Genomic DNA, 72,089 nt, shown 5'->3' with positions numbered 1-72,089 from the left:
AAGACCTCAGCGCTAAGGTGGTTGTCATGAGTTGTTAAGGCAATCGTACGGGTACATGGCAAAGAAAGATTTTATACAACAGTCTGAGAAGTCCTAGGTAAGAAGAGAAATTTGCTTTAACCGAAAGGAAAAGATTTCTAATGGCCAAAAGTTTAGATGCCGTGCTAGCAGGGGTGAAAGATTCTGTGCAGGAGGCCGCTGCCACCCAAGCATTTCTGCTTTGTTCTTATGTGATACAGACTTCAGCATTTTCTATCCCTTCCCTGTAGCTTGTGCCAAATACTATAAAGAGTACATGGGGGGTTGGAGACTCGCCCCGGCATCTCCCTCAGAACAAACAGTTGAGCAACTGTCTTCAGCAGTGGTGACCATTTCCTGTAGGAAAATAGAAGAGGAGTGGGATCAAGCGGGCAGCCTGCAGACCCTTCAGCATGGGCTTGAGTGCTGGATTCGTCAGGGAGCCCTCAGCACAAAGCCAGAGCCCAGTGCTGACTTCATCACTGATAAGTCCGCAATGGGAAAGAATCAACCAAGGATTCTACCTCTCCAACAAGCAAAAACACGAACAGGGTGAATATTGTCAATAGAGTTTCCTCCCTAGCTAGCATCACCACTTTGTACAAGCATTTTCCCCAAGATCCCAGGGCCTTCTTGGCCCTGAAAAGCTGGGGTGCCTTACAAAGCTGCTGTTTTCCAGGAAAAACAGGGTTAGGGTTAGGGTTAGGGTTAGGGTAACAGATGAGATTCTCATTTCTCTATCCTTACTTATTCAATAAAGATCTGGGGGAGAGAGTAAAAGTAGATAAATGTTATAGGCTTTAGGCTCCAACACACCTGGTTCCCTTCCTGGCTCTCTCACTTGCTGGCCACGTAACCTTGTGGAAATCCTTTAATAATGTGGAACCTCTTTTGTCATAAAGCAGAGATAGCACAGATTAACTCAAAAGATTGCTGTGCAGACACTGGGATCATGTGGGTCCTGTGCTCATCACCATCACTCAGGGGTTCAGGCTGACTAAGCAGTCACCACCTCAATGCTGCCAGTTGGCTAGCAGAAAGAAAAAGAGAGCTCGGAGGGGTCTTTCATTGGCAGGCTAAGTGGGTAACAGGGCCATTGGCTTCTGATTGGCTGGAACCGGTCACATGGTGCCACCCGCCACAAAGGGCCTGGGAAGTGCAATTCCCACAAGTGCCAGGAAGGCAATTAGTGCAATGTGTGAAGTACCTAGCACTATGACCGGCATGTTCCAAACACTCCATCCATGCTAGCTGTATTTGAGTTTGGATCTGTTACATATCAAATCTTGTTTATGTATTACTTGAGTATATTCACCAGTGTTAATGGCTGATAATTAATTAATGTAGGATGTTCTTCCTTTCAGAAGTACCTCCGGTTTAATAGAAGACTCTCAGAGACATGATATTACAATTCAAGAAATGAATCTTGCTGGGAGCTCATGGAGGAAGGATTCAGGTTTCCTGGAAGAGGATGGATCTGGACCAGAGTGAGGTGTTTGGGGAGCATCTCAGTCACAAGCAGCTGGGGTTGATTTTCATGGTGCTGCACAGAGCACCTGAGTTCTCTGCTTTGGGCCAGGGAATTATTTACCATTCGCACATTTGTTCATTTATTCATTTACTTTCTCATCAAATGTTTTATTGAATGCTTATATGTGCTGGGCACCCAGAATACGGCACTGAAGAAAGCATAGACGCTGCCTTCACGAGCTTGTACTCAGCAGGAGACACTGAAGGACAACAGCCAAAATGAGCACGTATATAGCAAGTAGATGGGGAGATCTGTTCTCCACAAATGAAGCCCAGTGAGGAGTGTCTGGCATCCAGAGCCGCAGAGGGCAGAATGTGTTGCCATTTTATCTGGGGTGGCCAGAAAAGGACCCGAGGGAGCAGGCTCCATGAAGATGCAGGAGAAGAGCATTCCACATAAGGATCAGCCTCCATGGCTCTGAGGGGAGAACCTTCTGGGCCCAACTGAGGAGAGAGCGGATAGTGTAACAAACAGGATCAGGAGACTGGGGCACGGGGCTTTAGTCTTGCTTCTGGGGCTGATCTGCAACAGTTCCAGGAGCAACCTGATTGTGAGGATGGGCTGGAACTAGACTGCCTTGATTTGGATCGCTGCTTTGCCCCTTATTAATGAGATGAGCTGGGCAAGGACCTTAACCTCCCTAAGCATCTGTTCCACCATCTGCCAGTAGGGAAGAAACCTCAGGCTCCCTGCCCTTTCCGGGACCATGAAGTGGACTAATTCACATGGAGTATTGAAATCAAGGCCTGATGTCCTGTGAGCCCTCTTTGATGGTAGCTGTTTTTACTAGAGCAAGTTGTTTCCCTTCCCTGGGGTTCGGTAGCATCATCTGGAGAAATGGTCTCTCTAGGCTCTCAACTCACAGATTCTTTGGAAATCTGATGATAATTTACATGTTCTTCTTTGGACTATTTGCATGCCATGTGTTCCATTCTCACAGATTTTTTTTTTTTTTTCACAATCTTCCCCCATCACTATCCTCTTATTGGACTTAGCTTCTTTCCAGTGATGTTGAGTATGGGGTCCTCCATTTGTTTTTGCCAGAAGCCCCTTTGCTCTGCCTCCCTGGTGGGCTGTATTCCTTCTGAGAACTTTACATACTTCAGTACACTTCGCTGATTAAAAACATTCTTTCCATAAACATCAATACACTGGCAAGGATTTTGGAGGAGAAACTTTTTAAAAAATGAAATTTCAGGCTGTTTTCTGTTTGGAAACTAAGCATCTGGGAAAGATGCCATTTTAACTAAGGGTATATCAAGTCACAGATCCACTCCTCATCGTCCCAGATGCCGACGCAACATTGAACGTGTGCCCTAGCCGTAATGTCCATATAGTAGTGCATTTGCAAATCTCTCCTCTCTCTCTAGTCTCATGGTGGACTGTGTTCTCTGTCAGTGCTGGTGACCAGTTGGTGCTCATTCTAGAACAGGGGGTTTTAGGATGAAAACTGAAGCCAGCAACACCCAACATCTCTTTCTGTGAACATAGCATGTGTGAGACATAAACCCCTGCTTGTAGCCTTCAAGGTCACAGAGTGAATGAATGCACTAGGTACCAGTGATGCTGAACTTGCCTTCCCCTGAGGTGGTCAATCCCAAAAGCAATCAGAGGGAATTGTCCTGGTGAAAAGGCGAGGACATGCAGTTAGATCAGCAAGCCCAGGCAGAGTGCCAGCATCACCGTCTATGAGCTGCATTGGGCTCAGTCTCCTATTTCTCATCTATAAAACATGAGTACATAGCTTTGGGATTTTTTGTTTGTCTGTTGTTTTTTTTTAGAAATATTCATGTATTTGAAAGAGAGAGAGAGAGAGAGTGTGTGTGTGTGTGTGTGTGTGTGAGCAGCAGGAGGCGCAGAAGGAGAGGGAGGGAATCTCAAGCAGATGCTCCGTTGTGCAGGGAGCCCAATGCAGGTCTCCATCCCATAACGCTGAGATCACGATCTGAGCCAAAGTCTGATGCTTCACCAACTGAGCCACTCAGGTGCCCCCATGCCTTTGTTTTGATAAATAAATGACAATATATACTTTTATAAGTTGGTGACTTATTATCTTGCATAAAAAATGTGCATATTTATCTTGCTAAATAAATATATGGCTGCTCTTCAGCTTAACAAGTTCATATCCTAATGAGTTTGTTGTACTCCTTGGTCAGGAAGGAAAGAGAGAGAACCATGGTGCCTAGCTGTGACTTCAAGTCAAGCTACAACCCAGTAGAAGGTGGACACTAGGGACACTGGGTGGTTCAGTCATTTGAGCTAAACATCTGCCTTCGGCTCAGGTCATGATCCTGGAGTCCCAGGATTGAGCCCCATGTTGGGCTCCCGGCTCAGCAGGGAGTCTGGTTCTTCCTCTGCTCCTCACCCTGCTTGTGTGCGCGAGCTCTCTCTCTCTCTCTCCCTTTCTCTCTCAGATAAATAAATGGAATCTTAAAAAAAAAAAAAAGGAAAAAAAAAAGGAAAAAGAAGTTGGATGTTGTTCCAATGTCTCTCCCAATCCTCCCTCACCCTTGGGGGTTACTCCTTTATCTCCAAATGGGTGCAGATTTATGCTCCTATAGAGACATAGATGCGTTAGTGACACCACTGGTTCTGTAATTCTCCCTTTCTCAGAGCATGTGGCCCACAAAGCCTGTAGAGGGACGGCTGGGCAGGGCCTGCAAACCCCAGCTGCCTGGCCCCTGTGTCCTCATCCAGCTCCACTTTCTAACATACTCATTTACACGAGAGCCCCACTCACCCACTGGGCTCTTTCCTGCCTCTGCCTTTGCCCTGGGTGCCCCTCTGCCCTTCTAAACCTTCTTTACCTCCATGGCTCCCGTTCAGCTCTGAGACTCTCTAGGATCACCAGGAACCCTTCACCGACCCACCAGGCTGGTGAAGTCCTCTTCCTGTGTGCTTCTGTGTGTGCCTCCCTCCCTACACTTCCTTCCTCAACCCCTGACTTTCTGATGACATGCACAGCCCACCCCCCCAATCTTGCAGACAGTGAATTTGTCAAGGACATGGGTTTTGTCTTTCTCATTCCCAAATCCTAAACCCACCAGACACTCCTAAATCTTAAGTTATGTTGGTTGAATGCATGGAAGGTCAAGGAAGTTGTAGGGGCAAAAGAATAAGTGGTTTCCTTCAAGCCCTCCCGGCAAAACAGCGGGGCAGCCAGAACTAGAACCCAAGAATTCTGATAATCTTCTCCAGAGCTTTCTTACTGAATCAGGCTGGCTGGGACTTGGTTTTAATCTCAGGGTCGGGTAGCGATGTTTGGCTGGGACAGCATAGCATCCCGTCTAGGGGTTACCTGCGGCCGCCTGTGTGTCCCCCGCCCCAACTGCTATGCTCACAGCCTACCTAAACTGGAGCCTCTCCCTTCTTGAAGGTTAAGGCAACAGCGCCACCTCCTGGCCTCAATGCCTCTTGTCCTAACCTGACTTGGGAGGTCTTGGGCGCCCTCTTGTGGCCTTTCAGAGGTTGCAGCGCAAAAGCGACTTGGTTATCTTCAGGTCATAGCTAAAAGTGATGACCCGGGGAACGTTTCCACCATTGATGTTTGAGTCACTCTGTGAACCCGTGCACTGCAACCAAGCCTAGAGAGCAAGGCTTTATAACAACTCAGGATGCAGACGACCAGAGGCCTATAAGTTGCCATACACAGGGGACATGGAATGCTCACTGGGGGCATAATGTCCAGAGAGCTCCTCTGAGTGGCACATACAGCAGTGAAATAGTGGTAGGTGGCGTGGGAAGAATTATGGAAATGGGAAGGAATGGGTTGCCAGAAGAAGTGGAAGGAAAGGAGATACTATCCTGACCCGCACGTCCTCCTCTAGGCCTGAAGTCCCTAACAAGGCCTTTTAAGAAAATCAAGCTGGGGTTAAAGAAGCCTTTCCCCAGAACAAGCTCCGTGGCATTTCCAGTTACCTCTGTTTGAACTGTTCAGATGCATTCTCAGCCCCTGAGTCTTCTCTCTGCTCTGTCGTGTTATTGACAATCATTGACGGCCCTGGCTGAGGCTCAGCCTTCGGCTCCCATGTCAGTCATATAAGAATCTCAGTGTCTTAGGAACGTGAGTCCAACTTGAAATACACTTCCTTGAAAGGCTTATTTTGTTTTGGGACAAGTCTCATACCAATCTGTCCTGCCAAGAAATTATTGCTGTTGAACTGTTGGTTTTCATTGCTGTCAAACACAATCTTACAAGAAGAGCAAGGGGGCGACCACCCTCAAGGGCCACCTGGGAGAGGAGACTTTGGATAGGATTTTCTTAGAACCCTCAGGGGAATTAGGAAAAAAAGAAAAAGAAAAAGAAAATTGAGAATGGCTGTTTGTCTGATTAATACTAGTGCCCACATTCAGCTGAATCGCTCATTAGTGGCGCTGAAAGGTTCCAGGCCATTTTTGGTGACCTGTAGTCAGCATTACACAGGTGCCTACAGAGAAGGCCAGACGAAGACCTGGAACCCCAACTGTAGCTTAGGTATGAGCCTATACCTAGATTTCCTCTTTATTCCAAAAGGAAATGGTCCTGTAGGGTCCTGCCTGACACACAAAGATTGGGAAGAATAAAGAAACAATGGCTCAGTATTTGTGCCAGTCTGGGCTACTGAAGGGACACTGGACCTAATCAGTATCGATCATTCCTTTTCAATAATGCCTCTGAAAACACTGAGAAGCATGAAGAGGTGAAATTTTATGTGACTAGACTTGTTCTCTTGTCTGGTTTTTGACTCTAATAAAAATTATTCAAATGCAAAACCAGTAGAAAATTGATAACCCCAAGTTTGTTCAGATGAATTAATTGTCACATCAGGCTAAGTCCTAGGAAGAAGCCAGAGATATTAACTTTTCAAGTGCTTTTCCCATTCGTTTTTCCCTCTTTGGTTTGGGACTCCGTTTCCAATTCTGTACAATTGAGAGTTGACCTCCTTTCAAGGACCTTTTATAGTTCTAATGCTCTTTGGTTCTTTTTTTTTTTTTTTTAAGATTTTATTCATTTGACAGAGAGACCCAGTGAGAGAGGGAACACAGGCAGGGGAGTGGGAGAAGCAGGCTTCCCACTGAGCAGGGAGTCCGATGCAGGGCTCAATCCCAGGACCCTAGGATCGTGACCTGAACTGAAGGCAGATGCTTAATGACTGAGCCACCCAGGTGCCCCTGTTCTTCGGTTCTTTGAAAGGAAGCCTTGGGTTATCGCATGGCAGACTGTAGCTCCGTATGTATGTCATTGCCCAGAAAGGTCCTTACTTTATACAGAAATGTTTGTTTGCTCATTCATTTTCCCACCGATTTCATTAACAAGTATTGAGGACCTACAACATTCCTGACCCAGCTGTAGGTCCAAGAACGAGCTGTGAAAGAGCCACGTCTTGGCTCTCATGGAACTTGCATTCTCATGAGGGTCCCAGACAAACATTTAAAAATATGTAGTGTAATGTAATGTAATATAATATGATATAATAACATAACGCCAGTCAGTAATAGCCCTGGGATAAAGAATAAAGCTGGAAAGGAGTTATAGGATGAGGAATGCTGTTCTTCAGACAAGGTGGTCAGGAGCATCCTCTCAGAAGGTGGCCTTTGGGCAGAGACAACGGAGGGAAGGAGGTGACCGGGTGAGGGTCCAGGGAAAGCCCATGCCAGGCAGAGGGAAGGGCAAGTGAAAGGCCTGAGGAAGCATGCCTGGTACGGGGGAGGAAAGTGAGGAAACTGGGGAGTTGGGAAATGAGGCTACATCACTGGCTTCTATCTTCGGTCTTGGTGCAGAGTGTGGTGGGAAGCCATCAGAGAGGGAATGCATTCAGAGTCCGAGCTGTGAGCACTCCGCTGGGCACAGGGAGCGCCAAGAGATAAAAGGTGAAGGACCCCTCCCATCAAAGGGCTCTAATCCGCGCGTGTGATGGTGAAGAAGCCTGAAGCAGGTGTGTGCCACGGATCGCATGAAAGGCACAGACACTGGTTCTAAAGGAGCCACAGGGACTGGAGGCCCGGCACTCAGATGCCCGGCTTGGCAGAAGGAACCAATCCAGTGTGGACCCGGAAAAAAGGGCAGGCTAAGGAGGGGGAAGACTCTTCAGTCCTGGAAGGAGTGAGCGCTGGGAGGAGGCAGGAGCAGGCAGGGCCTGTTTGGAAAATGGCTTGGTTGTAACAGAAGTGTCTCAGAGCAGAGCCATGGAAAGATGACCAGGTGAATAGGCTACCAAGGAGGAAAGGACCCCCCCCCCCCCCCCCGCCCAGGGTTGGGTAGGAAGTTGCTTCTCTTCAACCCCAAGATAGTTCATGATCAAAGTGGTTAGGACTCTGATGGCCTCTATTACTCTAGGAGAGGGCTGCTGGTTTCCCCTGGGGGCCTCATCATCTCCAAGTGCTGAAAGGGATGGTTACCTCATAGGCCACCAGGTCCCATCTGCCTGTGGGAAGCAATCCTGCCCTCAGGAGTCCAGGGAAGGACGGATGGAAGCCTAGCCCTGCCTTTAGCACCCATCTTTCTCCACAGGGATGGCTGTTCTCCGCATTCCAACCAAGCCCCTCAGATGCACCGGGGATCACCCTCCTGCAAACAAACATGACCCGTTGCAAAGAGGAGCCTGTCTGTATCCTGGCTTCTGTTTTCCTGCGTCAACTCCTGGGTAGGAAGCTTTGCGAGACCCCAGTTTACTAGGGCACAGGTTGACATCTGGGGTCTGAGACCCTCGGTCTGCTGGGAACCGTGGGTGAGAAGGACTCACCGGGCCAGATTTTGACCGTGCCCGCCAGCAGCTCCCTGGTGCCTGCCTGCTGCCACTGTCTATGAGATAATGTCTCTCCATTTTGAGACTGTGACATAGTTACCTCAGACCTCCGCGGCCGGTGCTCACATTCCAGGCCTGAGACCAGTGTGACAGCAGAGAAACCTGAGCCTTGAGGGGACATTCTCAGGCTCAAAAATCACAAACCCGACAGGGAAAGGCATTTGATCAGAAAATGACACCATTCAGGTTATTTTAATGCCCTGGATTTGTGTTGCCCTTTAAGAGGAGCCCCTTCTGTCGCAGGACTTTGGTGCCAAGTGACCCTGGCAGATGACTTTCGCTTGTTTTTAATTGTAGAGCAAGGTCACGTCTGGTCTGGATATGCTAAGAGGGGTACGGATCGTGGACAGGAGGGCGGGTCTGGTTCAGGTCTGAGTCTTCCACGCACACAGTGTGCACTCAGACAGTCGCACGGGCCAGGTTCTGAGGCTTTGTGGCAGCCAGGCCGGCTGAGAGCACACTCTCTCCCCTCCTCAGCCCCTGCTCTTCCCCCCACAGACAACTCCTGAAACCTCCACCTTGTTCAGTCACTGTGGTGTTAAATGCCATCTAGGCAAGTTCTTTGAGCAGCTTGAACAATTGTCCATCAATGGGAGAATGCACTCTCGGCCCATCAAGCAATTAATCAATTCATGAATCAAGAACTATTTATATACCTGCTGTTGACTGAGCATTTTGCCATGTGCAGTGGAGAATATACACCTACACACAACACAGTCAGGATTCTCAAGGAGTACATAATGAAAGCACAAAAAGCAAGACTTGTGCTCAAAGAGCCATAAATAGTCAAAATATTGAATCGTGTGGCACTAATGACAATTGCAGTTGGAAGGAAAAGAACAGAGGCTATCCCAGTGGACAGACAACATTAAGGAAAGGCCTGGAGATGGCAGTAAGCACGTGCCCATTGCAAGGAGCTATCTGAAACCTTTGCTCTCTTAAGACTGAAGGTAGAAGATCCTTTCCCCAGAAGAGTGGGAGAGTCTGTCTCCAGCCTGTTGGTAGTATTTCATGAGACTGCTTGGTTTATGAACTTTTAAACACTTAAGAGCAGCATGGTGTAATGGTGGAAGGACTAAATGGAGTCCAGAACACATCAGTTTTAGACTTCTCTGTTTAAGAGGGGCTTTGGATGGGCTTTGTGCTTAAATGCTGTAGGCTGTAGGTGCTCTTCTGTATAGTTAGGATAATATTAATGTAAGGCAGCAGAAACATCATGGAGCTAGAAGTTGGAAGACCCAGGTTCTAGTCTAGGCTTTGCCAATGATAATGACAATTATGATAAGATGTGTGTTAGATTTTTTTTAAGATTTTATCTATTTATTTGACAGAGATAGATCACAAGTAGGCAGAGAGGCAGGCAGAGAGAGAGGAGGAAGCAGGCTCCCCACTGAGCAGAGAGCCAGATGCGGGGCTCGATCCCAGGACCCTGGGATCATGATCTGAGCCGAAGGCAGAGCCTTTAACACACTGAGTCACCCAGGCGCCCCTGTTAGATGTTTTTTAAGGATCCTAAACATATTAACTGATTTAGCCCATTCCCCTACCCAGTCTCTGTGAGGAAATTGCCATTATTATTCCAGTTTAATGGATGAGGAAACTAAGGCACAGAGATTTTAAACAATTCATCCAGGGATACGGAGCTAATCAGTGGGAGAGCTAGGGGGCTATTGTCAGAGCCGATTTCTTAATCCTGGTTCTTTTCCCTCTTGAGAAAGTGGGCAACTGGTCTTGGGCAAGAGAAAAACTCTCTATATTTCAGGTTCCTCTTTCAGTAAAATGAGAATGCAAATAACTTTTCAAATTAACTTAAAACATGTCAAAATCTAAAACGGATATTGGATATGATATACTTCATAATTTTGAAAGTCCTATGTGTGCCAGGTATTGCATTCCTTAGAGAAATAAAAAAGTTAAAATGAGATGGTTCATGGAAAATAATTTGGAAAATGAAAAATAAAGTGTGTACTTTGATTATCAATACCGCCATTGTCCTAAGGGTGATTGGAGATGAACAGGTCTTCGGACTCCATGAAAATTTGGGGATGTAGTTTATTCCTTAAATCTATATGGCATACTTAAATCAATTTAATTTTTGCAGGCTTAAAGAGGGAAAATGTAGGATAGGAACTTCATGTACTAGGATCTCAGAGAGAGGCAAGACATTCCTCTCAAAAAGAATTTCTCAAAGCTTCTTTTCTTCCTTCCTTCCTTCCCTTCCTTTTCCCTCCACCCTTTCTTCCTTCCTGAAATCAACACCCAAATGAGGTGGAAGAAAATCTCCACTGAGATAAAAGTCAAGATGAATTATAATAATACATTCATTTCCATGACACACATTGAGAGAGCATTTTCTCTGTTCCCCAGAAACTGGCCAAGAACTGGAAGACACAGCTCTGATGTTACAGAGCTGGACAGGGTCTTACCTATTATCCAGGCCAACCACTCTGTATGGCGGAAAGAAACCTCAATCTAGGCAAGTAGAAATTTGCCCGGGATCACTATGACCCATGACTAGAAGCTAGTCCTTCCATTGCCCAGGCGAATATGTTCCTCCCATTAGTTGCTTCCCTTCTGCCTGGGTTTGGAGTGAATGAGAATTTGTTCAAAATCTGTATCATGTGACAATTCCAAAGAATGAAGTGGTCACTTTTTTAAAGCTCATATTTGAAATGTTTCCTTCTCTGCCTTTACATGCCTAAAGAGTTAAATAGGCATCATTTATATGGGTCTCATGGATACTATTAAATCACCTGTGTTCCTGTGGGAAGGAATGCTGCCCTTTAAGATTGAAATCTGCTCCCATTTATGGTGCTGTGTGTTCCTGTGAGTTGAAATGATCAGTTACAATAACACATCTCAGGGGGCTGACTTTCTGCTCCCCTCCTGCCTTCTCTGATCCCACACTGGGGGCAGAGACTTCCTCTCCTGACAGGATGATAACTCAAATCCTTTTGTGTTATTGCTCCTTCCTACTTTAGCTCAGTATTTTGAACACAGAATGTAATAAGAAAGGGAGAAAACCGTGTCACAGAAGTAGGTTGGGGACTGAAGACTATGTCTTTTGGTGGGGGGGGGGGGGGAAGAAAGCAACACCCTTTTTTGAGACCAGGATTCATCTGTTTCCTCCTGTGGTAATATAGAGGCCCCCTTCACCCCAGCAACAGAGAGTCCCAGCTGGCTGTGTGCTTATGAGAGGGGTCATAGTTAGAAGCTGCCAGTCTGGGGTCTGCTTTTTGAGGACATTTCCACCTTAGATCAGACAGTCTCAAAGGGCATTAGAGTCTGGTGGTGGTGGTTACCACAGCAACAGGATCATAGGAGCTCCCCAAGTTTCAGATGAAGCCTGCTGCTGGTTTGAAATTTGCACCATATACCCTCCTCCAGTATCAAACTAGGAAGTCAGTATACTCTTACAGCAGAGGGGAGGGCAGGGACAGACACAAGGTCAGGGTCCACCCCTTTGCTTATATGGAACTTGGTGTTCTCATCATCTGGCTAGTCAAGGGGGTTTTGAGAGGTGTGTGCTCTATTGTGTGTGTAGGAAGATGGAAAGAAAATTGCCAGATGTCAATGAGGATTCCAAGACTACCAGAAGAAAGAAAATTGTTACTCATTGACACAAAAAGGCTGCCAAGTCCATTTATGGACAGACAAGTCTCTCATAGGCCTATGTGGAGAGGACAGAGGAACTAGACAAGCTTTCAGAGAAATTGTGAGATGACAGCATAAGGAGAAAAGAGTGAGATGTCATGGTGTAATGCTTAATGCTGAAGGGACTGCAGTAAACAAGACAGTCTGGCTTCAAGGAGTTTATAGCCCAGTGAGGAAGACAGGCAGACATCATGGAAGGCACAGGTTAGGATGGACACTTGACTACCTTAGGTGCTTCTTAATGAAGACAGCTGGTATGTTTCAAGCAAGTTGTGTTAAGTCCAGCCCATTTAAGATAAACCCATGGAGCACTGGGTGTTATATGTAAACAATGAATTTTAGAACACTACTACATAAAACTGATGAAGGAAGAGATTTATGTGGCTAAACTTTATAGATGTGTATCTTAGCTCCGGCTGCTGTAACAAAATACCAGAGTGGTGGTTTTAACAGTATATCTCACAGTTCTGGAGGCTGGAAGTCCAAATTCAAGGTGCCGGGAGGTGGTTTTCCTTCTACAGCCTCTGCTCTTGGCTTGTAGGTGGCCATCTTCTCACTACTGCTCACATGGTCTGTTCTTCACATGCATGAGGAAAGAGGAAGCTCTGTTGTCTTTTCTTCTTCATAGAAGGGCACTAATCCCACCATCAGAGCACTGCCCTCCTGACCGCATCTAAATCTCATTACCTCCCAAAGACCCCATCTCCTACATACCACCACACTGGGGGCTAGGGCTCCAACATATGAATTTTGGAAAGACGTGGAAAGAATTTATCAAAATGTTTAATCTTAGGATTGGTGGTTATTCCGATTTCATAGGAGGAGACAGTAAGGGCAATCTTCCTCATAGAATACCACATGTGGGTCAGGTACATGAAATATCATGTTTAAGATTTACATGTAAACTTAAGTTGCTGTCCATATTAATTTATCAAAAAGACAATTAGACTAGTGGGGCAGCCAAGTGAACCCATGAAGATTGGTAAGCCGATACAGGAGAAAAATTTAGGGATGAAGAAAAGCAGTTTTGGTGCTGCACACACTAAAAAGAGAAAGACCAGAAATATGCAGTTCTTTGAAAAAACTTTTTTTCTTATTTACTTAGTGTTTAAGGAAAGGGTTTCACAGGGGGTGTTTGGGTGGTTCAGTCAGTCAAGCGTCTGCCGGAGGCTCAGCTCATGTTCCCTGGGGTTCAGGGATAGAGCCTTGAGTCAGGTTCCCTGCTCAGCGGGGAGTCTGCTTCTCCCTCTACCTCTGCCCCAATCCTGCACTCATGCTCTCTTTCTCTTAAAAAAAAATTTTTTTAAGGAGTTTCAGAAATAATATAGAGAGGGAATTGAGGGATTGGGGAAAAAAAAAAGAAGGAATTGGCTTAGGCAAATTATTAGTCCAACAGTGCCTGCTATGAACGAGACTGGAAGAGGGAAATTTCTATCATGTGGGGAAAAAAATCCATAGAGACCCTAATCTTGTAAAGAACTGGGGTCATTCCACCCCAACAGCAGGCATTCTTTCATTTCCAAACCTTGCTGAGTCACAAACTCTTACCTCAATCCTCTTCAGACTGCTAAAAGGGACATAGTCCTGCCTTAAGGCTGCAGATGTTTCTTCTGTATCCACACAGGCACACTTTTCTCCCCCCTTACCTGTCCAGGAAAGCTTCTGTCTGGTAAATGCCATTTGCCACCCACAAGCCCACATCTGCAAGGTAACACACCTGTACATGGGGATGACTTGTGCTTCAGCTTTCTCTACCCCACCCAAACAGATCACCAAAAAACTTTTTTTGGGTCTTCATCCATATGCAGGATGTACAAAGCTGTCTGGAACAGATCTGGCATTAATTATCCAGTACACAACACTGGAATAAGTGGTTAATCCCAAGGAGGTTTACACTGGAGACTGACCAACCTGCTCGGGGGTGGATTCAGAACCAATCTTGGCTCCAGAGACTATTCCACATCATGTGTTGTGCAAATGTTCACTGGCACCAGAATGGACTTCATTCCATAGCAGATGGGATCCTTCTTACGCAGACCTACTCTAAGATAATATATGACTCAAGCACTATATTGTCTAGAGTTTCCTTCTTTTCATAAAATGCATCATCGGTTTAATTCTCAGGCTGAACTTCCTCCTCCTGTGCTCCTTTACCTGCTCTTGCCCTCTTTCAAATCATGGTCTGGAAGCTCAGTTCTGGGGCTCCAAAACAGCAGGTGATTTTATTCCCCCAGGGCCAACATGTTGACGTGTAGTGAATCCAAATGTCTTTGATTTATTAGTTTTCACTCTTATGGCAGCTGCCTAGTTTTGATCTGTTGTGTTTGGGCAAAGAGTTGCAGTAGGAAATGTGGGGAAGATAGCAAACACCTGTAAGAGTGATGGGGGAATTTCTGCTATCCTTTCTTTTCTTCAAGATTATTACTTTGTCTTTGAAGAGTTTTCCTTGTGGGATTTTAGACATGGCTTAGATAAGCTGTTAGAGAAGGTCTGAAATAAAGAATCTTAAATCTGGGACCAAAGGATTTCCAAGATGATTGTAGAGAAGTTGGATAGCAAGCAAGTCTTTCTCTTCATGGTAATCACTTTCTTACAAATTTGTGTCTATGGTAGGAAAGAGCTAAGAATATTTCCTACAGACTTTTGTTTTGTTTTCTGATCCAGTAGGTGAAGGTGAGGAGTAGAGAGTAAACAGAGTATGTTGTGTATTTTTGTGACTGGAGGATTTAGGAAAAAAAAAAATCTTCAAATCAGGACGAATTTTCGTTAAAAAGCTTACAGTTTTAGCACCTTATAGCCCACATACTTAGACTGCAAACAGTACTGTTATAAAATGTGTGGATTTTGGCACAGGAAATACAAAAACTAACTTCTTTCATTTGATATTTGCTGTTGAACAAAGACATAAGGTCAGAAAAACAAAAGTGTGCTTCCGTCTTGTCCCTCTCTCACATCTTCTGCCCCCAGTAAATTCAGTGAACTTATTAACATATTTTACCTTCTAAAAGTTAATAAGCATAATATCCTTTAACTAAATGAGCTTCAGCATTTATTTTGTACCTGCTATGCATTAGGTCTGTCTATGGGAAGGTTGAGTCATAGGGATATAATGGGAATAAGACAGATTGTATGTTCCTTGCTCTTGATGAATTAGAATCTCTTATTGAGGACCCCATAAAATGCACACGTATTTTGATCACACTGACAGGCAGTGTAAAGTCACACAGAGGAAGGAGAGAGAATTTTGGCTGGCACCATCAGATAAAGCTCCATGGAGACGGTGAGACTTGAACCGGCCCTGACAGAGGGTGCCCACGTGTGCACAGCTGGAAGAGCACGGGTCAAAGGACAGAAGTAGAAAAAAGCAGGATGTAGGCCCATCCATTTCTAGGAAACCATCTCACTGACCCCTGCCCAACCATCTCCATAATCCATACTGCCCACCAAGCCTATGTGACTCTCCCAGAGATAGATGAAATATGCCCTAAGTATTCTTGAATCATTTGCGTTTACAAGCAAACTTCCAACACAAGGACACAAAGCTGGAAAGGAACTGGCTTGCCATTGCTTTGAATTTGGATTCCATGTTAGTACAGGTAAAGAATGTAAACTCCAAAAGGGCTTTAAAATTTTTTTTTCTTAAGAAGGTCAATCCTCTCTAGAGGATTGATATGAAATGGCAAGATACAAATGCAGACACTTTGCTCAATCTTTGTTAATCTTTTCATTGCTACTGGGGCAGGATGATTCTTTATGAGCACAGGCAAAAGGGCCAAAGACCTGAGCTTGAAAGTCACTAAATCCAATTCAACCCAGAACAGCGAAGTCACGGCTTCTACAGACATACCAGAACCTTTTCTGCAATCACAGACTTTTGGTTTATCTAGATTGGCTTTTTTCCTCATTGACCAACCTAAGTGTCTGAAAGTAATTATAGCCAGCTCTCCATTGCTTATGATAGGCTGCAACAGTGACAGGGGGAAAAAAAAAGCCAAAATATGGATTTAGATAAAGGACACAGAACTACCTTCTTAATTGTTACAACACTCTAATATTATCTTGCATTTCCTAAACAAACTCTGGGGACAAAGAAGTCTATTTTGAGTTGAACAGAGTAGATAATGTCACTTCAAGATAGGTTTTCTAAGCTTGGATCTTGGTACTATTAATTTTTCCCTTCCATTTTTTTTTTTCCTCCCAAACTTCCACATCCCAGAAACTGTCAGTGACTTCTACAGAAGCACTTGCAGGTGAATTTTGAAGAGTCAAGATACGGAGAGAAACCAGCTTTTGTCATGTTGAAGAGACATGAGACAGGAGTTCTTGGGATTCTCTCACATGCTTGTTTGCACTTCCAAGAAAGCAGAGTTCAAGTGCACTTACAGACCAGCGACAGGTGAGAGGTGTAGGGAGGCGGCAAGAAGCCTCAGCAAATCTGAGAATAGCACAGTGTATCTGCCAAGGAGGCTGCGGGTGCCCACATTTTCTCCACGGCTTCGGAGCTGCCTTGGCTTCATACCCTGTTGCTGCTGGGTCACAGAAGGAAACGGGTTCTGATGATTTTCACTCGCTTGACACATTCTTCTGGGGTTTTGTCTTTCTTTTTCAAATGAGCCAGTAATGTCTTTGTGTAATAAATACTGTGCGAGTCTTAGGATACAGAAGTAATATTTCTTATAGTCTCCCCTCACTGGCTCTTTTCTGAGAAACAATTCTGGGCGTAGCTGCCTCTCTCATGCCTTCCACCACAGAGGAGTGATGGGGGCTTGTGAGCAGAAATTCACCCTGCAGTGGTTTCATTCTCTTGTCCACAAAGGCAGTGGAAGCAACTACTGCCCTGGGATTTCTGGCAGTCCCAGTGGAAAGGAAATGGAGATGCCAAGTTATGGAAGTGCTTGCCCAGTTGGGTCTTGGACTACAAAAGCATCATGGTTTCCCTTCCTCCCCAATTACTGCTCCTCCCCTGGTTGGTTCCCATTCCCATCTGTATCCAACAGGGCTGGCTAACCTTCCTTTCCTCCTCCTGGGAGAACACATATTGCTCCAGGGCAAAGGAAGACCAAGACAAACAGCAGGTTCTGAGAGGCCTGGGGAACAGGAGATCGCCAGAGGACAGCTTAGCTGCATGGTTCCTGAAGCAAGGCATCTCCAAATGAGCAGGAGATGATGCCATTGACATTTTTATAGCACAGCACTTGTTATTTTATAAACCTTGTTCTTACAATTTACTTCTCAAAATGGTTGTAATGTATTCGTCCCTTTTTCTAAGAGAAAAATAGAAGTCCTAATGAAGTTAAGTTACCTGACCACTTCCTCACAGCTGATTAAGTGGCAGATCTAGGGTTGCAGTCAAGCTGTTATTGCTTCTGGGTCATTATACTCTACAGACCCTGAAGTCATCTCATATCTAAGAAATAATGGGAACAGCCTTGAAGAAATTAAGGGGGGGAGGATCAGAAAATGACTGAGATAGACGTCAAATCCAAGGGCTGTTTACATGTGCAATGGAACTCTCATGTTTCCCATGAGGAGGAACAGTTAACTTTGGTAAAAAATCCTCCTCGAGAAGATTCCTCAACAATTCCTCACTGTATAGAGGGAGAGCAGTGCCAGCTTCCTTAGCACACTGCCCCAGACAGGCCCCTCTCTCCCTCGCCTCGCCTTGCCTCTCACCACTCCCTCCCTGCAGCCTGTGCCTTGTAGCTCTCCAACGTTTTTTTTCATTTTACATTTCTTGGTTGTAGTAAAATAAACAAAATCTACAATTTACCATCTTAACCCTTTTTAGCATATGGCTCTGTAGTGTCATGTCTACTTACATGGTTGATAAAACCTATCTCCGGAATTTTTCATTCGGCAAAATTCAAACTCCATACCCATTACATGCTCCCCATTCCCAATTCCCAACAACCACATTTTTACTATTTCTATGAGACTGACCGCGCTAGGTACTTCCGATATGTGGAATCATACAGTTTTTGTCTTTTTGTTGAGACTTTGTCTTTGCACACATTAATCATTGTGTGCAATCTGGACACCCTCCCCATGTTTTTACTGGTTAATTCTCAGGAATCTTTCAGGAGTCAATTCAGATATTATCACCTCAGGCTTTCCATGGCTCTCTACTCTCAGTGAAGTGCCCTTCTTATATATTTAGTAGTGTATTAATCACTTGAGAGTTGTCCATGTTTTAACCCATTGATACGCAACATGGGGTTGAAGATCTCCATTCTCACTGGTATACATCTGGGAGCTTGTTAGAAATGCAGCATACTCTTTACCAAGGTCCCAGTAAATCACACATACATCAAATTTGAAAAGCATTGTTCTAACTCATTGGACAAGAGGCCTGCAGACAACTCATGGGCCAAACCTGGTCAGCTGCCTGTTTCTGTAAATACAGTTTTATTGGAACACAGCCACTGACATTGCTTCCTGTATTGTCTGTGACTGCGTTCACGCTACAGTGGAAGAGCTGAGCAGTTGCAACAGAGACCACCATATGGCCACAAAGCCTGGAATATTTACTCTCTGCCTCTTTACCAAAAAGGTCTGTGAACTTCTGCACTAGATCGTGAGCTCCTTAAAAATGAGAACCTGGTCTTATTTTGCTTTGTAAGAAGAAACACAGACTAGTATAATGGTTATTATTACACGTGTAGACTTGAGGGTGACTGGCAAGATTCATTACCTAGGCTCTGCCATTTTTTTTTTTTTAAGATTTTATTTATTTAATCTTAAATAATCTTAAATAATCTTACAGAGATTACAAGTACGCAGAGAGGCAGGCAGAGAGAGGGGGAAGCAGGCTCCCTGCTGAGCAGAGAGCCCGATGTGGGGTTCAATCCCAGGACCCTGGGATCATGACCTGAGCCGAAGGCAGAGGCTTTAACCCACTGAGTCACCCAGGTGCCCCAGGCTCTGCCATTTCTTTTCAAGTGACTATGGGCAACTCACAATCCCTCTGTGCCTTATGCTCCTCATCTATGAACTGGGAAAAGATAATAGAACCTACCTTACAGGGTTGTGTATGGGTTAAGTGAGTCACTCCAGGTGAAGTGGAAGTGCTTCATGTGGTGGCTTCAGCAAATGTTCTCCCTTATAGCTGGTTCCAGATATTTTATAGAGTACCATGGGGGAGCTGCTGATGTTGTACAGATTATTATAATAATAGACACTGTCTACTAACACCCATTCTCTGCTACTTCCTTGCTAACATCTATTAGGTATCTAACTTTCCTGGAGAGTGGCCTCCTCTCTGGTGGTGGTGGGGGGGGGGGGGGTGGAATATTGTTGCAAGTCAACCAGGTAATGCCATTTTCAGTAGCTATGGATTGGCTTAGAGGGGGACAATTCTGGCCAATGTGAAGAGCACTGTTGAAGGACTTCTGGAAAATGGTTTCCTCATTCTTTAAAATAAAAAACAAGGAAGATATGACTCTGTTCCTTCATATTGTTATATATGGATGTGATGCTCTGAACTGCAGCAACCATGAAGGTAGGCATTCTGAGAACAGGACAAGCATGTCTACAATGGCAGAAGGATAGATGGAAAGAATCTGGGCCCTTTATGAGGTAAGAGTTGCTGAATCCATCAGCCCCTGGGGCTTACCTACTCAGGTACTTGTTTTATGGAAGAAAATAAAATTTCCTACAAGTTTTCCTTCAGTCCGAAGTATCCTGACTCATATAGCCATATACACATATTTTTACTCCACCCAGGACCTAACAACTATTGTTGTGTTCCATGAGCAAAGAAAAGAGTAGCAACTGGAAATGAATGTGCTGGGTAGAGCCAAAGAAAAATCACAATGTCCTGGGTTAGTGCAGACCCAATTCCTCATTGCCTTTTATCACTCTCGCAGCTGGGAGCATCTTTTCTTGATACCTGTGGCTCTCTCCCAAGTGCTGATCTCCCTTGTTGACTGTGCCTGCTACTGAAACTTGACAGGTGGGTTTTGATTATTTCCTTGGCGATATCCATGATTTTCCTTCTAGGTACGAGGGCCTGAGGACAGCTTATGTGTGTGCTTTGGGGCACAGACAACAGAAGTGGCATCTCTTATGTAACATGAAATAAAAGGGAGTTTTCTTTGGGGTAGACGTGTTAAAAAATTACTTAGAATTTACAGCCACAGGGATTTTGTGGTGTGTCAGCTTACATACTGTGGCTCTGTGTGACATCTGAACCAGAACTAACAGCAGAGATTCAAAGCAATGTAGGTGGCTGAGTACGTATGAGGAGAGAAGGTGAGTGGGAATGATCTGGCTACTGCATCTCTCCCGAAGGGCAACCTGGCTTGAGCTGAAAAAGGTGAAGGATCGGCTTCAGTAAGTGAGGCCGAACTCCCTGCAATCCCACACTTCTGCAAATGCTTACTAAAGCTAGAAATGCTGAGCTCCTTCTGCCTGTGAATGTCCGGGGTGGGAGAGCTCTGGAGCCATAAAATCATTCTAACAATCATATTTTAAGGCTAGAAGGTGCCATGAGACATGATCTCATTCATCTCCTTGTCCTTAGGCAGTAATATTCTACCTAAAGCCTTCCAACCATAGCAGAACACATTTTATGGTTAAAAGCCTCCAGAGGGGTAAGAAAAGTATAAGACTGCACAACTTTCTCCCATAAACCATTTAATTGTGTGCACATCATCTACTTCAGAGTCTAAGAGAACCTGATGCCCATTCTAGACCCATCCCATTCTCATCAATCTAATGCCAAGATCCCCCTCCAAATGGGAGGATCCATAATTAAGTGACAGCAGGACACTAACAGGCAGGCGCAAAGCTAATGGGATGAGGGGGCAGAGGTCTCCCGTGACCTCCTTAAACATTTCTGTCAGCTACTGACATGCATTTAACGTCACGTTGTCTGCCTCCTTTCCGACCAACATTTTCTCCTAATTGTTCCATTCTTCTAAGACACTACAGCATGATATAGCACCTTTGCCTTCATCTTCAAGTGTTCTCAAAGACTAATTAGATCCTTAAAGAACAAGAAGTAAAAAGCTTTTTGTGGGTAATCAATTCCCTGCAGGTTTGCTAATATTATCGGTTCAGTTTAAAAGTCCCCCACTGGAGACTTGTGAAGACAAAAGCCCATAGCCCCCTGGGTTTCCTACTCTTTGGGCATTCCCAGTGTCTCCTTTTCCTTTGGAAGCACTGGGCTGAATAAGCAACCTGCCATGAGATTCTGCTGGAGGAAGACAGAGAGAAGGTCACAGAGACCAAACTCAACTGCTCTTGGAGAAGGCTTAGGAGTAAAGCTAATAAATAAAATCTTTGACGAAACTCTCTTTTAGGCAAGGGTGTGGAGAGTAGGGTGGATCTACCAAGAAGCTTTGGCAGTCTTCTTTGAAGTCTTCTGAGCAGAAAAAAGTGTAGCCACCCAGGGAAGCAGCCTTCAGTGACATCCTCCAAAGGGCTGATGTATTGGAGAATAGTCAATCACCAAAAAGTCCCTTGAGAAATGTTTTCCCTCTGTCTTCTGGAATTGTTGGGAAACTAGATAGAACTTGGGGGGTCTGGTTTCAGGAGTGGTCCGAAAAGAAACTGCAGTTTCCTGGTGGAAACAGAGAACTCTAGAAAATTGTCTGTTCCTCCAAGAAATTTGGCTATCAGTTTTCGCTTGGTCTATCTATAGCTTGTGTGTTGGTGGATTAGGAACATGTATGCACAGGGCCAGGCTCCTGGCAAACAATCTTAGGTAGGAGGGCAAAGGAGAGGCAAAAGGGGCTCATTCTTCTACCTCACAGATTCCTTTTCCAGGATCTACTCACCAGCAACAATCTGAACACCACAAAAAAGTACGGAAATGGATATACATACGATTGGTACATATTTCCCCCATCATCTGCTATGTCACCTGCCCTGTGGAATAAAGCTGGGGGAGAACTGTGCCCCTGGGACCCTGGTCTTCTGAGCTACAGTCCAGTTGCAGAGGGCACAGGCTCCTGACTGGTCGCGGGGTGGCAAAACAACCCTCCTTTCCCGGCCTTCAAAGAATGGGTGAGTAACTTTAATGGCTAAGGGGAGACACCCATTCTCTTGGAGTTGCCTGGGGTATCTGAGGCAGAGGTGGTTATGGTTGACTCCTCCACAGAGGCACTGAGATCCAAGAATTCCAGGATGATGTCCCAAAGGCAGTAAATCAAGTGCCTGAAACAAATGGACAAAACAACTTAGAGGGTCTGGCTCAGTCAACAGACACCAGATCCTATTTATGACATTTATTTTCCCTTCCCCTCCTTGCCCATTACTGATATCCTTAGTGAACTCTAAATTTCAATAGCCTGATGAAGCCTCTGCCATGAAATAAAAGTTTGGTGAATAAATGTTATGACCCCAGTGAAGGTGGAAACAGAACTTGAGACTAAATTTCAGGAAATTCCACATTCATTTATATAGCTACATTAGCACATCAGCACTGCCCTGAAGACTGTGAGGGAGGGAAAAGTCCCTGTGATATCAACTTATTAAGAATTTTCAGAGCTTCTGACTATGACTGTTTCTCATAGTTAATCATTATAGATCTATAGTGACCTTACAGGCAATGAAGCAAAAGCCAGCACCCTTGTGTAGTGACATTTAATAGGTACAGTCAGCTTTGGGACAGAGTTTGGGAAAGGACCGGAAGTCTTGAATACTTTTCAGAAGCACTGGTATCCCAAGGTACCAGCAAGGAAAATACCTACCTCTTCTGGGTTATTCTAGGGGTATTTACTCAGTATTTCTGGGTCCTTTTATCAGAGCCCAACCTCATTATCTTGTCTCCTTCCTATTAAGCAAAGACAATTCTTGATTCTAACATTGAATCAGCTTTGCGGTGAGGCCTTGAGCATAGAGCTGAAAATAATCATCCAGCCTGTGGTACACAGGCTAGGGGATGTTCTTAACAGTATTCACAGGCAGGTGTTGAAAGAATTGTTAAGCACACTGAATAAGCCTGGAGGGTGACAGGGCATTTTTAGTAGCTCACATGGGGGCCTGCATCGAGTTCTTCCACATGGAAACAGTGGCTGGCCCAACACTGGCCCATTGCAGCATGACAACCTCCTCAGAAGCAGGCAGTATGGGTTTTCCTTAGTGTGTACGGACCTAGACATCACAATCGGCAGTCAGGGCCTAGGGCAGAGAAAGACAGCAGTTCCATCCACCTCCATGCGGGTTGCTCACTTAGAATCCGTGGACACCTGAGACCAGAGATGGCTTCAGCGGTAGAGATGCTGCATACATGCCTTCTAGCCTACCTGTTGATAAGGGGTTGCTGCAGTGACTCCAAGACTAGACTCCAGCTCAGCCGGCATCTGTTCACCCCAAGGATTTCTACCACAATATCTGAAGAGGAAAAAACAGATGTGGTTTCAGCAGTAACACTGAAACCTGAGATTCTAAGGAGATTATCTCATGATATCTACTATCTTTATCCAAACTGGGAACTTCTGGCAAACTTCTGAACCACACAGCCAAACTAAAACAGGGAAAAGCTAAGAAAAATGTTTCTTAAGTGTTTAAATAAGGATGAACCTGCAGAAATAATTCTGTAACCTGTCATTGTAGGTATGTCTGATGTAACAGTTTAGGGCGGAGAAGAGAGGTTGGTAAGAGTATCTAATGACATGGATGGAACTAGAGGGTATTATGCTAAGTGAAATAAGTCAATCAGAAAAAAACAATTATCATACGGTCTCACTCATATGTAGAATTTAAGAACAGAGGAGCACAGGGGAAGGGAGGGAAAAACAAAACAAGACATAATCAGACAGGGAGACAAACCATAAGACTCAATCATAGGAAACAAACTGAGGGTTGCTGGAGGGGAGGGAGTTGGGGGATGGGGTAACTGGCTGATACACATTAAGGAAGACATGGGATATAATGAGCACTGGGTGTTATATGCAACTGATGAATCCCTGAACTCTACCTTTGAAACTAATAATATACTACATGTTAATTAATTGAATTTAAATAAAAAATAAATATAACAGAAAAACAAGAGTATATAACATTGTCCTAAGAGCTAGCCATTCACTACTATATCCTCATTACCACAGCACAGCCATATGTAACAAACTGACTTCCCAACCTTCTAAGACCCTATAGAAAGTAAAGAAAAAAAATCCTATTCAGAGTTCATTTTTATCTACTGCTAAAGACCATATGCCTTATTCAACGACCCCTATTTATCAAGGCCGAGCTTCTGTGGGACATATCATTTTCTTCCCTGGTCCAAATACCATGAGTTGGCAGAGAACCTGAAATCTTCATCTGCTGGGAATAGTTCTGAGACCTGCCTCTGTGGTGTAGGCAGAGCTGTTATTACCTCATATCTGCAGGATTCTCACCTACTATTTATGGTGTGATCACAGCGATCCTTTCCATTCCCTCAGCATCACTTGAATGAGGGGTAGAAGAATCACAGCTCTGAGCATTTTCCTATTAGCCTGAGAAATGGTGGGTCAACAGATTTTTGAGTCTAGGTTTCTGAGGGGTGTGGGGTAATGGTGGCAAGGCAGGATGGGAAAGGAACAATTATCAGTATAAACAATCTCATTGTTCAATTACCTGGCAGGATTCCCATCAGGCTCTGCAAGGCCTGTTCTTCAGCAGCCACTTTCTGCTCCTGGGTCCTCACAGGCCGTGGGCACTTCGGTAAAACCCCACCAGGCCAGATGGACTCCTGAAGAAGCTGGAGGTACTGCACCCAGCGCTGTGGACATGTTAGATTAGCCACTTGCACCTCTAGCCACCTGCAGTGGAAGAGAGGAGAAAGGTCAGATAAATCTGAAGGAAACACCACGGCAAGGCAGGTGAGCAATCAGAATAGGGCAAAGCGAAGGGAGTGCCAACTCTCATAAGTGACATCAAGCCAATTCAACAACTTAGGGCCACAGAATTTGAAGATGAGTAATAATAATAATCTTGTTATTTACTGAGTGTCTACTAGAGCTCCACGGTGTATTAGGGGTTTCACAGAACAGAGCACTAGAAGGGCACCTGTCCCTGGGCAGGACTGGAGCTTGCCAACTGTCCTCTTGGGAAGCACTGTCCTCTCAGCAATGTGCACACACAGCCTTCACAGTTAAGGATTTGGTGATTTTACACAAATTCCTCTGCTTTGCCACCTTGTCCACTTCCAGCTGCTCTTCATGTCCCTATGAGCTGTTCTGAGAGTACCCTTCATCTGTCCTTTGCTCATGGAAGTCCTCTCACTGACAAGGCCCTCTGCTTTCCAGAAGTCAGCTATTCTCGAAAGATCTGTTGAACTCCACCTCCTCCACAAAATTCTTCTTGATCACTCCAGCCAGAAGTGCTCCTCTTTGTCCCCTCAGATCCCCTCTTGTGCTTAGTTCTACAGCATAGGTTTGGAACTCATATTATACATTGGAGCAGAAATTATTTCCTCATGTGTTTACAGCTCTACTTTTCCAACTAAATTATAAGCATCATAAGAGTTCTAGGTCTTACACTTTTAAAAAGGTCCCCACAGTGCCTTGGTGCTCAAGAAAAGTTTGTTGACTGATTGCAATTATTCTTATTATGATGAGAACTTCCTCCTTTATCTCACATTAAAAAAATGAGGCAATAACTTGGAGGGGATAAACATCAAATCTGCAGTTCCTGCAGGGCATTTTCTTTCATTCTTTATTTGTTCCTGCATGTTTTCAGAGCAATACGGTTACTAGCTGAGGTTCAAGGCTGCCAAGGCCTCCTTAGTATGTAGCAGGGCTGAGACTGGCAGGGCTCTGCCTGTAATGGACGGACCATCAGCTACGTTTACTCTGTTTGGTACTACACCACGTGGCAGCTCATGCCACTGCTCCTACACCCGAGTTACGTGTTGCCCATCCAAGAGCAGAGGGGGCTGCCAAGGCAAACTTTATTTAACCTCCACTCTGCCAGACAGTCTGCATTCCTCTCAAGCTAGGCATTCCAGCCTTGGGGGCTGCAATCCCCCAGGCTGAGGGCTCACAAATGATTCTAAGAATAGGAAGTCTGAAAGGTAATGGCAGGGCAGGAATGGCAGACACTGATGGAGATCAAGAGCGACACAAAGCTGCTCTGGCCCAAAATAGCTGTTACGATAGTATTTGTTATTATTAGGGCTGCATCTCCTTTTTATAGGGCTTTTCATTCAGCGAGCCTAAGACGCTTGATGAAAGAGATCCAGTAGCAAGAATTTCTGTTCCTGTTTATAGAAGAGGGTCAGCAAAGGGAGATGGATACGATGCCCTGATCAGATTCTCTGCAGGGGATCAGGTGACCCAACTCTCGTTCTTCACCTCGAGCCACAAATGCTTGTATGACTTCTACTAAGGTGAATGACGTGCACCAGGGTCTCATCTGAGTGACTGGAGGGCGGGGGCGAACACCTGAAAACCAAAATCTTGAAGTTCTTCGAAAAGTCAGGAGAGTCTTGGGGCGCCTGGGTGGCTCAGTGGGTTAAAGCCTCTGCCTTCGGCTCAGGTCATGATCTCAGGGTACTGGGATCGAGCCCCGCATCGGGCTCTCTGCTCAGCAGGGAGCCTGCTTCCTCCTCTCTCTCTGCCTGCCTCTCTGCCTACTTGAGATCTCTGTCAAATAAATAAATAAAATCTTAAAAAAAAAAAAAAAGAAAGAAAAGTCAGGAGAGTCTTAAGCCAGAGGCCTTCAGCTGGAATTAGTTTTAGCTCAGTTCTCATTCACATTTGCACAGTGCGCTCTGACTCTTGTCCTCTGGGGTCACTAATGCCTGTGACCCCACTCTACAGAGGCACCTCAACATCCACTCAATCCTTCTCAGAACAGAATATTTACCAGTAAATCTGGGTACCTCGGTCACCTTCTGGGCTTGTCTTACAAGAGAGGAAACTGACTGTTTTGAACTACTGTTAATTCACCTGACAGGAACAGGCCCCTGTGCTACACATGGCAAGGATGTCCTCTTTGTTTTCTTCCATCATAACTTCCATGTGACTCAAGCACACCAGCGGGGTGCAAAACAAATTTTAGCACATGGCAAAATATGAATGTATAAATGTATATAAATCTACAGAACAAAAGCTTATTAAACTCTAAATGGGAATGTTGGGAAGAAGCACCAAAGTAGGAAAAAGTAAAAATAAACCCTTTGATGATGAGGATGAGTCAGTGAGTCAAGACAAGTTGCCGGTGTTAAGCAGAACTGACAGAGAGAACTCAAGTCTCCAAGTGAATGTCAGCTGCTGATAAAGAAAATGTCAAGCACTATAAACCCTGAGGCACAGAACTGATCAACAGAGGGCCGTAGAAGAGTTGGTCCCAGGAATGTAATGAACATAAGAAAATATAAGACTTGTGCAAACTGGCAGAAAAGAAACAAACTGCATGTCTAGAAAGAGGCACATAATGTAGAATGTGGCTTCTACCTATGAGGTAGCTATGAGGTGCTATGGTTTCTGTTAGTCTTACTCTTCTCCATACCCTGAAGGCAAAAGACGTCAACCACACACCCTGGTACCATGAAGATTTAAATATTCACCCTTTTCAGGATTCTCTTCTTGCCCAGGTTCCTCCCACCCCTCCTCCTCCAAGAACAGGAGGCTTGCTCCTGGATATCTGGGGTTAGCCAGGTTTTATTTCCTAGCCCCAGGCAGCCTATGGAAAAGAGGCAGGGCAGCAAAGCTTTCTCGCTCACAGAACTTCTGAGGTATACTGTCTCGTCATGGGTGATGAGCATCCCAAAGTGGAAGGAAAAAAGGGTACAGCCGAAACCAAGAAAATGATCAGTGCCAACTACTTCCACCACCTAAACTGCCCTGCCCCTCAGACAAAATAGAAACAAGTCTGTGAATTTTAGGACAATTTCCAAGGCATGTTTTATTATTCCACAAAATGCTTTTTTTAAGTTGTAAATGGCCAGATTCGGGGATCCGGTATTATTTGCCTTGCCTAACACCTAGCATAGAATCAATAACTGATGACAATGAAGAGGGCAAGGATTTCTTCATTCAATGAGCTCTTTTACCCCTTCCATCCCCATTTCCCTTCTTATTCTATCAATCTTCTCCAGAGTGTAGTGCCACACATCCCACCACAGTGCTTTATCTAGCCTTATTAATTCCCTTCATCCTGCTCAGTTTATTCTGAAAATGGGTTAGAGCAGATAAGGTGAAGAGATTAACACGGGAAAATTAAAAAACAGACTGACGCCTTAGCTTCTTATTAATTCCCTTCATCTCTCTATTCCACATGTTGTCTTTCTATTCTTAACCTACAAGTGGGAAAGTTAAAAAGAAATCTGTGTCCCTATAGCCTCTCTTGAAGCAAAAGGAATGGAATGCATGTGTCTGAAGTCTAATGTACCACAGGAGCTTTTCCAGTATCAGTTTCTGGAATCTGTTGGTACTGCTCACAGAAATCTAAAGTTTCAAGGTGGATACACACACATATCCCTTGGTTTATTTATTGTAAATTATTTATAAGAATTCATTTACTAAATACAAATGTTATTGTTTATGTAATTCAAGACTCATGAGGTAAATACGCTAAAATAAATATGGTAGAGACTAGCCACAAATAGCATTGGTTTTAGTTTCTACTACTATTCCAGTTCTGATATTAGATTTATAGCTATCTCTCTGCCTACCATCCTACCATTTTTCACCATTAAAAGAAGAAGAAAAAAAAGCCAAACCAGGTCTGTTCTGTTAGGATGTCCCTGGATGATTCTGAGCACAAGGCAGCCTTCCTAGTGGGCCTAGAAATAGCCAATAAAATGAGAAAAAAGCAGCAACAGATTGACACAGAGATATTCAAGATCTTCTCTGATGCCAGACATGGAAGGAGGGAGGATGTGGAGGTGAGGGCTTTCCACTACACTGAGAGTGCATGTCTAGTCCGTGTTCACAGGAACCTGGTCTGAAATAGCTACAGATAGAGGAATGAAGCAATAGCTAAAAAGGAGACAGTTTAATGCTAGGGCTTAAGATGGCACCTCAAGGTTAACAGAAGGTCATTTCCCATCAAAACAACAGAATCAAATCTCACGATTAAGGAGAGAAAGCTTTATAGGGACGATGTTTAATCTAATAACCCACTGTCCCTTCACTTCTTTGCTAAGAGCTGCTGTGGCTGAGTGATGAGGGGTCCACGGGGAGGACAGAGGGAGGATTGTGAAGTCATAACACAGAAAAATATTCCTAAAAGCAGTAACAATCTTCTAACAAAAATGCCTGGTGCAGTCCAAATGAAAGAAAACAACAGACTTATTCCTTGTACCCTTTTTATCCATCTGGCTACCTCTGTAGGCAATCCAAGGGCGATTACACTTCCACCTCATTTTCATGTACGAACTATGGCTCAAGGAAAAAAGAGAGGGTAAAAGAAGATCAGGTTGAAGCTCCTACCATTCTAAACAGGTTTACAGTAGAAGTGTCAACTCATTTTATTACCCTTAGAGTAGGGTTTTCCCACCCTGGCACTACTGACATTTTGGATTGCTAATTCCTTGTTGTGGGGGGATGTCCTGCCCACTGTCAAATGTTAAGCAGAATTCCTGCCCTCCCAGGTACCTTTTGTGTAACAGTCAAAAACGTTTTCAGACGTTGCTGCGTGTCCTCTGTGAGGCAAAATCATCCCCAGTTGGGAATCACTGCCTTAGACTTAGGATGTTGGAAGCCATGTGTTGGGCCATTTCCAGTCACTTCAACTCCGGTGGCTGTAGCACACTATTTCTCCCATCCAAGTACTAACCAGGCCCGACCCTGCTTAGCTTCCGAGATCAGACGAGATCGGGCGCGTTCAGGGTGGTATGGCCGTAGACTAGCACACTATTTCTCAAACTGTGGGCTCAACAGCATTAGAGGTGGCCATGCACTCAACACTGCAGTTTGTGACATTTAAAAACAGCTAAGCAGAAATAGATGAGAAAACATGAGTGTGTATCTCATGTTTCGGGACCCTCTGTTTCATATATGGATGTTTATATGGATCTATCATATATATTTGTGTGTGCTTGTGTACTATGTGGTCACAGTGGGTCATGATGTAAATGTATTTCCTACTGTGGGTTGAAGTTTAAAATAGCAAGAAAAACACTGATATAGTATAAGGAATTAGGAGTTCCAAGAAAAGGGGGAAAAAGCCCAAGCTACATTTTTAGCCTCCTGGAAACACTCCCCACCTCCACCCACCCCCAAGTACCCTGTAAAATGTTTACAATGGCATAGATCATGAACATTGTGTTCTGTACCACAGTCCTAGCACAGTACTACAAGTATTTGCTCATTAAATCAGTAACCCCAATGCACAGGGTGGAGAGAGGGGAGATTTTGAGGGTGATGTTGTGGATCCAGGGCATTTCCCATTAAACAAGCTGTTTTTGCCAATGTCACACCTGAAAAAAGTAACACTTCCAGTCCTTCTGATTCCGTTCCCAGGCCTCTGCCTTCCTGCCATGTCCCCTTCTCGTGTTTATAGGCAGTTCCTCCTTGTCAGCTCTCGGCTCTAACCTTCTCAGTCCTAGAACTGGCTGGGCCCAGGTTACTCAGCTGTGTCTGAGAAAGTTCAGCATTGTTGCCCTCTGACTGTGTATCTAGGTCACCATCCTTTCTTGCCTTGTGTGGGGAGAAGAATGAAGAGGAAATGAACTTCAAGGGCAAGAAACCCCTGCTTCTTTTTCCCAATAACTATTGTGAAATCCAAAATGGCTCAGAGTCTACACAATTTCTTCTTTGATTTTTGCTTTCATGTTTTAAATCATAGATCCACATCTTTAAAACATGTGCTTCAAGGGAAGACTACATACTGCCTAAACACCATGCTTTAAGAATCTGAGTTCCATGCTTCTATATCTAGCCACAGTTTTTGTTTTTGATTAGTAACGTACAAGTTACAGCTACAAAATTAATAAGCATTAAGAATTAAAGCATTTTGAATCGAGGAAGGAAATTAAAGAAATCATCTGTCTAAATTTTAGAGGTTATCTATTCCAATAATCTCGCCTATTACCACAAGAAAACAGAGAACCAAAAACAAGCACTGCTTAGCAAAAGGCTTATAGGAACATACAACTTCACAGCTGGAAGGAAACAGGTGATCCCTACCTCACCTCCTCCCAGAGTCTAAATCTCCTGAGTAGCATCATGGCAAAACCAAGAGTTCTGGTCCATGAATGTAGAAAGTTGGGCTTTTATCTTAGCTCTTCCACCAATTAGGAATGTGACTCTGGGGAAGTTGCTTAATTCCTGAAAAGGATAACTACAATTTATTAGAGATGCTCCTTAAATACTGGCAACCAAAATCAGCCTCGTTGTAACTTCTGATCATTGTTCTTACTTCTACCCTCTGGAGTTAATGGGAAGTACTAAAGTTACTAGGTCAAATCTCTTTCAAAATGGACCAAAGACCTAAATGTGAGACCTGACTCTATAAAACCCTAGAAGAAAACACAGTCAGTTATTTCTTTGACATTGGCCATAGAAACCTTTTTCTATATATGTCTCCTTAGGCAAGGGAAATGAAAGCAAATTAACCTATTACTAACACACTGAAATAAAAAAACTTTTGCACAGAGAAGGAAACTATGAATAAAAGGACAAGGATACCTACTGAATGAGAGAAGGTATTTGCAAATGATATACCCAATAAGGGGTTAATATCCAGAATATATAAAGAACTCACACAACCCAACACCAAAAAACCCTAAATAACCCAATTAAAAATGGGCAGAGTTCCTGAAAAAACATTTTGCATTTTTAAATTCAACTGTTATTTCTCCCCTAAGTCTCTTTTATAAGATACACATCCTTGATTCTGGCAACGTCAAAGCTGAACACACAGAATACACTCAATAAAGTACTGAAGAGAAATGAACCATTCCTCATCCTGGTTCCATCCCCTGGGTGTGTGCTACTTTTTATTCTCTCTTAAAATGGAGTACCCAGAACCAAACACAACCTCCAGATGTGCCCTGACCAGCAAAAGATGAAAGAATGCAGAGGATTAGTGCCTTCCTTGTTCCATACACTATACTTCTATTAATACAGTCGAAGACTGTGTTGGCTTTTTGGGCACACACTTCAAAGCACTGACTCATACTGAGTTTTGCAGTCAACTAGGACCCTAGTTCCACATATGTACTTTAACAAGAAGATCACATGCTCCTCTGTTAAGCCTGGTCCTGCCCTTCTGCACTTTTGCAATTTTTAAAAAAATCTAAATTCTGACTACAGTTCTATTAACTCCATCATGTTGGTTTTCACCTATTATTCTAACCTTTCAAATCCTGATTTTTGTCACCCAGAATATTAATCATACCTCTAATGTTATTGCTACTTGCAAATTTACTGATGAAAAAATTAACCAGGATAAGAACAAGAAAAATACTCTATCACTAGAAATCTCCCTCCAAGATGACATAAATTTGTTAGACAGATACTCTTGGGCTAAAGAAACTCAACTAACCATGGATCACTTAAAAGTCCTATATACAGTCTGTTGGGGCACCTGGGTGGCTCAGTCAGTTGAACGTTGAACTCTTGATTTCGGCGCAGGTCATGACCTTAGGGTTGTGGGAGCAAACCCCGTGCTGGACTCTGTGCTCAGCGCAGAGTCTGCTTGGAATTCTCTGTCTCCTTCTGCCCCCTGTCCCACTCACATGCGTGCTCTCTCTCTCTCAATAAATAAAACCCCCCCTTTTTTTAAAAAAAAAACACTACAGTCCAGGCCATGTATGTCCATTTTGTCCACATGGATTTTATGAGAATATGGCAAAAGTTTGTTGAAATCCACCTACAATTTAATAACCAATGCATTCCTTTACTTTAATGGTTTAATAATCCTTCTAAAGAAAGAAAGAAACTATGCTAATCAGGTTGGGCACATTCTCACTGAATACATACTGATTTCTGGGGCTCGCCATTTCCCTCCTCTCTGCACATGTTCACAAAACATCTATTTAATGATCTGCTTCAGAAATTTCTAGAGATAAATGTCAGGATCAATGACCTGTATCCATTTTTTAAAAGGCAAGATATTTGTCCATCTCCAGCTTTTTCAATGATCTTAGGTCTTCAATGATAAATACAAATTGTTAAGTTCTGTAGAACATAATTCATCTGGATCAGGTATAGGAACTTTAAAATAGGCTAAGCGCTCTCTTATTTGCATTCCTATTTTAGTCTTCTAGTTTAGTCATGTCTGTCCAATTCTTGTCAAACCATTTTCCTTGACAGAAAAAAACCTAAAAATTAGACAGCTTAGCAAACAGACTAATTCACTGTGGAATAAATGAACAAATGCTTTCTCAATGTAGCCAGTGACTACTACAGCACCTGTTTCAAAAGATTTACCTGTATTTTCTTTGCTGTTTTTTAAGTCTTTTTTCCTAACATTTATTCACAACTTCAACTCTGAGTTTAAGCTTACTGAACACCATTCTCATTAGTTCTATCACTACTATTTTGCATTACTCAGTATGTGTCCTCTCCTTTGCCTCTTTGTTTAAAAGTACGTGCATATGTCTAGAATCAGTTAACTACACTGGTTTCATCTGATCTTGATTCTTTCCTTTCCTCACTGGAATTCTGTGTTTAATTAGTTTATTTCATTTACTCCACACATATTGGTGGAGCTTCATGTAAGTGCCAAAAGACGAAGATTCTAAGGTTTTGTGGGAGGGGATCTTACTTAATTCATCTTGATATTTTCCTCAGCATTTACCGTAATAGTGCGAGTCATACAATAAGCTATCAAGTACTGAATGAATCAATCTTATTTCACAATTCCCAGTGATAACTTTAAGTGTTAGAATTTGAAGTTAACTCATTATTATAGCCTACAAAATGGTATTATTTTTTATCTCATGCTCTGTTCTGTTCTCCTGTGAATTTTATTAACCTTTCATCTACCTCCACTTTCCTGTCAGCTGTTTTCCATAATATCCAGAGTTAGCTTTATCTCAAAAAAAATTTTTTTTTTCTTTTTTTAGGCTTCTTGCTCTTCACTAAGTTGACAGGTCTTCTGCCATGTATATTCTACTAACCCTGAGTATGCTCTATTTGAGTTGGGAATCTGCCTTGTGAGTATCACGTGCCAAAGAACAGAAACTCTGAAAAATTTCCCTTTGTACCAGCTTATACCTTTCTACATTTTCCTTTTTCTTCCAAAGACAAAAGAACTTGCAGATAAAAGAAAAGATGAAAAATACAATCTGGGCTCATGGGTCCTTAAGCCTTATATCAAAAAAATCTCAAAATTACTAGGACTACAGTCCCTGTTTCCTCATGTGTTGTCATTTATTTTTACACAAAAGGAGATTATAATGTACTGATTTGATGAGCAGCCACAGACTTTTAATCATATGTCAGTTATGCTGGGCAGAAAGATGCTCTATCATCCTCTTAGCTATTGCATCTCAAGCTACATGGTAGAAAACGGGAGTCATCCTTGGTTCTTCCTTTTCCCCGTTCCAAACCTACCAACCCTACTGTAACACCACATAATTACTGAAAAAAATCACTAAATCTAGGTGATGCTACCTCCTCCATCTCAGGCACTCCTCACCCTTTCCCATTTTTATAGCAATTCCTCATCATCTTTCATTTCTACCGGTACAACCCTTTCCCTAACTTGTCTCCCTGGTTCTAACTTTGCCTCCTTCTATCAGTCCTCCAGGGCATTATTTAAGTGATTTTCTAAGTTACAAAGGTGGTCCCGTCACCACCTGTTTGCATTTTGTAAAAGGCTTCCCCGCAAATGGGGGCAAACTTGATCTCTGAATGGCTCACAGGCTCTCTATGAGCTGTCACCTTCTTCAGGGTAATCTGGTCCCTCTGTTGCATATCTTCTATTTCTAATCATACCTGACTTCTTCGAGTAGCACAAATCTGCCAGGCTGTTTACTGCTCTGCCACCAACACTCTGTTCTCCAACGTCTGCTCACAACTTCCCTTCATCCTTTCAATCCTGTCACAGAAGTCATCTCTCCTGTGAGCCTTTTCTGGGCCTCTCATCATCCATTACTTCATCCCTTTTATTAATCACCTATAGAGTCTTTTTAAAAGTACTAAACTTTATATTCTAACTCTTTATAAGACTGCCCCTCCAACTGGATATTAAATCCCAGGGTAGGAATTTGGGGTCTTGTTCTGTATTTTGATCACTCAACATAGTGTCTGGCACAGAATGGGAAATCAATAAATATTAGTTACTAAGGGAATTAATGCTCTCTGTGGGACAAACAATGGTCTTAATGGATGACACGCAGCTCAAAATAAGTTTTACAAAAGGCAAACATCCTAATACTTCAAGCAGCAAAAGAAGAGTAAGCTCTTCATTATTCATGCTTATGGAGGAAGGCAGTAAGAGATTTAAAAAATAGTGGACAATCTAGAAATCCTTTGTATTGGGCATTTTGTAGGTCTTTATGTAAACAACTGGAAGATTTATTTTCCTAATAACCTTTTGTTTGGATAACATTAAAACTAAACTATGTGCCAACACAGAAGCTGTAGGGTAAATGTTGTCAGTATTGTGGGCATTAAGTCAGCTGAGCTAGAATTAAGAATTCTTCATGAATAATCCATGCAATTCACACCTGGTTATGCATTCCCCTGGAAGGCAAGGGAGGTCTAAGGAAGGGAGTGGGTCAGCCATCCTCTGTTTCTGGCACATTCTTTAAATCCTAGAGAAGAGAGACACCTGCCAGCAGTCTATGTTTTTGTCACTTTTCCTGGCAAATAGGCCCAGAGGACAGAAGAAACTGAAAATCAAGGAAAAGCAAAGGGGTTATAAGAACTGTAAGTCACACTTGTATTTTGGGAAGCACCCCTGATGGATGGAACAGCATCAAACTGATTTCAGCCCATTACTTCAAACTAGCAAGAAGAAAAGAAGGTAGCAGAATGTTTGGGTAAAAAGTGACCAAAAAGCAAGGGTCAGGTTATCTTTCTAACAAACACAGAAGGAGAGAAACACATTTGAGAAGCTCTGTATTCATGGGATAAATGAGACTAGTTGCAAAGGGAGAAGCTCTAGAAATTTGTTCTGGATTTGAGTAATGTGATACCCTTAGGATTCCAAACGAAAAGCTTCTTACACAAATCTAGTGTACCTCTGAAGACCTTCAGATCCACTTTTTTCGGCCCCTTACTACGTTGCTAATGCACCATAATCCAGCTCTGAAACATCACAGCTGATGGACTTGAAAGCTAGGAAAAATCAAAGTCATGTTTCTTGGATGACTGCCTGTGCTCCTTGTTTGATCCATGCAAAAGAAGCAGTAAGACATCTGTCTCACAACCAGAAACCCCCTTTACAGTCTCTGGAACAGTCCATGTTTCTGCTCCAAGGCCAAGAGATTCCTCTGTCACCACACTTTTCAAGGCAAGACTGAGTATAAAAGTAGTTCCTACTCTTCTAGGGAAAGGCAGACTCAGTGGTCAGAAAGGCCAGAAAGGTCTCACACAGGCAGTGTCTGGCAATGAATGGAAATAACACTGTTAAGCCACAGTTTTGGGCCTGGCTTGACCACTTGAATGAACTGAGGTCTGGCTTCCTTCTTAATATAATGGACTAATTCCTGCCTTGCCTTCTTAACAAAGTTATATCAAGATCAAACAAGAAAAACGAAAGCATTTTTGAAAGTGTTTGTGTGTTTGTGCCCGAATTGAAGACTCCTTTGGATCCTCTTTAAAAAACTGTACCATGTCCTAGAAATGATGAAAAAATTCCGAGTGAGCTTTGCATTTCATGCCTGAGTTGCCCCTTTTGCAAAACGGACTCCCCTCCTGGCAGGCTTAGGGGTATAAATATTAGAACAGTGAACCATTTCTGTCTTGTATGTTTAGGAATATTAGGGAGAAACCCCAGGGGATTATGGGTAATGTGAAGATTATATTTTAGAATCCTTCCTAAAACAAGCCCTCTATATACTATAACAATGAGACTTTCACTGCAAGGACTGGACTGCAGGATCCATAATCTCTCTTTCCCCTTCTTTCCTCACTCCCATGTGAACAGCAAGCATGGGTCATTCTCAGTCATCAAGCAGCTATCCTGAGCCTTTCTTTCTCAGCACCTAGGGCTGGAAGGTGGGGGAAGAGGGGTAAGACTGATTAAAATGGCCACTCATTCAGAGAAATATTGAGTCCATGGAGGGGGAAATGGCAGGGAGAGGGAGAGAAACACTTAGAACTGGGGCACTGGAAAGAAAGGCAAGACACAAAGGAGGGCAGAACGCAGGGATTTCACTGTTGACTTGACAACCAAACCCCCTATTGTTCCTGGTGAGTTTACCTCACAGCGAGATGTCTAGACTCTGCTCCGGGCAAACCCCACCACTACAGAAGAGGGAGGAGGGAGAAGTGGAGGATGGAAAGGTGGTAACTCTGCTGTACATGATGGGACTTACTCCCAACTTCTACTAGATTACAGGTTAGAGTATGCTCAGCCATGACCTGGAAGAGAATTAGGGACTGGGTTTAAATAAGCAGACATGGCAGTGTTCTGAATTATGCTGTGAAAATGGCTAGAGGAAGCTGGAACAGACCATCCTCAAAGAGAACAAGGTTTAGATAGAAGCAGATACCAAAGTTAAAAAGGAAAGGAAACAGGAAAAATACTGGAAGGAGCATGGGGAAAAGGAAATATAATGGACAGAAGCACCTTGGGGAAGAAGAGGTAGCTAAAAGTATTTGTTTCCCATTTCTTGTCTATAGCCTGAATTTTAAAACCTTTCCAGAGAGAGGGTTATCCACTCTGATAGTAAGGATATGGAACACAGCTGAGGTGACAACTCCAGAATCTCCACATAGTAGGAGGGATTTTGGGGGCACCACCTGTGGTTAGAAAACAAGGGGGGTAGGGGAGGAGGACATAGGACTTATCTTGAAGCTGCATTTGTATAGCAAGCATACCATGTTTATAGAGATTATATATTTATTGGGGAAGGGCTAAATTCCCCCCAAGAAAATCTGTGGCATCATAATTACATCAGCATTTACGGTGTATTAAGGTGTATTTCCTACTAGTTCACCCCCTACTCCCTTCCCTGTGCTAGTATCATACAGGTCTACTCCTCCACAGGGCACTTGCTGAATCTACATATAAGGACAGAGGTAAAGACAGACCTCAAGAATTAACATATGGCTGTGTCGCCAGCACCAACTTAACAGGAAAGAGCCAAATGATCTCCACCCATGGCTGAAAGCAATGGAAACACCCTTGATCATTTGAGAGGTGGGTAAGATTACCAACACCAGTGCAATCTAGCCCTGACAGTGTCCACCTCAGTGAGATGGAGATCTAGGATTCTGGTATCCAAAAAGGACTTGAGTATAGGACCAAGTAGCTTACAGAGAATACCAACAGATTTTTTTCTGGATGTTCAGCTGGTTTAATCACCGTAGACTCTCTGGTTTACTCCGGGTTTCTGAGTCAAAAATGTTCTCAAATGAATCAGCTCCAGCACTGACTCCTTGAGGGGTGGAAAGAACCGAAAGGGGCAACTTCTGGCAGTACATACTGCTCAAAGAAGCAAGTGTCCACTGAAGACTGATCAGAACAGAGGGGAGGAGGGTGAAAGATAAAGAAATTGGGCTCATCTAAAAGTCACTGGCCCAGAGCAGAGGGCAGATAAGTAGCTTCTGAATCATGGAACAAGACAGGGAATGGTTTCCATTACTATCACCACCAAGACAAGGCCTATAATTGCAAAAAGAATACTCCCTCAAAGAGGGCAAATGGGTATAGTTTAACCTGCAGCACCACCTGGTGCCCAAAGGGAGAATTCCTGTTCTAACTCCCCCCAAGGAGCAAAAGCTTGCAGCACTTTTATTTAACAAAATGTTCTCCCTCTGTATTCTGTGCTCATTAACACTGTCTCTCACATACACACACTCTGTCTCTGTCTCTCGCAGACGGGGACTGGATGAAGATATTAAAAATTTTTTTAAAGATTACTTTTTATTTAAAAGCAGAAATAATGCCCTCCCCTCTCTTTAAAATGCCTAGTGTCTAGAATATTTACACTAAAACTGTCTAAATGATACCTATCTTACATCTAGCTCTAAATACTTAATTTACTCTATAAAGCCTCCCTAACGTTTATGTAAACAAGAATCCCAATATTTTTTTCACTGCATTTACAGCCTATACCACGTCATTTAACCTCACATTGTTCAATACTTCTAATTGATTCATAAGGGTTCTCTATTCTCTTAGGCTGCAAGTCCCCTGAAGTAGAAACAGTCACACATTAGATCTAAAGAGCTAGCAGGCAGCTGCTACTTAATAAGTACACATAGGCATCAAATCTTACACAGACTTTTCAAAAATTATTTGTAAAGAGGTCACCATAACAAGAACTGCAATAGTTAATTTCCTAGGAGGCAAATGAAGAGGGTTAGGAGCACCTGGATTAGGGGCAGTTCCCTGGTTCTGAAGAAACTCTGAGGTTCAGCTCTGGATATGACCAGGGAAGACTTTAAGTATGTAAGACAGGATGGAAGAGTGTAGAGAGAGAGATCATATGAAGAAAGGGATCCTGACTCGAAGGGTGCAGAAAAGAATTTCTGTCTTCTAGGGTCTTTTGCTACTAACAGATCCCAAACGCAAGAACACTATAAAGACTTTTCCAAAAAAACACGTTAAAATGTAAACATATTTACATCAGGTATGTTACTGCCCTGGCAATTTAGAATCCCCAAGGAAATGGAACATGGAGCCTGTAAAGATGGGATGAGAACTTATCCAAATGGATATGTCATATGTCAGTAACTCACCAAAGTTACTGAGTGCTTCCATGTACCAGGAATGCATCAGGAGGCTTTCATTATCATCGCTTATATTCCAACTAACTTTATGAGCTAGGTACTGTTATTCCCATTTAGAGAGTAACTGAGGTAGAGGGAGGTTAAGAGACTTGTTTTAAGTCACACAGATAGTAACATGCAAAGTATAATTTGAACTCAGATTTGTCTGACTTCAAAGTCCATATTCCTATTTCCCTGTGTGGAAAGAAAGAGGCTGAAAAGCAAACTAGCAGGACATGCTTCCAGAGAGGGCCAGCTTAGATGGGTCTCACAGTGGGAGGCCCATGGCAGAGAGGACACTATGTTCTTTTGGAAAGAATAGTGCCACTAGGATAGGAGAGGGCCTGAAGGGCGCAAAGGAAAAACCTCCTCTCAGGCTTAACTATGGCTCTGCGAATTTGAGGTGCTCACTTAAAGAGCTGTTGGGGAGGGATGTAACAGAAATTCGGTTTACATTGGTGTTTCTTGTCCCCCATGATTGAGAAATCCTGGGATCCTCACTAGTGATAAACAGAGGGACTGATTTGACTGGAATGGCATGTGATGTTCATTGGACCAAATTTGTTACGTGCCTTACATGTATATGATTAGGTGCTTATGACAGAATGATGAATAAGACAAGGGCCCCAATTATCAGGATCCTGACAGTCTCAAACTGTCCTGGGTTCTTATTTATTTCATTACAGATGGGAGAGATACCAGTAACTTGACTTGAAGAAAGGTGCTGAGGTTTAAATACCTCATGAGATTCTGTTTTATTTTTAACTGACGCAATGACCAATTCTGCCTCTCTGTTTGAGTGTATGAGAATTTACAGGCAGAACTGCAGAAACACACAGACACCTATCTGTTACATCCTTAAAGATGTATTCAAGTAGAAACTGTGCGTATATGATAGAAAAGACATGGTATTTTCATCTGAAGGTGGGTGTAGAGTAAGTAACACCTAAGAAAAATGACAGGGAGGCCACTCACAATAGGACTCCTGAGGCCCACTCAGGCCCAGTCTACAGAAGTTGAGAACCTCCTTTTTGTCAAGGTCTAGTGAGAGAGGCATGAGACAAGCAGTGTCCCTTTTCCTCCAAGGAAGCACAATACAACGTGAGCAAAAAATTATTTTCAGGACCCCTAAAAACTACTTGAATCAATAATGAGAGGGCAAGAAAATAATCTGGCAGGAAAATCTAGAGACTTAGTTTGAGGTAATTTTGAGATTTAGTTTGTATCTGGGGCTTTTGAAAAGTATGCTACTTTCCTATAGAAACTTCAAAGAAAGAGATCAGGTATAAGAAACCACAAGGCGCCAGAACTGAATTACAAGGAAGAGAAGTTTATGGAGCAAAGGAGAAAAGCTGTCATCTATGTTCCTTGAGAAATGCTGAATCTTAACTCTGAAAATCTTTTTCTGAGAACAGGATGCAGAACAGGAATACCTAAGGGAGATTATCTCTGATCCAAGAGTGTTTTAAGAATAAAAACCAGAAATATGCTGATGGAAATCAATTTATATACTACCATCGTATGCATGTTTTCCTGAGTCCACGCAGATGAAAGCAAGAGAGACTAGATGTAAATAAGGCAGAGGGACTTGCAAGTGAGGACAGTTCTAGTGGCCACCACGGCCTGGGGAGAAACCCTGCAGAGCAGGGAGGCAGTACAGAGTAGCAGAAATTGCACAGGCTTTGAGGCCAGAAGAACTACAGTGGAATCTCAGGGCTGGTACTTACTAGCTCTATGATTCTGGGAAGCTTAATCTGAATATCCTTTTCCTTACTTGTAATATGTGTAAATACTGGTCTATCTCACAGAACTGCACTGCACATCAGTCCATGAAGCACAGAGTTGCTTAGTTGGTATCGTTAGTACTAAATAAATGTCAGCTCCTTTCCTGTGCCACTTGCTTGTACCCTTTGGTGGGAGGCCTGGAGCTTCCCGTAAGATCTAATTGAAGTCAGAAAGTCCCTTTATCCATTTGCTACTTAGACATGCCCAAGGAGAAAGAGGCCCTTGAATGGACTCCACTTAAGGAACACGTAAGATTCTGGAGTTGCCTATAAAAATCAGTGCAAGCAGACTATGTGGTCAATCATTCATAATTGTCTTTCAGGAAGATGAACAAGTGTGCCTGGCAGCGGAGCCCATTGCAAGGGTCCCCTCCTCTCTTTCCACATGCCTGCTCCTGACCTTTCCTGAGAGATGGTTTGTAGAGACAGCATTTCTAAGAAAACAAGTCCATGGCCTGGCATAAAGTCCAGAGCTTGCCATCTCATTTTCTCCTGGGTCCACTGCTTATTGGATTCCTTAAACCTGACACATCCTTCCTTTTCTCCTTCATCTCTATAGAATTCCTCATTCCACATACTTTTATACTCTCCTTTGCCCACAGGTTACAGAACCTTCTCCTTTTTTTCCTTCCTCTTTTTACCACGCTATTCCATTCTCACGTGCCCCCCAACCCACACACACATACGCACACAAATACACTCACTCACTCACTCTTTTAAGAAATCCTGATGTAGATGCCAGGAATGTGTCTGCTGCCCTTTTGACACAGAGTCTGATGCCATCTTTGGGGCCATGGGGAGGGCAGAGCCACAGGACGTGGCATTCGTGTACTCTACCGCTAGCCTGCTTCATATTTTTATCGTGGTATTGCTCTGGGCATCCAGGCAGGGAACCAATCCAGCTTCTTCTCATTCCTCTGCTCTACATCAGGACTCCATAATAATCTCACCCCTTACCTTGGCTGGATCTTCCTGCCCCAAACCTTCTACCATCAATGGAGCACGGTACATCTCTCCTCTTTCCCTCCAACCTAGTCATGTCTGAGTATTTGTCCAATTTCCTAACCCTGATTCTGATGCATGCAGGGATACTGGTAAGTTTCTTCTGTTTTCAGACATGAACAGTCTGCACAAGCTGGATTCACTTCTTGGCTAAGTCTGCTACCCCCACTCCTCTGCCCCTCCTTTTGTCTCTAGTTCCAAACAAGGAGTGCTCCTTCTTACATAATTGGATGTTCCCAGCACAGAAGCTGACACATGAGGTCAGGCGCGCATGCGTGCAAGACTTCCCTTTGACTTAAAAATGCCTTTTTTGGGCATCTAACTTCTCTTCAGTTCCCTTCCCCCACTCTCTCCACACCATCAACAATCAAGGGAGATTTATGAAGCCTGGCTCAGCTCAGAACGCTTCCAACCTTGGCTTAGAAGGCGGGGTCATGAGGTTGAATTTACTCTCCCCCTTTTTTTTTTTTTGCAGGCTAGAGAGAGAGCTCGAGAGTGAGGCAGCACACGCTCATGATTTGCCAAGAGTCCCTGGTGTCCAAGGCAGTTACTCATATATAGGTCTTTTAAGGAAGCAAGGAGAGTAAACAAAGCTGAAGGCAGAACTTATCTTCTTAGAGATGATAATGCAGAGGTTGAAAAATTAGAACATTTTAAAGATGAATGTAAATCTAGATAGCTGTACCGTCCCTGATATCCCAGCTGCGGTGAGCTCACAATGACTAGAGAAGTGGCAGTAACTATCAGTGGCCCCAATACTGACTCCTTCTCTTTAAAGCACCGTGCTCAAAGGAGAGCCCACGTAATCTGCAAAAGGATATAGCTCCAATCCTTGTGGTTTCCGAAACACAGCAAACATGCTGCTCCCTGGGCAGCAGTCAGGGGGACAGTCTCAGAGAGGCCAACACCAAAGCCGGAAGCAGGCAGGGACCATACCATACCTCTTACCCAAGAAGCAATGGTAGGGTGGAGTGGCAGGGAAGGTGCTGTAGCTTTGGGGGAATATCAAATTCCAGCTTATTTGCTTACCAAAGCAAGTAAAGCCCAAGAGTGTAGCACTGTATAAACCTCTTTTTAAAAATAGAAAGAAACGTAAGCTGTCCAGGGGAGAAGTAAAATGGGCTGACTTTAGGATGCTGCAGGACCCTTTGTATTACATGTGAATGTACATACCCACAGAAACATGGTTTGGAGTTTACAAAGTGACTGATACTGTTCTCTTGAGGAATATAGACTACTCTGGGAAAATATTTTTGTTGGTTTTTAATCCCTTCAAATCCCAAGGCAATCCCTGAAAGAGAAAGTCATTATAGCTAAAAATCAGACAAACATGGGTTCGAATTCTGCCTGTGGTATACTTAATAGCTCTGTGATCTGGATTAAATAACCACAGTTCTTCGTAAGTTTCAGATTCCTCATCTTTGAAATGGGGATCATAACACCTCTTTTGCAGGGCTTTTGGGGGACTTAAGTGATACAATATGCTTGTGTGTTCAGCACAGTGTCTGCACAAAGTAAACTCTCAACAAAGGTTTGTTGGCTACTAAATATCCTGCAGGTGACAATGTCACCAAGGTCTGCACTTTGAGTCCTGCAATAAATCCTGTCTTTTCCGTGTCTACCATGCACAGGGGAACTTGCTGGTACGAGACCATAGACCACAGATCCTTCAAGCTTCTGGAAAGGGAATTGGGGTTCTTTTTCCAGATATCCAGTTTCTTCTTGACTCCTATCTTAAAAAAAAGCTTCAAGAGCACTGTGAACCCAGCAGAAGATATCTGAGAAGAGGGCATGTTTACATATCATTAAAAAAGGTGGAATGATTTCTAGGGAAAGATTAAAGACCTTGACCGGGGAAGGATGAGACTCTTAGTTCTAGTCTGTGGAGACTCAGGGTGAGAAGGGTGTCAGCCGGCTGTGTTCTTATTTCCATTGCAGCTAACACAAAACAAAAATGGACTTAAAGATAAAATTTGATTAGAAGTAAGAACTTTTTGACAGGAAGGGATATTAGTCAACTGGATAGGTATAAAATATCGCCTGGAAAAATCTATGGTGAACAAAGATAACAGACTAAAAGATAAAAGAGTTATCTTTATAAATTATAACACAGTTTTCCAAAAACAATAGTCACAATATTCTGTTCTTGCACAAGATTCATATTGGCTTCATTCAAATACATCCAGAATTTTCCACCTTTAACAAATAAAGATGCCACCTCATTAAAAAAAAAAAATGGTAAAAGGAAAGTCAAGAGAAATTTAGTTGTAAGCCCTCTCCCTGATTGTTTACGGTGTGAGCTACCTATCTATGGGTTTTGCTCATTTTCATTCACCTGACAGCTATGTACCCAGCTAACCAGAAGCATGGTTCCAGTGGAAGTGTCAACAGATGGGGACACAAAGGTTAAAACTTAGCCTGATTCAAAGTTCTTTTCACGAGGAAAGGCACTACTTGATTCGAGCAGTTCTCCCCACCCATGTAACCAGGAGCACCAGTAATCCTAAAATACTACTGAACTCTGTGTACTTAACCTACGCTTGTCTGTGGTGGAAAGAGATGTAGGTGGTCTGTTTCCCAATGTAAGACATGGGAACACTCTGGTTATTGCTTTAACATATGAGCCCATTGGCACAAAGTCACCTTGAAAGGCCTTATGAAGTCTCTATTGGTTAGGTACTCTGTTCTATGTTAACTCGGAGACAGGCACAGCAGGGGCAGTCATAGCTCTGGGAGGAGACTGGTATAGAGTGGGCATCCTGAAGACACAAAAGCCATCCTGAAGACATAAAAGTAGAGCAAATTTGGGGCCAGTAGCTGGAGAAATTAGAAAGAGAAAATACTTTTTATCCTTCCTTCCTTTTCCTAAAGTGTAAATATTAAGATGTAACATCTACTGGACACATTTAGTGAACCTAAACAGATTGATACTATTATTATTCTTATTTTCCAGATGAGGAAACCAAAGCTCAGAGAGATTAATCATAGCTGAGAAGTAGTATATGGTGTAGATAAGAATCTGGGCTTTGGACTACCTGGTTTTGATTACTGGCTCCACCACGCATTATCTTAATGATCATGGATAAGGCCCTCGGTATTAAGCCCCATGAGACTATAAAATGTGAAAAGTCAGGACTGAGTCCGTTTCATTCTCTATTGACCAGCCTGGTGCATAAAGGAGTCAGACCAAAACAATCTTCTAGCTGGACAGAGAGGTAAGAGTAGCTCAAGGTAAAGTGGATGAATGCTACAAACAGCCTGGACAACGGTCTACCAGTATGCTTACACCAGAGGGCATGACATATTTACTTCTGCTCATCTCATCCGCTCCACTTTGTCTCTTCCCTATCCCTAGAGAATTTATAATCATTACTTACTGAGGTTAACGCAATCTGGCTTAGAATTCTCAGTCTGAAATTTCCTTGTATTTAATTTCCCATAGAACCCTAACTATGTAAGATACTACTTTTTCAATGATCTGTCTATAATTCTCAAATATATTTCTCTCTCCTTACCTGGTATTGGCTTAGCCCTTTAATATTCTGAGTTGTTCAAACTTTAGTAACCTTCATATATTTAATATATGAATCTTAATCTTTTTATAAAATTTCTACTGACTCATCTATACTTTTCTGTTCCTCTGAATAATTTCTTATGTTTTGAAACCAATTCATCAAGCAAATGACTTCAAGGACAAGAGGGTAATCAATTATCACATACTAGCTAGTTTTAGAATCTTCCAGTTTTTGGAAAGCAACTGGGAGACCCTCAAAAGGAAACTTAGTAGAGGAAAAAAGAAATGAAGGGTCGGTTAGCAATATTCACAGATGACTGAATAAAATACAGAGACTTGACTTCAAGTATGAAGGTAATGAGAAAGGAAATGTTTATTCTATTCTCTAACATTTAATGAACACTTTTTATGTCCTGGGTCCCGTGTAAGTTGCTGTGGATATATAGCCACGTCCAGTCCTTAAAGAACTGATAGTCTAGTGCAGAGTTTCTCACCTTTGCACTACTGATATTTTGGGTAGGATGATTCATTGTTGTTTGGGGCAGGGGGTAGGGGGGAGAATGCTGCTCTGTGTAGTATAGAATGTTTAGCAGCATCCCTGGCCTCTACCCACTAGATGAAATAGCTTTCTGCCTCTCTTCTCAGTTGTGACAAACAAAAATATCTCCAGATGTTCCAAAGAGCCCTGGGAGAAAATTGCCCCCAACTTGAGGACCTCTAGTTTAGGGAAAGAAAATCATTTCTCTATATACTGTAATAAGTATAATCAGCAGAACTTTGAGAGTAATAAAGAGAGCTCCTTAGTTCTGGAGGAAGGTGGGAGAGGATTCACAGAATAAATGACACGTAATGCTTAATTTTCTGAAAAATATTTAGCAGTAGGCCAAGCAGACAAGAAGAGGGAGAGTTTTGGACATAGGGAAGGAGAAAGAATGAGAGAGATAGAATGAATAGGAGAATAATGAACAGAGAAAGACCATTCTGGTAGAGATAAGAGGATGAAAAAAGACCTGAAGAAAGAGAGACCCCAAGTGTACCGGCCAACGATGAATGGTTTGCATGGGGGAGAATTAGAAATAAGGCTGGGACCAAGCCATGTTACATAGTAAAGGAGAAATCTTAATATAAGAAATATATATTTAAACACAGTGGAGCCCTTTCTCAAACAAAAAATAACCCAGATCCCAGCCTATTACACTGACCAAAATGAAATTTCTTTGATTATATCATGGTCCACTCAGTTTTCCCTTAGCTTCTAAAGCACCTCTGTGGAATCCCTAGAACTCTGGGAAACATAGTAGAAAAATAACTTTTGTAGGCAATAGGGCACAACTGAAGGATATTAAGTGCAGACTGTATATTCATATTTGCTTTTTGGAAAAAGCACTCTAGTGGCAGAGCTGAATATGGAGGAGGGACACGGGGGAATGTCAAAAGGCATAGCAACTAGTCAGCATTTTATATGTGCGTTTTGCTTGGAGACCAGTTGTCAGCTACAACAGGTAGGAAAAAGCACATTGGCTTTGGAGTTATACACATCTAGCTTCAAAGTCCAGGTGTCATTAACTATGACCTTATGTATGCTAGCTGACCTTGCCAACCTCTATTTACTTCTATAAAATGGGACTGCCTACCTCACTTGGCTGCTACAAGAAAATATATGTACACAGAGGTCAGGTGCTGCCATATGATGAGCACTCAGCAAATATAAAAGCGCATCATCTTCTTTCACTAGGTCTTTTTATTATTAAAGGTCCTTAAGCTTTTCTGATCTTAAGTAACTCAGAGTGGGAGGGGAGATTAACTTGCTCCTTGTTAATGGATTTTCTACTTGTAGAATGGACACATAACTGTGTTTTTTTTTAATTGTTTTTTTTTAATTAATTATTTTCAGCATAACAGTACTCATTGCTTTTGCACCACACCCAGTGCTCCATGCAATACGTGCCCTCTCTATTACCCTCCACCTGGTTCCCCAACCTCCCACCCCCCGCCCCTTCAAAACCCTCAGGTTGTTTTTCAGAGTCCATAGTCTCTCATGGTTCATCTCCCCTTCCAATTTCCCACAACTCCCTTCTCCTCTCCATCTCCCCATGTCCTCCATGTTCTTTGTTATGCTCCACAAATAAGTGAAACCATATGATACTTGACTCTCTCTGCTTGACTTATTTCGCTCAGCATCATAATTCTGTTTTTAAAAAGAGTTTTTCTTTTTGGAGTGACCTATTATCATGAGCGACATGCTAACAGAAGACGTCCAGAATTTGACTTCTTATTTTAGGATCTGCCAGGATGTCTCAAAAGGGAGAAATCAAAACAAGAATGGTCAAAACACAAGCATTGTGTATACCTGTCTGATTCTGAGACTGTGTCTCTGACCATCCTGAGTTTAGCAGAGTTTGTGTCAGTTTTATGGTTAGGAAGTCAGCAGCTAAAAACTCCATCCATGTGCAGATCTTTTAGGAGATGCAAGTGGTATTGGGATCACAGTCCACATTTTATATACAAGAATACTTTTACTCCTTATCATCCTGTGTAAGTACTTCTTTAGTTGTGAATGTTTACACACCTTTTGGAGAAAACAATCTTTATTTTCAGAGAACTGATCTGTTTTCTCCTTGTCTCATTGTTTATCATCACAGTAAAAATATACTGTCAGTGAAGAGCAATGTCCATTGAAACAAGTTGGAAGGTATAGGTCTCGGGGGTATAACTGTGTGGAGAATTGATCCCCGAGTAGGAAGAGTTGAGGTGAAGTGTTTTAAGATCACAGACAGTGTAACTCAGTGGATTATGCCAGAAATCTTACAGAAGCAGACCCATTTATACTTTAGACGTTGAGGTGATTAACATAAGCCTTTTGGTACTCTTTAGGGAGTCTTCATCCCTCTGCACCTATGACAGAGTCTCTGTCTTTCCTCATGACTGCAGGTTTCCTGGACTCTACACTTTCCCTCTCCAGTACAGAATTCAGCACCATATCCAACCCCTGTCCAATCTGAGACTCTAACATGATGAAGAACTCTGCCATCTTACCTCTGAACTAAGGTCCCAAATACAAGATGAAGAACTTTCTGCATGTTTTCTGTACATAGCCATCTCCACTGTTCCATCAGCAGCAAGAGGAGCAGATCTAGGGCTGTGTCAGCTAGCTCTGTCTCTGCTCCTGGGGAATGAAAACGCATCAAAAGTAACTCAGGGGGTGCCTGGGTGGCTCTGTAGGTTAAAGACTCTGCCTTCAGCTCGGGTCATGATCCCAGGGTCCTGGGATTGAGCCCTGCATTGGGCTCCTGCTTGGCGGGGAGCCTGCCTCCCCCTCTCTCTCTCTGCCTACTTGTGATCTCTCTCAAATAAATAAATAAAATCTTAAAAAAAAAAAAAAGTAACTCAGGAGACCCATTCTGGAGGAACATATTTCAATGCACTGAGTCTTCACCATTTTATCAATCATCTTGTATTTCTGTAATTCTTCTGTACTCAGATCAAGAGATGGTTTACTTTATATCTAAGAAGTTCAGTGACAGGCTCTGTATTTTTTTTATAATTCTTTGTTTATATTCCTTAGTCACTCAGTAATATTTATCTTTCTAAAAGATTTTGCACATAATTATTTTGCCTATCTAGCTTCTGTTTCTTTTGTTCTTCCCCCGCAGGAACGGAATACATTCTATTCCAAGTAACTGCTCCCAACTAATGACTAACTGGAACTGGCAAGGTCCAGTCTCTTCCATTCTTATATTCCACTGGCCTCCACAAAGCATCATGGAAATGTTGTGGGCAACAGATTTGGGGAAAGTTTTGGGATTCGTTCTCCTGTAAACAAGTTGCTTTGAAAGTATCTCCATTACACAGAGCTACTGGGCTGGGATCCAGGAGGCTTTAGTTTTTGGTTTGAGATAACATGTGGTTTGAGGAAGAACACTCCACCTTTGGTAACATATGCCATAACAATGACTGATTTCTTTCCTCTCTCAAAGACCGGAAAGACCACAAGTGACTTCACACCCATGCTAAGCTGAAGTCTCCTGAACAGATGTACTTTATGGATGGAAGCATCCGTTCTTTCACCCCGTTCAGGGGGCCCCATGTCATCTGTGATTTGCTTCCTAGGAGATGTCCCCGGGAATACATAATGTTCCAGAATGAATCTCAGCAATCTGGTGCTACTGCTGTGATTAATATCATAATTAATCATCAACAATAATTTTGTTAGTCTAGGACCAAAGCGTATTGTTTCAGCCAGCTTGCCGAAGCTCTCTTCCCTAAAGGGCTCTTTAGGACATTAATAACTTCAGATTTGGATGCATCTTTGAGAACCAAATCCTACTTTTTTCTTAATCCCATCTAATATATTTCTCTCTCTCTCTCTCTCTCTCTCTCTCTCTCTCTCTATATATATATATATATATATATTTTTTTTTTTTTTTTTTTTCTGCACTGCATTTCAAGGGGGCATGGGAACTGGTATGTTTATTTCCAGTCATTTCCTCAAAGACAGGATATTCAGTTCCTTGGGAAACAGTACCATGTAGAGCATCAGCCACCCTTCTGGATTTTATGATTTTCTCAGGTTTAGCATTTACCTAGAGCTGCCACCATGTGGTGACAGCCTGTCAGAGCAGTAAAAAAATAAGAAAAGAAACAGAGGGAAGAGAGTCCTCTGGAAGAAACACTAAGTTTCGCATCATGTGAGCATTTTGTTTCTCAGGGCTAGAAGAAAACCTCACACATAAACTATACCCTTAGAGATATGATGTTCAAAATTTACAGGCTTGACTTTCTCTTATTTGTAACTTGATGCTTTTGCTGTTTTAATACTTCATTTACTTAACCAGTAAGATACGTGGGAAGATATGAGATATGTGCGCTTTTTCACACAGTTAAGCTGAGGTCCATATAGCAGAGGTCAGGTGACTGTTCAAGTACACCTGAGAAACAATGCTGAAATCAGTTCCCCTCTCCCCCCTAGGATTTTGTGATCTTTTCTTTTCAGTGGGAGACTGTCTTAGTGGAACTGAAAACTTTTTTATAAGTTCTAGCTCAGCAAACATACTAATACCCAGGGCTCCCAATTCTTCCTCTGTAAAAAAAAAACCTGCATTTTTTTGGGGAAGCAAACCTCCCTGTCCTCATCCCTTCTCCCTTCCTGCTCTATGCTGGGGAACCGGGTGGCGTCACTTGTTACGGTAGTAAATAAGAGTCTCATGCTCTACCGACTGAGCTAGTCGGGCTACGGTAGTAAATAAAACAGAAGGAAAAGATCCAAGGAAAAGGGAGAATTCCATCTTGAGCTTCAGTTGCTCTATGTTACATCAAAGAGGAGATTTCTGGTAAGCAAGTGGAAATATGACATCCAATATTTTGGCATCGTCAGCACATGTTAGACTTAAAATCAAGAGTACAAATGAGAACACTCAGGGGGAATACACCGAGTAAGAACAGAGAGCCAAAAATGAAGTTCTGGAAGGCTACTAAGGGAACCAACAAAGAGGACTAAGAAGAGATCACAAGAGAGGTGGAAAGAAAACCAGGAAAGGGGTACCAAAGACATAAAAGAAAGTTCGTAGGTCAAGGGAGTCCAAAGATGCCAAACCATGGCAAAAATAACATAAGATAATACTATATTCATGGACCTTATTTTGCTGGACCAGAACTCCCTGTTTTTGTCCCCTACTCCTATTTGACTCAACTCTGGGGACTGTGTCAAATTCTTTGTATCCCAGCACTCAGCACAGTACCTCAAACACTGGTGTTTAACACATGGCTTGCTTAGCTGAACACAAAAGAAATTACATCAACGAATCCCGACTGTCACACCCTGCCTCCCTTCTCTGTGGGAACAGAGATCTTGTCACGTACCTGGATCACCATTGCAGAGATCTTGGGCGGGCACAGCTGCATCGGACAAGTAACCATCCATACAACCTTTAGGGATTTGTTCTGGATCTTTTCCTGGGGCTTCTGCTGGCTGCATTTCTAATAACTTTGTCTGTTTTTCAATAAAGGATTCCATCACAGACGTGGATAGGATTTCTGACTCCTGAAGAACGTGCCAGTGTCATATCACATAAAGAATGAAGAAAATAGGAGAGTAACCATGGCCTTTCAGCTTCTTCCTATTCCTTCCCTGCACTAAGTATCATGAGTATAGAACCCAACTAACTCTGTGGCCACCTTTGGAAACTTTTCACTTTCTACCTAAATCCCAAGTAAAATAATGCCTTTATATTCTCATTCACTGCAAATACATTTGGGTCATTTGTTCTCTCCCAGGAACTGGCCTTCCTTCTCATTCTGCCACCTTTTATTACAAGCCCATGACCCTTGAGTTTAGAATAAAAATTAGAGATCTAGATGATGGTTAAGTCCTTTAGCAAGGCACCTTTATCTCTCCTGACTTTGGAGAATGTAACTGCTGGATCAACATCCCAGCTATTAATTCCAGGAGTTATTTAGGAATGTCTTACCACATTGCCTTCCTGGAGACCATAGAGAATCTTCTCAGGTGCCTCAGTGATATTCAGTGCTGGAGCAATCTTACTGGAGGAGAACCTCAATCTGGACCTGGTATTAATACAAAAGAGCAGAAACAACGTAATTTATGGCTTTGATCTCCAAACAAAGGGCTGACAAGTATTAATACCTTAAAACAAGAACACCCATACTTATTCTTGGGAGCTTACTATGATCAGAATTGCCAGGAGAGACTTGGTCCTGAAATTCCCAAAATGATATACATTCTGGCAGTTCTTAATACATAGCGCAACCACTACACTAAGCTATGTCCACAATGCATTTGTGAAAAGGCTTTTACTAATGTAAAATAGGGACCAGTCTATCCTGGTTGTATTTCCATAAGCTAAAAAATGGCTAGCATATACTATCTACTCATTAAAAATTTGTTGGAGACTAAATTGACAAGTGGCATAAACCAAGGTTTTTGTTGCCGTTGTTAGTGCCCTTTTCATACATCTACTTACTCTCCCAGTATTCCAAATAAAAGTAGGGAAGGAACCACAAGTGTTAACCTCATATTTCAAGGCTCTTATAAGCACAGATATCACAGTCACCCTTCAAAATATGGGCTCAGTTGAAAAAGGCTAAAAGCTGTGTTATTGCTGGTCCATGAGACACAAACATAGACAAAGACAGTCAGGCAGACATACAGAAAGACATACAAACTCTCCACCCTTCCCTCTCCCTCCTCCAACACATGCGCATGCACGCACGCACACACGCACACACACACGCACTCACTCACTCTTTCTCTTCATAATGGTCCAGGTCCAGGTATGAAGTCTGCAGTTAGGGGTAAGTGTGATGCCCTTCCCTTCCACATGCTGGTTTTGGAAGGGTAAATGTGGGACCCGAGTGCGTTCAGAATAGCCTAAAATAGGCCCTATACGTGTTCATCCTGGCCCTTTCGTTTATTGCTAGTATGTACATCTTCTGAGCTAAGATTTCCAGAAATGATGACAGAGATCAGTTATAAGTCTTAGTTCTTAATAGGAAAGAAACATCTCAATTTTTCAGGAAAATAGAAAAGGAGAATATACATATTCTACAGTTTTCCTTCTAGTCAAAACTCCATGGTCAGTTTAAGCCCTGGGTTTCCATGGCAAGACAAACATTCAGCAGGGATACCTATGCTGGATCTCGGACTCCTCTGGGATGAGCATTGAGGAGTGTGGGGTCTGGCTTTGTATAAAAACTGGTATGTATGACCCATCTCCTCTTTCCTAGAGCCAGAAAGTGGGGATAGGCTTTGGCTGAGGACTGGCAATCATCCTGAGAACTGGAAAGGATCCCCGCATGACCGAAGGGTTTCTCACTTGCTGGGCTTCTTGCCTTCTGTCTGGGGCTTGGTTTCTGTCTCTGCCTCACTCAGCTCTTCTGTGGGGCTCTGGGGTTCGGAGCGAGGAAATGCTGTCTTCAGTGTATCCACGATAGCACTTACCACCATCTGCAGGGGTCAGAGGTGCAGGGTCAGACAGAAACCACCAAATGAGCAGTTGTCTCATGGTGCTTTATGCAATGAAGATGAGCAGATAGCCAGGCTAGCTAGTGGAGCCTTTTCATCAGCATAGTCAGATACCAGACAGATTTCCTGGCAACTATCCCCGCTTCTCTCAGTGGCCATAAAAATCTGCTTCCTCACAGAGTTAAGACAAACAATGCCATGGGAAAAGAAGCCAAAACAAACAATGAGATAAATAAAAAGCTGGGAGTTCTGCAGGCTGGTGAAATACTTTTCATTCTTTAATTTCTTTTCTTGCTTATGAAGGAATGATTTTTAGTTTCCAAATCAATAATACTTTCACTAAGATATGAATAAATGGAAGTGATATAGGTAGGAATATATGGAAAAGAGAAAGAGTAAAGATTATCAAATAAGAAATACATTCTAGAAGCATATATAATATTAACATGCTCAGAATAATTCACAGAGTAAAGAACTGTTTTTTTCAGTTAATCCACACAATTTCTCTTCTTTACAGAAAGAGTAACAAAAATTACTCATGTCAAAATTAAGGAATAATAAGAGTTGATATAAAGTACTTGTAAAGACCAAATAAAACAATCCTCACTGAAGAGCAAGAGTTGTGTGTATTTTTCAGAATGGAAAAACAGCACATAGATATATGCTAAAAATGAAAATTCACAAATAAAACCCTAAAATACCAAAGAAGTAAAAAGAAATCTTTACTTTTCCTTTGATGCTCCTTGCTAATTAACACTGCTGGCTCACAGCAGCATTATGCCTTCCTTAATTCTTGCCTGTGTTTATCCTCTACAAAGAACACAACTAGCACAGCTGAGACAAGGCTGAAGTGGTGGGGTAAGATGACGATAAAGCACAGGGGATAACAAACCAGGGAAAGAACAAGAGGACAGCATGAATAGATAATGCAGCTTAGAAAATTTAACTTGCTCTCAAGGCTCACAAAATTGTAGTTGTGGGGAGGGTCCTTATCTGCTCTGTTCACTCTTGTATCACCAGCAGTTAGTCCTGTTCATGGTCAAGCTCATACTTGACCAGGAAAACAGTAAGTGGCTGGTAAGTCAGTGAATGAACACATCTGTGTGGATGGACACATCCGCATGGAATTCTGGGAATTCTACTTCATCCCTCCCTTTCCAGTTTGCAGCTTTTTCTTCATAGCAATGAATGTCTCCTAATTCCTACCACATGATATTCCACTTTTTCATTTTATCCCCTGAAATCTAGAGAGAGACCCACCTTCTGCAATGAGTCAGTGGTTTCTAACCTTTTTAAACACGTGCCATCTTTGGATAAACATAAACCTCAGACTTGTGCCCTGGAGACTCTAAAATCAGCTGGTAATCACTGCTTGCAGGATATAATGTGTTGTACAAATGCTCTTCTCCTACCATCTCCAAAGGTTCGGAGCTATCCTCTTGAAAAAAGTATAACTCTTTCCATTCTTTGTTCTCCAACAGAGAGTCACCACACCAGTCTAAATCCAGCTTAGTGTCCTGTCTTGGGGCTCTTTTTCCTGAGTGACCAACACCAGGAATGATCTTTACCTCCAGGAGACTTTTCTGCCACCACCGATCTATGGAGGTACAGCTCTATCCTTACCTTCCTCCACCGAATAACAATATCATAATATTGCCTAGGAGATGTGTCTACACATATAGTGTCATAGTTGCCCAACGTAATTCAGCAAAGTGATGGTCCCCAATATTTGCAATAGTTCTTAAAAATTCTAGTCCACGTTCCATGGACTCCTCTCTGCTGTCTCTCCCCAACCCCAAACTCCTTTATTTTTTAATCCCTGCGTACACTCTGGTGAGAAACTAAAGCTGAGCACAGTGGCCCTGATGGTACCTTGTCTATTCTGGACACCATGAATGGTTTCTTGACAAAGGCAATACGAGCATCTGTGTTCAGAGCAAGGAACTCCTGCATCTCCTCACTGTTAGCGATCTCTGGAATGGCACAGAGTTGCTGCAAAAGACACAAGAAGGATTTCAAAGAGAAATTCTGGTCCCCAGGTCTTTCCAGGTTGGCTGGGCACCTGGTAATTAGAAAAAGAACACAGCCAAAACAGAAGGATGCTGACCTTTAGAAAGGATTCCAGGAGGCTCTTTCGGGCTTCTACTCTGTCACTATCCATGTTGCCAAATGGAAGATCTGGAAAGAGCTTTTTAGGACCCTTCACGTCTTAAAAAAACAAAAACACAAAATCATTCACTTAACATTTACTGAGAGATATTCCATATAAGATACATCATATATGTAAGGAAAACAGAATGGTTGAATATATTCCTAAGATTTTATTTTTTTTATTTAGGGAGTTCCAAATATATCCCAAGGATATAGTATATACAATCTACTCTTGTTATCAGTATTCAGGATAAGGTAGAGGAAGCCTTATGCCTCAGGAGTTACAAACGAGGGCGCTAAAGTCCAGCTGCCCAAGTTTAAATTTTAGCTCCAATCCCTGCTATGAGAATGACCTCCAGCAAGTTGCCTAATCCTTCTTTGACTTTTCTCTCTGTAAAGTGGGGATAATGATAGCTATCTATTCCTGTTCAGAGAATTAAGTGAGTTAATATGTGTAAAGTACTTAGAAGAGAACCTGGCAAAAGTTTTCAAGCTCAGTTCAGTGGTAACTATTATTATTAAGAAAGAAAATGCAGGAACGCCTGGGTGGCTCAGTGGGTTAAAGCCTCTGCCTTCGGCTCCAGTCATGATCCTGGGGTCCTGGGATCAAGCCCTGCATTGGGCTTTCTGCTCAACAGGGAGCCTGCTTCCCTTCCTCTCTCTCTCTGCCTGCCTCTCTGCCTACTTGTGATCTCTATCAAATAAATAAATAAAATCTTAAAAAAAAAAGCAAAAAGAACGAAAATGCATTACTGAAATCCACAACTTATGCTTAAACTTATTAAAAGGTTTATTTGGGTAATCATCAGTTTTGTGGGGTTTTGTTTTGTTTCGTTTTTTTAACAAAGTAGCTGGCTTACTAGCTTATTTTTAGAGTTAAATTTTATTACATTTTCTTACTGTTCTTGTGCCTTATGGGTGTCAAATAGCAAACACACAAAAAGCCTGGTTGTTAAAGGAAGGATGGCGAGTATTTCTGAATACTATTTTAATATTTAAGAGCAATCCATGTCTGCATGCATGTGGAAAAGTTCATTTAACTCCTCACCCTACCTCACAGACACAGGTGGAAATGTGAAAGTTTCTTAAGCTTAAACTAGATGGGCCACAGAACAAAGCATTAAATGGCAAAGAAGTGCCTCAGAAAGAATGTGGTCAGTGCTATCCAGCACTAAAACCCAAAACATATGAAAGCAAACTGGCCTTGTTGCTATGTTTCCTCCTCTATCCCTCCCCACAAACTAATAGGCCTCCAGCCTCTCAGATCAGGGGGCTAGATGTGTAAAGCAAGCAGGCAGTCTGGACTGGGGAAACTCCTGACTTTTGATGAACTTTCGGAGATCTGATTTCTCCTCCAGACGAGTCTGTAGATTCAGGAACTCGCGGTAGCGGCGATTCACAGTGTGATAGGCCATCTGCTGCAGGCCACTGCTGTTCTCACCATCCAGGGCCGTCTCATACTGTTGAATGAACACATTTGTTTAGGGCATCAGCTCAATGGCCACAAGGTAAGAGCACAGCAGAGGTAAAGGGAGGGAAAAGTTCCTATTCTGTTTATTTCTTCCTTTTCTTTTTTAAAATTTATTTGACAGAGAGTGACACATACACAAGTAGGCAGAGTGGCAGGCAGAGGGAGAGGGAGAAGCAGAATCCCACTGGGCAGGGAGCCTGATGTGGGGCTCAATCCCAGAACGCTGGGATCATGACCTGAGCCGAAGGCAGAAGCTTAACCGTTACTGAGCCACCCAAGTGCCCCATTTCTAAACCTACTAGATCCGACTGCTGCTCTGAGTTGCAATAAATAACCTGAATTCCCAGGATAGCTGAATTAAGGAATGAGATGTGCTTCCCAACATATGTGGCCCAGAAAGGGAAATGAATTTTGCTATTCTCCATTCCCTCCTTCCCCCTCAAAACACCTTCCTACAAACACTTTCTTTACTTATAAAACAGCTATAGGGCTCCTGGGTGGCACAGGCAGCCAAGGGTCCGACTCTTGGTTTCAGCTCAGGTTTTGACCTCACAGTCAGGGATCAAGTCCTGCGTCAGGCTCCACGCTTGGAGTGAATTCTGCTTGTGATGGTCTCTCCCTCTCCCTCTGCTCTACCCACTTATCTTCCTCTCTCTGAAATAAATAAATCTTAAAAAAAAATGGCTATATTAATATTTTTCGAATCTCGAAGAGTATAAAACAGAAGGTACAAGAGCACCTCTTTCACTCCTAAATTATAGGCTGGACATTATAAAAGGATAACCATTTGCCATTATACTTGACCAGTGATTATTTATGTTAGTTAGGGGGAAGAACAAATAATCCAAAACAGCTGATGAATAAAATCATTTGTTTGCCTGGAATGCATTAGAGGAACATGTGTTTTTATTTTGCTTTGGGCAGATTAATTATTATTCTTGGAGCTAAATTTTTTTTTTTTTTTTCCCTAAGCACATATCATCTGTATGACTGGAAGTCACGTGAATACTGGAGATGTTGTAAGGGGTCAAAGTTCACTGTCTTCATTTGTGTGGAGGGCCAGTATGTGGGAAAAGAGAACTTGTACTGAATGTTCCCCCACAGCGAACACCCTGAGCAGCATGAAAGCTGCAACTCAGTACAGGGTAGACTTTTTGACAGAGTAGTTAAGATATAATGAAATGATGTGCAAGAACTATGTATGTACTTGTTCTCATTAGGGGTAGGTTACCATTATTGTTTGGAGAAGGTATTATACTGTGGGGCAAGTGATGGAACAAATGATCTCTTTGTTGGTGGGGTTTAAGGCTGTATTAAAATTTTCTAGAGCCAGAGTTAAGTATTCATCATGAACTGACATAAGCAAAGTAGTAGTCCCTCAGACCAGCACTGCGAAGGAAAGGCCTGGGTAAGAGACCCAGACAGAATTCAGGGTGGGGCTCTCAATCTTGGAGCACCCGGGAGTTTCTGTGGAAAGGTCTGCTCCCTGAGTGACACTAACAACACACATATATTTCCAAACCTGGCTACTCCTCAAAAATCAGTTGGACTTCTTTTTAAATAGATTCTGATAGGCTCTGATAGAGCTGAATAAGAATTTACAAAAATACCCTCTTCTGGTAAATGGGAGGCAGTCTACCGTAACGCCAGTTTCAGGGAGCCGCTGCTGTAACTGAATTCACCATCGAATACATGAACCCCTTCATATCATCTCTGCCAAGTAGTTCCTACTTCTGTGCTTAAACACCTCTAGGAGTGAGGAAGCTGTTACACCTTCTGAGATGTTTTATATATATATATATATATATGTGTATATATATATATATATCTTTCCTAAACAAAGTACAAAAGATGCTAGTAATTAAAAAAGCAAAGAAAGAAATTAACAGGGAAGTTTGGAAAGAGAATTTCTGGACAAGCCTCTATATTGGAGCCACTGAAAAATATGACCCTCAGTATCTTAAGAACCCTGAGATTCTAGGATTGTTTGCATAGATACTAAAGAAAAGCCAACTTTGCTTTACAAATGATCTTCAGACCATTCACATATAGACTGCTGAACTGAACATAGTAAATGAAGAGTAGCCTCTCTCCTTTAGAACACTAGTTTCATTGGCTCTGCTCTCCAAACCCATTCCCAGCCCAGAGTGGGTGACCGTAATTCTAATCCTGTTACCTTCACTGTGTAGAGTGTGTATGGGTGGAATCCAGTGCCACTGTGCTCTCGAGCAGTAATGGTACCAGTGATACGAAGGTTCTGGATGACAACTGGGCCATCTGGACTGCTCAGGGGCTCAAAGCTGAAGGTGGCTGAGGTGAGAGGACCGGTTGGAGAAGAGGAAAGCAGAACCTGTGGCAGACTAGGATCTACGGAGCTCACGTCATTGGTGAGATCCTTTTCTAAGCCTGAGGGTCGTGGGAGGCAGGTCCTTTCTGGATCTGTCAGCAAAGCTGTAAGAGAGGTGACATCTCCTTGTTCCACTTCCTTGTCCGCGGTGTCAATGTGGATCTCTGGGCAGGAAGTCAGCATGGAGACCAGCAGCCCTGTCTCTGTTTCTGGTCTTGGACCCTCCTCGGGCTCTGCTCCCTCAATTCCTTCGGATCCCTCAATATCCTTAGACTCCAGAGACTGGGGACCCTCCAGGGCACACAGGGCATCCTGAATCCTATCAGAGAGGAACTTGCCGGGGGTCATGAGCATGATGGTTTCCTTGCTCAGCTCAGACAATGGAGACTCCAGCTCTGTGTCTTCACATAAAAACAAAGGGCCTCGAATATCTGGCTGCAGGAAATGAGATGAGTTGTTTCCTACTTTTCTCTCTTCTGGCATGCCCCCCAGTTCTCCCTCTATTGCTTCACGGCCTTCTTCAACTTCTGGGGAGTGGTGGGAAGGCCCGTCTGGCTCACTACAGTTTAGTAGCACTGGCGCTGCTGCTGGAGAAGGGGCTCTCACTTCCGGGAGGCTCTGTACCTCAACAATCAGTGGCAGAGATGTGGGCACTGAGGGCTTTTCCAGGGAACTGGCCGGGGAAGTCGATTTAACCACTGCTGTCGGATTATTTCTGGCCTTGGAAAAGATGCCCACAAGTACAAGGTGGATCCAGTCAGGATCTGACAGCCTGCTAATCAGTGGTAAGATTACATTGCAAGTAATGAGTTCCACCACGACATAGCGACCGGTCCGGGTCTCCAAGTGGGGCTTTGGCACTAGTCCTTGAAGCAACAAATTTACAATGCCACGTGTATAGGTGACCTCAGTGGTGACGCTCTGTACAGCAGGATGTGGGGCAGCAGCTCGGCAGTAAGCCTCCCAGACCTGGGAGGGCTCAATGGTACCACTCTGCTTCCCAGCCAGGGCTTCCTTGGCCTGAATATAGCTCTGCAGGTGACAACCGCAGAGAGTCAGAACCCTCTGTGCAAGAGCATGAGTGTCCACCATGCCCATCCTCCTCCGGAGCTCCTGGACCAACCCTCTCATGGCAGCCTCCATTTCTTCCTCAAAGGCTGGCTCCTGGCTCACAGTGCGATACCACGATGACACAAAGTCCCGCATAATCATTTGGATGGTGCGGTCGATCTCCTGTTCCAGTTGCCTCTCTGCCTCAGGGTTTGGAGGGCAGGTGGCCACTGGGATGAAGCGTTCCAGGTGCAATCGACCTGAAGCCCCCACAATGGCGTTTGAGCCCAGCCATCCTCCCAGCACCGCTAGCAATGCGGACAAAAGGCATAGGAGCCACACACTGACCAGAAAGTGGATGACCAGGAGCCAGCAGAGCACAATCCCCACAGCCATCAGCTTCCGGCTACTCAGCAGGTTACTGAGGTTCCAGCTCGACCCAGCTGGAGCCTCTTGTACCGAGGACACGGTCTCCGCCTTCATGGCTGAAAGGGGCAGATGGCTACCCAGACGATCGATCGCTCCTCTTTCTACTTCACCTGAGTTCGGGAATGGGGCGTTAACTGTATGGAGACAAGGCTATCTGGGTTGCTATTCAGGGACCGGGGCAGGACTCTGGGTCCTCGGAGTCCTACACGCACTGCAACGCCACAGAGGCAGCTGTGCTTCTCCCCCTCGCTCCAGCCCCTTCCAGCGGAGACGCCGCTCTGGGAGACTCCGCTGCCTTCATAATGCAGAGGTCGGAGAGCCTCGGCACTGCCTGGGGAGGGCGGGGCAGGGCCTACGGCGCCCCTCACCCAACACTTACAGACGCCGAACACCGGGTCACACACCGCTGGGGGGGCGCGCCCAGACCGAACCCCGATTTGTGGGGAACACAACAGTCTTAGCCGCCGCCCTCGGAGGAACTCTCCCCCGGGCTCGGTTCCCCGGGCGACTCCAATCAGCCGCCCGGTTTCTGTCACGGCTGCCGGCCGGCGGCTGCCGGCGACAACTTCCGGGTCGACGTCGGCAGAGCGGGGCATGCTGGGAGAACGGCCGCGGCTCCCCCTGGTGGTGAGGGTCGGCCGTGACAGCACCAGCGGAAAGTGGTCTCCCAAACTCTTGCTTGCAGAACCCGTGCTGAAAGGTGGGCGTTAAGTTCCCAAAGCCCTGTGGAGCACAGAGCAGCCTTGCAGGCAGTAACCCTCGAAGACTGAAACTTCTAGCTTTATTAAATGGAGTCGGCCAGCATTTTTTACTGCTTAGGCAAACTCTCAGTAATCCAGTTTGTTTTAATCCCATGCGGGCCTTTTTTTTTCATTGGCTTGATACATTTTAACATTTACCCCTCTCCTTCCTGGGGCCCCCCTGCAGCCCCCAATATACAGCTTGTGTACCTTGTTCTCGGGAATTGCAGAACACAAGGCGTACAAAATTAATAGAGATAGATTTATTCCTTATATTTCACATACTCTGTAACAAAATCATATTTGGGACTTGGGGGTTATTTGCTGGTGGCATTACCCAAGCAATCAGATACTTTGAACGTCTGCTATATTCAATCACTTTGAACAGTGGACGAATAGAGCAGTCCTTGTCATCAAGGACCTGGCAGGTAGGGGTGCCTAGGTGGCTCAGTGGGTTGAGCAGCTGCCTTCAGCTCAGGTTATGATCCCAGGATCTTGGGATCCAGTCCCCACATTTGGCTACCTGCTCTTCGGCTAGCCTGCTTCTCCTTCTCCCTCTGCCTGCTGCTCTGCCTACTTGTGCTCTCTCTATCTCTGTCAAATAAATAAATAAAATCTTAAAACAAAACAACAACAACACAGGACCTGGCAGCTAAATGGGGAGACAAGTTCCTGGATCATGAATGGATAACTAATAATCCAAGTCAGTATGGTATATAGTAAAATGCAAAATCTTACAGGTATTCAGGGGAAGGACAGATTACTGGGGCTTCCAGTGGTTTAGAGGGAACCTCACAGAGCAGGTAGCCTTTATGGTGGATCTTCTAACTCCCTCAGGTCATCTTCCCCCTTTCTCAAATAAACAGGAAGAGAAGGAGGAAGTAGAGATGTATTTTCAGACAGTCCTCAAATATATTTGCTTTGAAATCTACCCAGACAGAGTTACCTACAGGAAGATCGAATACCTGACAGTAGAACTGACCGTGTGTTAGAATGTGCTGGTGTGACGCCAGCTTTCTTCCCCATCTTGGTCCCCCAGAGCTCTGCTAGCAATGTGGCTATCCTTTTTATTTTGGCACAGGATGCATATAATTCGTATAGAGCTACTTATGATTACTCATCTTCAGCTTCCTCTATGATGTTAGCAGGCTTCATCATTATAGCATTCGTTCCCAGAAGTTTAAAGGAACCTTCAGGCAAACTACAACCAAAAACTCTGCCAACAAGAGGCAAACATATTGTAGCTTCTCTCATGCCTACTGTTGGGGCAACGATTTTTTTTTTTTTGAATACAAAAGGAACCATCATTTAGACGTGAAGCATAGTTAATGCCTATCAATTCTAATACGAAGAGTTTGGTTTAGGATCAGAATGTCCACGAAGCTGACTGGACACATCCCTGAGACACCAGAATGGGGTCCAGTGTTTCCTTGGCACAGACCACTTCACTGGTGTCTCCTTCCCACAAAAAAGGAATATAAGAAGTGGGTGCTGGTTCTTTGTCCTCCCAGACCATTTCATTGTCCTCAGTCAGAGGGACAGTTACATCTCAATGATGCTCTGGAGAAATATCCCTGCCATTTAACCAAGAACTAAAAGAAGTGGATGAGAAAGAGTCTAGTGTGATTCTGAAGATTTTCCTGTGATAGTTCATAGAGAAAGTTTACTCTGCAGCATAATCTGGAATGTTCAGGGCAGTAAGAAACTGACCTTGTAAGTGGGCGCTGTGCCACCTGACCAGATGGTCTGGAGTACGGAGGTAGCCAAGAGTGCCTTCCTGATTCTGAAGTGGATTTGATGAAATAGGACTCTCAGATGAACATGCCAGTGCACTTGTCATTTTGACTGAAATGAGTTTCTGCCTAGAAATCTGGGACCAGCCTGAGTCTCCAAACAGATTAATCACAGGGAGGAGGTGAGAGGCAGAACTGATGTTTGGTGACGGTCATGGTATGTATATGTGGTGGGAGGAAGCTTGCTATCTGGCTATATCACTCACCATCTCACTAAGTCCTACTTACTTTCCTTCTTACCATTTCTTAAAACATTATAGGCAAAGTGCTAGACATGTTAGAGATAATGAGACAAATAAGACACAGTAATTCACCTCAAGGGACTCGCAGTCTAGTTGAAAGAGAAAGACACATAAATCATTGTAACAAAACATTGTCATGGGTGGTATGACAGTTGCAGTAGAAGAATGTATAATGAAATGGGAACATGAAGGAGGAGTGGTCAACTGGGGATTTGGGTGGTGTCAATAAATTCTTCATAGAAAGTTGGAAAACATTGGAAAAAGATAAAGAAGTAAGTGAGTGATTTTAGGTGAACAGAGGATAGAGAGAGCAAGGGGAACAGAGCAGGAAGGTCTGTTAGGAGAGGCCGAAGAGAGAAATAAGCAGGACAGTGAGAGCAAGGGGGAGGCACTGTAGCAAGGGGGCATGCTGGAGGCAGCTCATGCCACATCTCGATTTTCTTTCAAACGCAGAAGTCAAGTAACTTCCTAAAGAGAGCAGTAGTGATGGGGCAGGTGACTTGGTTTGTAATTATTGCTCTGAGAAAGAGAAGGAGCTCCTGAAGTTCATATAAAGAATAAAGGGGGGGGGGGGCGCCTGGGTGGCTCAGTGGGTTGAGCCTCTGCCTTCGGCCCAGGTCATGATCTCGGGGTCCTGGGATTGAGCCCCGCATCGGGCTCTCTGCTCAGCGGGGAGCCTGCTTCCCCCTCTCTCTCTGCCTGCCTCTCTGCCTACTTGTGGTCTCTCTCTCTGTGTGTCCAAAAAAAATAAATAAATAAAATCTTTTAAAAAAAAAAGAATAAAGAGGAACTGAGGACCTAGCTCGGGTTAGGACCTTGATGTCTTGAGAGGAGAGATAGTAATATTTAAAATCATGGTGTCTGTGTGTCTAAGAAAGGAAATGTAGCCAGAGAGAGAATATCAATTGTGAGAATAAGGTTAGTTGTGCTGAAAGAAATGGAGTGAACCAGATGATTAAAAGCTTGTGGTTAGAGATTGGTCTGTTAGAGCCTGTGCTAATTTCCTATTGCTGCTCTGTCAGATTACCATAAACAGTGATTACAACAACGTAAGTTTTTTTTCTCTCACAGTTCTGAAAGTCATAAATCTAAACCCAGTTGGCAGGGATGTGTTCTTTCTGGAGGTTCTAAGGGAGAACTTGCTTTCTTGCCCTTTCCTGCTTTGAGAGGCTGCCTGCCTTCTGTTTGTCATGACCTCACGTTACATAGGCTTCTGCTCCTGTGGTCACTTCTCTCACTCTGACCCTTCTGCGTTATTTCCTATAAAGATTCTTGTCATTATATTGAGCCTCCCTCCCGGTAATCCAAGGTTATCTTCTGATCTCAACATTCTTAACTTAATCACATCTGCAAAGGCTCTTTTTTCATATAAGGTAACACAGGGGCAGGTTCTGGGGATTAGAATGTGGACATCTTTGGGGAGTCGTTATTCAACTTACTACAGAGTCAAGATATCCAGATATGAAAATCTTTTTGTGACGATGAAGTCTGGGTGTAGCCAAGTAATGAGTTACTGAAGTAGAATGTAGATAACATGCTAGGGCTGAGGAAGAAATTTTGAATCAGTCTTTGAGAAGGATGATGTACATGTCACTGGAAGTCACTGATGTTAGGGGAGTGAGGACTGGGATCTTGGTACAAATGTTCTCAGTAAATGAGGGGGATGATCAGAAGTTGGTGGATGATGTAATGAGAAGAGTAGATTGTGGTAATACCAAAATAGGAGAGGAGAATTTTTCCTAAATTGGAAAACAGGCTGTGGGGAAACTGCCTTAGATTCAGTGTTATAGAATAAATAGCCACCAGAGGGCAGCAGGGAGTATGGCATCTTAAGGGGAAATTGCGTCTCCTGTATTCTTTCATTCATCCGTTCATGTATTTTCATCCAACAGGCATTTAAACTAGGTATTGGGAATTCAAAGACGGACTTCATATGGATGGCTGCTATTCTTAAAGGGTTCACAGTCTTGTACAAGAGGCAGACACTGACACAATTTTAAAAAAGCTATAAAAGAAATATGTCAAAATATGGGAACACAGAGAATTTGGGAAAGTTTCACAGAAGAGATGACAATTGAGTTAGCCTTGAAGGATGGGTTAAATTTCTCATGAAGACAAGAGGAACGGGCCATTCTAGGAATAAAGAAAACATGAGGAACACCGAGAAATCTCCTGTGTTAGCTTGCTAGAAACTCTTACAATAACATATCACAGACTGGGTGGTGTCTAATTTTCTAATATTTTATCTCCAATAAAATAGAAACTCATTTTCTCACAGTTCTAGGGGTCAAAAGTCCAAGATTAAGATGTTGGCAGGGATGGTTTCTCCCGAAGCTTCTCTCATTGGCTTGCAAATGACTGACTTCTTGTTGTGTCTTCACATGGTCTTTCCTTTTTGTCTGTGTCTCCCTGGTGTGTGTCTCTCTCTCTTTTAAAGACACCACTCATATACGATTAAGGCCCACCAATATAACCTCACTTAACTTTAATCACAGCTTTAAACTTCTCTTAGGATCCTACAGAGAAACAGAGCCAGTATGTATGCATACACACACACACACACACACACACACACACACAGAGGTATATGTAGATTCATTGTGAGGAACTGGCTCATGCTAGTGAGGCTGAGAAGTCCCATGATCTGCCACTGGCAAGCTACATACCCAGGAAAGCCAGTGGTATCATTCAGTCCAAGTCTAATGGCCTGAGAACTAGGGGAGATGATTATGTAAATCTCAGTCTAAAAGATGGAGAAGATGAGATGAGATGTCCCAGCTCAATTTTTGAGGCAGGAGGAAAAAAAAGGTGAATTCCTTCTTTTTTCACCTCGTGTGTTATTCAGATACTCAATGGATTGGATGATTCCCACTCCCTCTTGGAAAGGCAATCTATTGAGTCCAGTGAGTCAAATACTAATCTCTTCTAGAAACACCCTCACAGACACACCCAGATATAATGTTTAACATGGGCACCCTGGGGCCAGCCAAGTTGACACAAAAAATTAACCACTACAAGGCTTTATTTCTTTTTTTTTTTAATTTTTAAAAATTTTATTTATTTATTTGGCAGACAGAGATCACAAGCAGGCAGAGAGGCAGGCAGAGACAGAGAGGGAAGCAGACTCCCCGCTGAGCAGAGAGCCCGATGCCAGGCTCTATCTCAAGATCCTGGGATCATGACCTGAGCCAAAGGCAGAGGCTTTAACCCACTGAGCCACCCAGGTACCCCAAGGCTTTATTTCTAACCACAGTCATATTATGAGGTATACTGGGACTTAAGACTTCACCATATGAATTCTGGTGAGACACAAATCAGTCCATAACAGATCCTTTCTGTCTGTGTGTTATGTGGATGATCACATCTTGATAATCAAAATATTGAGGATAATGATAGCTTTAATAGTTGCCAACATTAGCTTTCATGGCATAAAAAATAAAAATAACATTGAACAAGTCAAAGAGACATAGACTTAAGTTTCACACCTGACAACGCGATACTAAGTGCTCTAATAGGCCCTCCCACAGTAGAACAACTGGATCCTGAATGGAAACACTTTTTGGTGAATTGATAGGCTCATAAGCGGAGAGGTAAGGGGGCACCTGGATGGTGAAAGGTCCCCCAATAATGGGTCTGTGATTAAAGGAGTGAGACTGATACAAAGCGAAGGTCAAGCAAAGCTTTATTTCGTGCCAAGCATCGAGAATCAAACGGACCGTTCGGGGCCACCTCTTAAAGAAAGGGCGACCTCTCCCTGCCTTATAGACTAACTTTTATAGAGCAAAGGCCATGTGGTTGGGCCTGGCCACACACGGTGGCCAATGAGATTGTAACACACAGAGAAAGTTGCACAGTCATGCTAGGTCACACATGGTGGCCAACTGAATTACAATTTACCCTAAAGTAGCTATTTGAACTAGCCTATCACCTTGGTCAGAATTGGCACCCAAAAGGTGGGGCCCACACTCCTTGGTAGCTAGGGAGACAGTATGCATGCCCCGCTGATTGGATGTCTCCACCTGATCTGACTCATCCCTGCATTCAGGCCGTTATCTCCACCTGACCTGACCTACACTTATATTTGGGCTTTGTTACCTGGGACTGGTTTCTCGGACTTGCTTTTAAGTAAGTTCCCCTGGGTGGTGGGGTGGGGGGGGATCAGTTTAAGTATTACTGCATAAACAGAATCACTGTTTAACCAGATGGAATCACTGTGGCTAAATAGGCCTTTACAGGTGGCTCAGTGAGTTAAAGCCTTTACCTTCAGCTCAGGTCATGATCCCAGAGTCCTGGGATCGAGCCCTGCATCGGGCTCTCTGCTTTCCTTCCTCTGTCTCTCTCTGCTGCCTCCCTGCCTACTTGTAATCTCTGTCTGTCAAATAAATAAATAAAATCTTTATTAAAAAGAGGAGAGGAGAGGTAGGTGAGTTCACAGTACACTATCTTGTTCCTCTCCCCAAACTGGAGAGAACAGAAAACAAACTCTGAGATGAAGGCAGAATGGGAGTAGTGGGCAGGGTGGTCCTAAGGACAGATGTCCTTAGCAGGACAGTAATCCAGGTCCTGGGCCTTGTTCCAGCAGAAGGAGGTGGAATGGAGCCCCACTCCTGTCTCAACCACCACAGTCCTTGAGGGGAGTTTGAAGACATTCCAGACCAGTGACTTTCCCTAGCTCCTGGAAGACATAGATGCAAATCCTTCCTGGGAACAAATATTCTCATTTTAAGCCCCCCATAATATAGACTGAATATGAATTCCAAAGTCATCAAGTATAAGGGAAGGCAAGCCACCTTGGGTGAGAATCAGAAGAAATAACAAACAGATCAGATTTAGACCACCAGGACTGTAGAAATGGAAATTAACTGATGCTTATCTGTGTATGAACTCTAAGAAATGAAACATAAATACTAACAATGACAGATGATCAAATATGGCCATACAGATTTTAAAAAATAGCCCAAGAGAATTTCCATAAATGAAAAAAACTGCTGGTGGAGTTCAGAACATGCTACCCCAAAATATTCCACTTCAGCATATGGATTATTTTGAGCTAAATGAAAAAAAAAAAAGCCTAAAATAAAGTTTAATTTCCCCCTTTTATAAAGGAAATTTACACTTTAAAAATGAAATTTCCATTAGTAAATGTACCTGTACCAGGAAGAGAGCTACTCCCAGAGTAGTTATGCAGTTAACTGTGTAATAAGGTAAACTTGACTTATCATCTGTTTTCTTCTCTCTCCTTCCCATAATTTGCCTCCCCACCTGCAGAAACCTGAAACCCCTCTCTCCCTTCCTTAGCTCAGGATGGTAAGTAAGTCCCAATCATCTGGCTGCCTCTTTGAATCTCATGTTTTTATGAAACTCCCATGCACACACACATAATTAAAATGTTTTTCCCTGTTAATCTCTTATATGTCAATGTAATTCTTTTTTTAGGGTTTATTTATTTTAGAGAGATAGAGAGCATGCAAGAGCATGTGAGCAGGGGTAAAGGCAGAGGGAGAGGGAGAGAGAGAGTCCTTGAACATACTCCCCATTGAGTGTGGAGCCTGAAGTGGGGCCCCATCCCAGGATCCTGAGATCATGACCTGAGTCAAAATCAAGAGTCTGCCACTTAGCCAACTGAGCCAGGTGCCCCAATTACAATGTAATTCTTAAATCAGTCACAGAACCCAGGAGGGTAGAGGAAAAGTTTTTCCTCCATCACACTACTGAAATAAAAATCTTAATAGATGTCTTTGATAGTTGATTATGCATAGTTGAAGAGAAAATTAATGATCTGGAATATATGCTTAAATAAATTACTTAGACTGCCTCACAGAGAGCAAGGAGATAAGACATATGATAATATATAGATATACTGGAGAAGGGGAATCATTTAAAGAGCTACCAGCTGAGAATTTTCTGGAACTAGAACGAAGACATATATACACAGATTCAGGCAGTATTAATAATAAAAAGTAGATCAACAAAGTCAAAAGTTGATGGTAAGAAATACAAAAGTTGATTGCAATAGGAAGAAGAAAAAATACAGTGAAATAAAGTGGGAATAAAAGAGAGAAGCACAATAATATTAAGTCAGAAAAAGGAGGCATAATTACAGATATAGGAGATATTAAAGATAAAAAAATTATGACAGCAAACTCTGAGACAAAATGGAAAAAAATTTAGAAGAATATAAATTAAAATATAATTTCAAGAAGAAAAAGGATGTCTGGATAAATCTAATCTATTCAGAAATTAAATAATATTTTTAAAGTTTGCCACAAATAAAACACTGGAGAGTTTTACCAGCCAATTCTCCCAAATAAAGACCAACTGTAATATGGTCATTCCAAATTTATATAATATTGTATAAAGTTCTTAAGAAGATAAAAATAAAATAAAAGGAAAAAACAAATCTCATAACAAATTATAATAAGAGACATTTAGCCTACAGAATCATTTTGAATGGGAAACAGAGAACCATTTTCCCCAGGCAATTATTTTCTTATATTTAAATATTTTTAAGTTGATTAAGGTATAGCTTACATTAAATGAATTTCACATACTTAAAGTGTGCAAGTTGATTAAGCTTTGGCATATATATACGCCCATGAAACCACTACTACAGTAATAACTAACATATCTGTCATCTTCCAAACGTTCCTCCTGCCCACTCAGCATTGCTCTGCCCCCTTCTCCAGGCAACCACTGATCTGTTTTCTTTCCCCTTTAGATTAGTTTTTATTTTCTAGAGTTGCATACAAATGAAATCATATACCATAAACATTTTTGTGTCTGGCTTCTGTTACTCAGCATAATTTTTTGAGTTTCATTCATATTGTTGCACAGATCAGTTGTTTATTGATCCATTCTTCTTACAGCTGAGTAATGTTCCATTGAATGGATATGTCATAATATTTTTATTCATTTAGCAGTTAATGGACATTGGATTTTTTATTTTTTAATTTATTTTTTAATTTTTTAAAAGATTTTATTCATTTATTTGACAGACAGAGATCACAAGTAGGCAGAGAGGCAGGCAGAGACAGAGAGGGAAGCAGACTCCCCGCTGAGCAGAGAGCCCAATATGGGGCTTGATCCCAGGACCCTGAGATCATGACCTGAGCCAAAGGCAGAGGCTTAACCCACTGAGCCACCCAGGCGCCCGACATTGGATTTTTTAATGTTTATAACAATATCAGGTAAAGCTGGTGTGAATTTTTGTGTGCAGTTCTTTGTATGGAGATACCCTTTTATTTCTATTAAGAAAACACCTGTGTCTGCCAAAGGCTCTAAGCAGCGTTCCTGTCTGCCACTGATCCTTCAGGCACTGTTGATCTGATGGATCATACAGCTTCACCAGCAGAGCAGTTTGCATGTCAGCCTGGATGTCTGACGGAGACTTTTCTTGTTCTGGGTCCTACTCAAAACAGCTTTTTGGGTCACTTGGTATATGGGCCGGAGTAATATGCCCAAATGAGGAATATGTTGCCTCTAAAATCTAGAGGGTCACTAGGTATTGTACCTAGAAGATATAGAAATATCTTGACATAGATGTCAATACTGGACTTCTAGAAATTTCACTGAGGTGGAAGGCATCTGAATTTTTTTATATTTATTTTTCAACCTCTGACATGCAAATTTCTTACCAGTAAGTCTAGAATAGTGGCCAGTTTTAGCTTACTAGCACATCGATGTAATGGGGCAGAGTGATTCTTTGTGAAAGGGAAAGGCAATCAAGTTTCTGTGGATTGAATTATCACATAAGGCTGGAGCATTGATATACTCCTAAATTAGGACAGTGAAGGTTTATTTCCAGCTGAACATAAATTGCTTCTG

The 72,089-nt window shown here is 43.0% G+C and overlaps 1 protein-coding gene across 3 annotated transcripts; it reads right to left on the bottom strand.

Moving 5' to 3' along the window:
* Window positions 1-16,157: 16,157 nt before the first annotated feature.
* Window positions 16,158-62,031, bottom strand: SNX19 (sorting nexin 19). 3 transcript variants are annotated; one of them, XM_046015381.1, is made up of 11 exons: window positions 59,841-62,031; window positions 57,515-57,653; window positions 56,150-56,250; window positions 55,915-56,034; window positions 53,894-54,024; window positions 52,529-52,625; window positions 51,921-52,101; window positions 49,098-49,227; window positions 24,553-24,737; window positions 23,238-23,325; window positions 21,869-22,146 (listed from the first exon to the last, which is right to left on the bottom strand). In XM_046015381.1, exons 1-11 carry the CDS (start codon window positions 61,542-61,544, stop codon window positions 22,014-22,016), a joined length of 3,009 nt encoding a protein of 1,002 aa, XP_045871337.1. In that variant the 5' UTR covers window positions 61,545-62,031; the 3' UTR covers window positions 21,869-22,013. The 3 variants fall into 3 exon arrangements, with proteins under 3 accessions (XP_045871339.1, XP_045871337.1, XP_045871338.1); XM_046015383.1 differs by lacking the exon at window positions 24,553-24,737 and having other exon boundaries at window positions 16,158-22,146; XM_046015382.1 differs by lacking the exon at window positions 23,238-23,325 and having other exon boundaries at window positions 22,011-22,146.
* Window positions 62,032-72,089: the final 10,058 nt, after the last annotated feature.

This window comes from Meles meles, chromosome 8, assembly GCF_922984935.1.
Source record: "Meles meles chromosome 8, mMelMel3.1 paternal haplotype, whole genome shotgun sequence".
In the NCBI taxonomy this organism is placed as follows: Eukaryota; Metazoa; Chordata; class Mammalia; order Carnivora; family Mustelidae; genus Meles; species Meles meles.
Note: the sequence above shows the minus strand (reverse complement) of the source record. Positions and strands in the feature narration are given on the sequence as shown.

Excerpts from the sequence above, each read along its gene's own strand:
- SNX19 (XM_046015381.1), bottom strand. The coding sequence starts at position 61,544 with ATGAAGGCGGAGACCGTGTCCTCGGTACAAGAGGCTCCAGCTGGGTCG. Across the intron at positions 52,102-52,528 it reads GTCTCCAGGAAGGCAATGTG|GAGTCAGAAATCCTATCCAC; the intron begins GTAAGACATTCC and ends CACGTTCTTCAG. Across the intron at positions 22,147-23,237 it reads CAGCAACCCCTTATCAACAG|GCACTTGATTTACTGCCTTT; the intron begins GTAGGCTAGAAG and ends CATTTGTTTCAG.